Genomic DNA, 71,927 nt, shown 5'->3' on the forward strand with positions numbered 1-71,927 from the left:
TCTCGTGCAGTCTATGGTGAACCAGGACCTTCAATCCGAGGCGAGGAGGAGGCGGATACGGCAGCGCGGCGATGACAGTGATGAGGACGTAGACACAGAATTCTCTCAAACCGCGGGCCCCTGCGCTTTGGAGATCCTGATGGTAATGGGGCAGATTCTATCCATTGAACGCCGATTTTGGGCCCGGGAAACAAGCACTGACTGGTGGGACCGCATTGTGTTGCAGGTGTGGGACGATTCCCAGTGGCTGCGAAACTTTCGCATGCGTAAGGGCACTTTCATGGAACTTTGTGACTTGCTTGCCCCTGCCCTGACACGCCATAATACCAAGATGAGAGCAGCCCTCACAGTAGAGAAGCGAGTGGCGACAGCCCTGTGGAAGCTTGCAACGCCAGACAGCTACCGGTCAGTCGGGAATCAATTTGGAGTAGGAAAATCTACTGTGGGGGCTGCTGTGATGCAAGTAGCCAAAGCAATCACTAAGCTGCTGCTACGAAAGGTTGTGACTCTGGGAAACGTGCAGGCCATAGTGGATGGCTTTGCTGCAATGGGATTCCCTAACTGTGGGGGGGCGATAGATGGAACCCATATCCCTATCTTGGCACCGCAGCGCCAGGGCACCCAGTACGTAAACCGCAAGGGGTACTTTTCAATGGTGCTGCAAGCACTGGTAGATCACAAGGGACGTTTCACAAACATCCACGTGGGATGGCCAGGGAGGGTTCATGACGCTCGCGTCTTCAGAAGCACTACTCTGTTTAAACGGCTGCAGCAAGGGAATTACTTCCCAGACCAGAAAATAACAGTTGGGGATGTTGAAATGCCTGTCGTTATCCTGGGGGACCCAGCCTACCCCTTGATGCCATGGCTCATGAAGCCATACACAGGCAACCTGGACAGTGGTCAGGATCTGTTCAATTACAGGCTGAGCAAGTGCAGAATGGTGGTGGAATGTGCATTTGGCCGTTTAAAGGTGCGCTGGCGGACATTACTGACTCGCTCAGACCTCAGCCAAACCAATGTCCCCTATGTTATTACTGCTTGCTGTATTCTCCACAATCTCTGTGAGAGTAAGGGGGAGACCTTTATGGCGGGGTGGGAGGCTGAGGCAAATCACCTGGCCGCTGATTACGGGCAGCCAGACACCAGGGAGATTAGAAGAGCACACCAGGAAGCGGTGCGCATCAGAGAAGCTTTGAAAACGAGCTTCATCAATGGCCAGGGTACAGTGTGACTGCTGTGTTTGTTGATGAACACCCAACCCCCTTGATTGACTCAGTCCCTGTAAGCAACTCCCCCTCCCCCTTCGAGTACAGCTTACTTATGCAAATAAAGTCACTCTCATTTAAAAAGCATGAATTCTTTATTGATTCATTATAAAAAGAGGGAGAGAAGTAAGGGTGTGGTTTGGGAGGAGGATAGGAGGGATGGAGAAGGCCATTAAAAAAAAAATTCACAGTAACGACATCCTTCTGGTTGGGCTGTCCACGGGGGTGGAGTGGGCAGGTGCACGGAGCCTCCCCCCACACGTTCTTACACGTCTGGGTGAGGAGGATGTGGAACATGGTGAGGGTTGAGGGTGGTTATACAGGGGCTGCAGCGGCACTCTTTGATCCTGCTGCCGTTCCTGAAGCTCCACAAGACGCCGGAGCATGTCAGTTTGATCACGCAGCAGCCCCAGAGTTGCATCCCGCCACCGCTGATCTTCCTGCCGCCACCGCTGATTTTCCTGCCGGTCTTCCTGCCGCCACCTCTCATCTCGGTTGTCCCTCCTGTCCTCACGTTCATCCCTCCTGTCCTCACGTTCACTGGCCTCTTTCCTGTAATTTGAAACCACGTCCTTCCACTCATTCAGATGAGCTCTTTCATTGCGTGTAACTTCCATAATATCCGAGAACATCTCATCTCGCGTCTTCTTTTTCCTCCGCCTTATCTGTGCTAGCCTTTGGGATGGAGGAGGGATGGTTGAAAAATTTGCAGCTGCATGAGGGAGATAAATATTTAGAAAGATACATTTTACAGAACAATGGTTATACTCTTTCACAGTGAACAGCAGTATTCACCTAGCACATGTGATTTCCCTACAAGGTCGCATTTTTCATCTTAATAGTGAGTGCCTGCAGCTCTGGAGTTACAGATCTCACAGACACAGGTCCAGGCATCAGAATTCAGCTTGCATGCGGCCATGGTAAGCCACTGTCTTTCGGCTTCTGTAGTGATTTACCCCTCCCCCCCAACGCATGGCTAATACCACGCTAGCTCCCTGCTAATCAACAACCTTCCCACCCCCCCACCCCCCCCACTGCGTGTCTGGTACCTTGGGGAAGATCGCCGGTGACCAAACACAGAAAAGATCATCGGCATTTCACTCCTCCCCTCCCCCCGCTTCGCTACGTGCAGGAAAGTTTTTTTTTTAAGCTGATGCAGTCCACGAACCCAGTAGAAAAATGGCCACCCCCCTTACTTAAATTCCTGATTTTTAACCAGGTTATCCTGAACGATATCACTTTGCTGAGGATAACAGAACAAGATAAAGAACGGATGCTTCTTGAATGCCAGCAGTCACCAGGACCATACGCTGCTATGCTTTGCCACGCAATGATACCTGATTACTTGCTACATGCATGGCGTGGTAAAGTGTCCTACCACGGTGGGCGGAACAAGGCTGCCTTGCCCAGAAACCTTCTGCAAAGGCTTCTGGAGTACCTACAGGAGCGCTTCATCGAGATGTCCCTGGAGGATTTCCTCTCAATCCCCAGACATGTTAACAAACTTTTCTAAGTAACTATACTGTCTGCGAATGCATCCCAAGTCCTCAGGGCAAATCAATCATTAAAAAAGGCTTGCTTAAAAAACAATGTTTGCTATTTGCAAAGGTACACTCACCAGAGCTCCCTTCCATGGCGTCATTGTCTGGGATAGTGGCTTGTGAGGGCTGGGAGGACGGTAATTCCGTCAGGGTGATAAAAAGCTCCTGGCTGCTGGGGCTCACGGAGTGCTGTGTGCTATCTGCTAGGTCTTCCTCCTCTTCTTCATCTTCATCTTCCCCGTCTGCATAATCCTCAGCCATGGCAGAGATTACAACCCCCACCTCGGAATCCACGATCAGGGGTGGGGTACTTGTGGCGCAGCCCCCTAAAATTGCATGCAGCTCAGCATAGAAGCGGCATGTTTTTCGACCTGCCCCGGACCTTCCGTTTGCTTCTTTGGTTTTCTGGTAGCCTTGTCTGAGCTCCTTAACTTTCACTCTGCACTGCACTGAGTCCCGGCTGTGGCCTTTATCCGTCATAGCCTTAGAAATTCTTTCAAATACTTTTTCATTTCGTCTTTTGGAACGCAGTTCTGTTAGCACTGAATCCTCTCCCCAGATAGCGATCAGATCCAGTACCTCCCGTGCAGTCCATGCTGGGGCTCTTTTACGATTCTCAGGAGACTGCATTGTTAACTGTGCTGATGAGCTGTGCGTGGTCACCTGTGCTGATGAGATCTACACGCTGGGGAAGCAGGAAATGAATTTCAAAAGTTCGCGGGGCTTTTCCTGTCTACCTGGCCAGTGCATCCGAGTTCAGGATGCTGTCCAGAGCGGTCACTGGTGCACTGTGGGATAGCTCCCGGAGGCCAATGCCGTCGATCAGCGTCCACACTAACCCTAATCCGATATTTTAATACCGATACTAGCGTTACTCCTCTCGTTAGGGAGGAGTACAGAAACCGGTTTAAAGAGCCATTAAAATCGATATATGGTGCCTCCTAGTGTGGACGGTTGTGGCGTTAAATCGGTTTTACGCTCCTAAAACCGGTTTAAACGCCTAGTGTAGACCAGGCTATAGATTAATCATGTGTAGTGTAAAAATAAGTCTTTTAAAATCAATTTTATTTTTTTACATTTCTTTGTCACTGAATGTCTCCTTATTCTTATCTTATGATAAAAGGCAGAATAAGAACATCTAATTTACCTTCAGAGTAACAGTCTAGAACAATAACATTTTGTATACCTCTCTCCTGTTCCCTCTTACCTATCCAGCTCTTCTCTAAACTAAACAGTCCCATTCATTTTAATCTCTCGTCATACAACAAACTCTCTAGATTTCTAATAATTTGTATGGCTCCTCTCTGAATCCCTTCGGTTTCTGGTGTATCTTTTCCAGATCGGATGACCAGAACTGAACAGTATTCCATCTGAGGGTGTATCACAGATTTATACAATAGTATTTTAATATTGTCAGTATTATTTTCTATCCTATATCCTATTCTTTATGCAGCTTAACATTTTGCTTGCTTTTCAGACCACCAACTCCCTGTCCAAAATGACATCTTAGCATTTTGCCTGTGTGGTTACTGTAAATTAAGAGCTCAGCAATATGTCTGAGTAGTTTAAATGATTCCTTCCAATGTGCATTATCATTATATCTCCAGAGAACTCCACCAGCCACCAGGCTTCCATTCACCTCATTGCATTAGATCCCTCTGAAATTTCTCACAGCCTTTTCTTGTCTTGAGTAACCTACATAATTTGGTGTCAACTGCAAATAATGCCATCACACTGGACACCTCTTTTCCCAAATCTTTGAGGAATCTATTAAACAACACCCTGTAGTGCTGTTAACCCTTTGCCATGCGGAAAACTGACCATTTATTCCTTCTCCTTGTTTTCAGTCTGTTAGCCACAAGAAATTGGAAAATGCAATCGTTCAGAAGACCCCTAAAGTACTGAAGCAGAATCACCAGTGCAAAGTTCATAGGCCCAGACGCTCAAAGGTATTTTTGTTCCTAACTTCCATTGAAATCAGTAGGCATTAGGGGCCTAAATACCTTTGAGAAGCTCGGCTATATAGACAACTAAAGACTATTGCTGGGGGTTGGGTTGATATATTTTTAATGTTTTATGCATACTAATTAGCCATGTGATATAGCAACCCTTTTTTGTATTCTGTAGACAGATATGCAGAAATGACTATTAATCACAGTGAAATCTTTTCTTGCATTAGGTCTATAGAAACACTCATACATTCATATATGTGCTTATAAGTAAACAATAATATCTTCAGCATATTTATACAAAGCACTTACTGCCTTTCCTGTGCTTTGTGCTGGGATGCACTAAGGCTTTATCTCATTATACCTCCTCATTTCAACACTGAGTGCCATAAAGATAATGTTCCGCATAGACTAGCTTTGCATTAAAATGTAAATAGTAACAAAGGATACCAAGCAATGCAGGACTTGTGTGGACTGTCGTAAAGAATGATGTTTCAAAATATGATCTTCAGATGAAAAACACATACTGTAACTTACAGTCACCCTAGGGCAGGCAGCTTACTAGCTTGTTGTTATCACAGAAATAGCTTCAGACTATGCTGTATTCATGTCATGCAGATCAAAGTGTTGGATAAAATATAACTGCATGCATATATACATATTATATCATTCCAGCTTTGCACTGAAAATAGAAACTAAAAGGAAAATTGCAGCAACTAGTAGAAATCAGGATATGAGGCCATAGCTCTGCTGGCATAAATGAGATATGTTCCACTGAAGTCAATGGAGCTAGGCCAATTTATACGCGCTGAGGATATGGACCATGAGACCTATAGACTCTCAGTTTGAATGCTGTCAGGACTCACAGTGGCTTCACTTCAGCTGTGAGCTATTGTACCATTCCCGCTGCTTTGAACCACCCTTAACAGTAGCCAGCCCTACGTCTGCATGAGAAATGGCAGGATGCTTGCAGGGCAGAGGAACCGCCCAGATTCAGTGGTGGGGCAGTAGTAGCAGAAGTGAATTAGGAATAAAAGTATCTACTTTAGGAACAACCATTGCTGCCGTTAATGCTCACTGTTATTTAGCATCATTGAGTTAGTGGTACTGGGTCACATGACACTTTATCTTCAGTACCTGTATGGCCTCCGTTACTTAGTATTTGAGCACCATATACCCTCTGATGCATTTAGCCTCACAATACACCAGTGAGCTAGGGAAGAGCTTTTACCCCCAGTGTAAAGACCAGGAACTGAGGCAAAGAGAGCCTAAGTGACTTGCCCAAGGGCATGAAGGAAGTCTGTGAAGAAGCAAGGCTTTGCACTCAGGTACACAAGTATGATGTTAGGGCCTTAGCCACTGGCCCAGCCTTCCTCTTTCAGAAACACACTTTGTGGATGAAGAGAAAGAGGAGGTCTCTGCACCCACCTTTGGTAATCATAGAGAGGCCAGGGACAGCTCCATTGTTAAGGTGGAGTTCTATTTTGCACTTAAAGCAAAGATTCAACCTCTTTGTTATATATGAAAAATACAGCCCATCCGCCCCAAGGTACAGCACACACTCTTTGAGGACAGAGTGACCTTTCTGAGAATTTTACAAGAAATCTGTTACTTAGTTTAGCCATGAAAAGTCATTTTAAACCATAGCTTTTAAGTTATTTAGCATCTGTGCCAGTCTTTTCTTTTTCCTGAATGGTCCTTTATTAAGGAGCCCACACAGTTAATATTAATTGAAATCTATATTTGAAGAAATTAGGTTGTAATTAAACTAAATTATGAATAATAATTTCCTGGGTTTGTAATGCTGGTTTTGGAAGAAACGCAGCAACATGGTAATGTGTCAAGTATCAGAGGGGTAGCCGTGTTAGTCTGGTTCTGTAGAAGCAGCAAAGAATCCTGTGGCACCTTATAGACTAACAGACGTTTTGCAGCATGAGCTTTCGTGGGTGAATACCCACTTCTTCAGATGCAAGACTTGCATCTGAAGAAGTGGGTATTCACCCACGAAAGCTCATGCTGCAAAACGTCTGTTAGTCTATAAGGTGCCACAGGATTCTTTGCTGCTTCTATGGTAATGTGTTTTACCCTTAAGTTACTCTCAGCTTTCCTTTTACAAAAGCTGTGTTGAGTCTTCCCCAACATATCCTGTTCATCGATGTGTCTGATAATTCTGTCCTTTACTATAGTTTCAACAACTTTGCCTGATATTGAAGTTAGGCTTACTGGCTTGTAATTGCCAGGATTGCCTTTGAAACCTTTTTAAAAAATTGGTGTTATATTAGCTATCTGTCAGTCATCTGGTACAGAGGCTACAAAACTCAGTGACCTGGCTACGTATCCTTGAGCACTCATCTATTAACTAACCATTTATATAGAGACCCACACAGAACACTCTTGTAACTACAGCTGGTTGGATATTTTCCATTGGAAACTCTTCCCAACAGAAAATGCTGGTTTGTCAAAATCTAAATTGTTTCTGCAAGAATGTAACAAATTTGATAATATTGCAATGGAAACCTGCTGAGTTTCCTACCAGCTTGTCTTCTCTCTGCCCCAGCTTCCTGGCAGCTCATCCAGGTTTCATGGCTCCCAAAAAGCATGTTTCATTTTCGAAACATTGAACAGGAACATTTCATTGTTTCTGAAGCAAATATTTGAGACTTGTAGTTCTGTGACCATTTTTTCCAAAAAACTCAAATATTAATGGAACAGGAAATCCATTTCTCAGCCAGATCTACTTGCAATGTTCACCCTGCACAAGTCAGCAGCTCTGGGAGGCACTGCACAGAATGCTTCTTGAACATGGCTCTGCATCATCCCCAATGCATACTCTGACTAAGCACCACCATTGAGCCCCAAAGAAATAAGAGCATGGTAAAAAGCCCAACTGTGAAAACATACCAATAGAACCAGAATTTGAAAGAACTGGTGGGCAGAGGGTTGAAAATGAAGAGATCCCCACTGGGTAGAGTCAGTCAGTGAAAGCTTCTCTTAACATGCACGTAAATGATTTAGTTGGGGATTGGTCCTGCTTTGAGCAGAGTGTTGGACTAGATGACCTCCTGAGGTCCCTTCCAACCCTGATATTCTATGATTCTATGATAAAGGAAGAGAGTTGACTTCTTAATATCAGAAAGATGATCATGCAGCTGCATAATTGCAGGTGCTGATGGATGTATTTGGGTACCATCTATGTGCATATGGAAATGGAAACCTTGGGCATGAATGATAATGATCTTAAACTTATAAAGTACCTTCCATCCCAGAGGATCCCAAAGTGTTTTACAAAGTTGAGTAAACAATACATAGGGTACCACTACTGAAATGCTTCCATCCCTAGGATGAAATGAAGCGACTGTTTAATAGTCATCCTGAGCAAAGCTGGCAGAATCTGAATCTAGGAGCCTAATCTCTGGTCTGCTGGCATATGACACAAACATCACTAAAGCAGAGGAGCACAGAAACTCACACAGTGAGAAGAACAGAATGGAAACCAGGTGCAAATGTACCAAATACTATTCTAATCTGCCTAGTTTCTTATTCTAAGTTTATAAATACAGAATCTGTAGAAAGGAGTTCATGTGTCGGTCAGAAAAAGGAGTGGACATAAATATGCAATCACACTGTGTCCTCTTTACACCCATGCAGTCCCAGTGGAGTCACTGGAATTGCAAGTATACAACTAAGCAGCTGATTTGGCTCAAAATGTAAATGTACAATACAAAACTCTGAAGAGGTAACTCAGCTGAATGTGACCTTTAAAATGCATTTCAAAATTAGCACCTAAAGTTTAAAAGTGTCCCAGTACTCTAAAAATATACCTGTTGACAGAAGACAAGAAATGTGAAAGAGCTAATTTACACTTTCTTCCTCCGACGTCTATTGCCCGCCACTAGAGGTATCTCAATGGTTAAAATACAGAAATCAATCTCTAAGAAAATGGTTAAATAACTTATATAAGACAGTTATTCCAGAGGCAAATTGTTTTATGGAGTATTGCCATCCCATGGGTTCAAAAACCTTGAGCCAGGCCCCCAAATCAGGAGATTGGATTCAAATCATGAGATTTTAACAATAATATCTTTTGGACATTTTTTATTTGTCTTCTGGGGGTTGAGCTTTTAGAATTCACATTTTCAAGCTTTTCTCCACCATCATGAAGTCTCAAAACTTACTTCTTTTGAAAGTAAAACTGAGATTTTAGTCACCAGACTCCAGGAGTTCTAAGAAAACACTGAATATCTCAAGACATAGTATAAAATTATGAGAGTTGGCCCTAAATATCTTTGAGGATCTTCGCCCAACCCTCTTTAACACTATTTAAAACTTAAGCCAAAGACTGGAGTAAGCTTTCTCTGAGGCACTGTCATGGTGAGTGCTTTTTCCCTCCTATCTAAGGGCCAGATGGAGAACACTGGGTATTATTCCCAAACCTGTTATAAAACCGGAAATGCAGGAGTACTCACGGACTACCAGAGAAGATGTCACCAGAGTGAAGCACAAGGAGCAAAGCACAAGGAGCAGATTCAAGGTGTTCTTATGAATAACATATTTTAGAGTGGAGTTAAGAGAAATAGGCAGATCATCATTAGGCTCATCTCTAAAATACTGAAACCATCTCTGATAAATAAAGGCCCAGATCCTCAGCTGGTGTAAATGGGAATGGCCCTTATGAAGTCAGTGGCACTAGGTCCATTTATACCAGGTGAGGTTCTGACTCAGGCTTCAAATGTTTTACTTGAGTTTTGGAGTTTTGTGCCATGTTTATATCTTGGGCTTTTGTGCACCTGGAAACATCTGGGAAAGGATTATATGAAAGAAAAATCCTGTAAATAACCCGATGAGGGAGTTTCCCATAAGTATCACAGCTTTCAAAGGGGCACAGTGAGGAAATGAAACCAGTAGAAACATATTAGTTGCTTCTTTCATGTGGCTGATGTAAGTGTGAGCTTTCACAAGACGTGACAACCTAGCGCTGCCTCATGCTTCCTTACAGCTGGGTCACTGGCTCTCACAGTGCAATTCAGAATAAACGTGTGGTTGCATAGAATTAAGGGAGTTAAACATTGTTTTGTGACTTAATTTTCTCAAATAAAATATGTTGCATACATAGAGGCAGATTAAGAACATAAGAGCAGCCATACCGGGTCAGACCATGGTCCATCTTGCCCAGTATCTTGTCTCCAACAGTGGCCCATACCAGAGCTTTAGGAAGAGTGTCCAGAGCAGAGTAACCATAGAAATCATGGAAAGGTAGGGCTGGAAGGCAACTTGTGAAGTCCAGGTTTGTCTCATCTTCTTAAAAACTTCTGATGATGGGGATTCCACAACTATCCTTGGAAGCCTAGTCCAGAGCTTAACTATCCTTATAATCAGAAAGTTTTCTCTAATAGTAACTTAAATCTCCCTTGTTGCAGATTAAGGAAATTAATTCTTTTCCTTCCTTCAGTGGAAATGGAGAACAATTGATTCTTCATCCTCTTTATAACAGCTCTTAATGCATTTGAAGACAAATATCAGGTCCCCACTCAGTCTTCTTTTCTCAAAACTATACATGCCCCATATTTTTTTCAAACCTTTCCTCCTAAATTAGGTTTTCTGATTCTTTTATCATTCTAGTTGATCTCCTCTGGACTTTCTCCAATTTCTTCACCCCTTTCCTAAAGTGTGGTGCCCGGAATCAGACACAGTACTCCAGCTGAGGCCTCACCAGTGCCAAGTAGAGTGAGCCAATTAACTCCTATGTCTTACATATGTCACTCCTGTTAATATACCCCAGAATGATATGAGTGTTTTTCACAACTGGATCACATTGTTGACTCATATTCAATTTGTGATCTATTATAACCTGCACTTCCTTTTGTAGTTGTGCATTTGATTTTTCCTTCCTCAGTGTAGAACTTTGCACTTATCATTACTGAATTTCATCTTGTTGATTTCAGACCAATTCTCCAATTTGTCAATGCCATTTTGAATTCTACTCCTGTCCTTTAAATTAGTTGCTCCCCTTCCCAGCTTTTTGAGATGGGGCTACTGGAACAGGACACAGTATTCAAGGTATGAGCATACTATGGATTTATATAGTGGCAATATGATATTTTCTGTCTTATTTTCTATTCCTTTCCTAATAGTTCTTAACATTTGGTTACCTATTTGCCCCCTGCTAGCAGAAGTTTTCTGAGAATATCTATGGTGACTCCAAAATATCTTTCTTGGCTGGTAATAGCTAATTTAGCTCCCATCATTTTTGCATGTATAGTTGGGGTTATTTTTTTCAATGTGCATTACTTTGCACTTATCAGGGGAGGCTCTAGCTTTTTTGCCACCCCAAGCACGACAGTCAGGCTGCCTTTGGCAGCACGCCTCTGGGAGGTCCGCCAGACCCACAGCTTCGGCGTACCCGCCGCTGAATTGCTGCCAAATCCGCGGGACCAGCAGACCTCCCGCAGGCAAGCCACCGAAGGCTGCCTGACTGCCGCCCTCGCAGGGACTGGCAGGGCGCCCCCCGCAGTTTGCCGCCCCAGGCATGCACTTGGAGCGCTGGTGCGTGGAGCTGCCGCTGGCACTTATCAATGTTAGATTGTCATCTGCCATTTTGTTGTCTGATCATCCAGTTTTGTGAAATCTCTCTGTAAATGCCAAGATCGCATCTGGAGCCCTTTTAAAAACTCAGTATTACATTAGCTACCTTCCAATCATCCAGAACAGAGACTGATTTCAGTGATGGGTTTACATGCTACAGTTAATAATTCTGCAATTTCATATTTGAGTTCCTTCATAACTCTTGGGTGAATACCATCTGGTCCTGCTGCCTTATAACGATTTAGATTATTAATTTGTTCTAAAACCTCTTCTATTGACTCATCAGTTTGGGACAGATTTGTTGCCCAGAAAGAATAGCCTTGATGTGGGTATCACCCCCCACATAATCTGCAGTGAAGACTGACACAAAGAATTAATTGGCTTCTCTGCAATGGCCTTGTCTTCCTGTCGTGCTCCTTTAACACCTTTGTGGTCTAGTGGCCTCACTGTCTGTTTGGCATTCTTCTCCGCTTTTGAGGTACTTCCAAAAAGATATTGTTAGTTTAGCAACTTTCATCTCAAATTCTTTCTTTGGTGTTCTCAGTTGGTGTAAACTGTCTTATCCTATCAGCAAAGCCATGATAAATTGCACCGACCTGAGAATCTGATTTTTCCTGTTTGCAACCACCAGCTCATCACTGCTTTCAAGAAGGAGGCATTAGAATGGTGCCCAGGGCTGGATCTAGGTAGCCAAGGAACTACAGCTCCCAGGGCCCCCTGTGGGGCTCTAGGTTTTTTGCTGCCCCAAGCAAAAAAAATGTGGCTGCCCCCCGCTATGGGCTCCCCCCGACCCTCTGCCACCCCAGCCCTGGGTCACTGGTAACTCACTCCCAGGGCAGGTCATCAGCATCCCATGCATGACACTAGCAGGGACAGAGGCTGCATCCACCCGACTCCTTCCCGGCACCCAGGGGGGCCCTGACTCCGCCCACTCCCCCCTCGCCTCTAGCCGGTCTGGCGCTGGCAGGGTCGGGGTAAGTGGCGGGGCTCCCGGGATGAGCCTCGGCCCAGGGTCCCTCCAGCCAGGCTCCCACCTCCAGGACCGGCCGGGAATCGGGAGGGCAGAGCTGGGGGACCGCCCCCGCAGGGGCAGGGCAGCCCCAGAGGGAGCGGAGCCCCGGAGAGCGGGATGCGGCCCCACAAGGCAGCGCCCCGGGCACCAGTCCCCTCTATGGCCCCGCTGCTGCTCCTGGCCACCCTGCCGCAGCAGCCCCCGCAGCATGAGGTCTCAGCTACCTTACGCCCACCCCCTCCCATTGATAGCTGCCAAGGGAATGCTGGGAAATGTAGTTCTTTCCCTGCTCCAGGACTGGCTCTATCCGCAGGGAGCTAGCCAAGGAACTACGGCTCCCAGGGCCCCTGTGGGTCCTCAGCTCCCATGTTGGATCCCTGCTGCTCTGTGGCTTCTGCAGCCTTGCGAGGAGGGAGGAAGTGAATGTCACGGGGCGCTATGACCAGCCCCCAAGCAAAAAAAAAAAAAGAGAGAGAGAGAGAAGGATGGCCCGAATGCCGCTCCTGCAAATGTGCTGCCCCAAGCACCTGCTTGCTTTTCTGGTGCCTAGAGCCGGCCCTGATGGTGCCCGAAAGAGGTCTTTGATATAGATTTATTGCACGCTTCATTCAAGAAGGTCATCAAAATCAGAATGCAACTTCTGCAGCTTCTCACGTAAAATGTGTTTGGGACGGTAACATTCTGTCCTCCGTCTCCAGCATGTTGATCTGTACCTTAGCAGCAAATGACACGCCAACCTAGAAGCCATAGTCATATTAAGGTTTCTGGCGGCTTACCACTGTTTATCAAGCTCTTTTCAGTGGCTAAAATGTTCCTGTCGAGGTAGGGAAAAACTGACAGAAGCAGACAGGTGTTTAACGTGGTGTTTAGCATTGTGGAAAAGTCAACATTTGTGTTAGGGTTTACTGCTAGCCAGCATTGCTGCAAGAAAAATTGGCTCTAATACAATGGTGAAAAGGCATAAATTAAAGTGATGGGGTTAGCGTGGGGAAGTGGGGAGGGGTGAAGTAAGATACCTGAAGTAAATCAGCTTCCACCTTGAATTGTAAGAAGCAAGCTACAGATTTAACTGATAAAAACTGCCAGTTGGAATGTGGTTATTCTTTAAAAGATGTTAGCCAGAGTTCAAGGCTCCAAATGCAATGGCTGGGTGAGGAACTGATGCAGATAGGAATTGTCATCATGTGACAATAAATCCTTCAGCAGCAACAGTGAGGAGTAATAATTTGTATTTATGGAGCTGCATTCAACTGAGCATCCCATAGAGCTTTGCAATCACCTTTATGAGCTTCATATGCTCTGTGTCATTGTACCAATTTCACAGAGAGGTAAGCTGAGGCATGGTGCGCCTCCAAATTCATCTCCACTACCATTGAAAAATGGAAGGGAAGACGTGGCCTCTTGGATACACAGGACCCAAACATGCAGGGCTTTGTAGGTCAGCAACAATTTGAACCCAGAAACAAACGGGAAGCCAGAGCAGACCCACTAGCACCTGTGTAACAGGCCAGCTGTGAGACTGCTATATAGGTGAACAGTCTTGTTCTGCACCATCCGAAGGTTCTGCATACTCTTCTGATGGAGTCTTCAGTGCATGGCAGGAGGTGATGAAGGCATGGATAACTTTGGCGAGGGCCACATCTCAAAGAGAAGGCTGCAACCTCAGTGTTAAACACAGATGAGAAAAAAAACTGTTCTTGGCCACGGCTGCTATCCGGGCATTTGCTCCTGAATAATGGAAGGTGGCAACAGAACCCCGAGAGAGTCCCTGGGGCAAATGACTACCCATTACTAACCAGTGAGCAAAGAGCAGAACTAGTCAAGCACAGTTCTGTCTACCCCAACAGGTCCACCAACTTGTCAGCAATGCCATTGGGTATCAAAGGCAGCTGAGAGATGTAAGGGATATTGGAGCATTAGCCAGAGGCAGAAAGAGATTGAGCACTGCAGATGACATGCCATGAAACCAGATTCCCAGGGTTCAGGGAATCCTAGGGACAAGAGGTGTTGTCAGAATTGACTCAAAACAACCTTCTCCACAATCTTTCCCCCCCAGAAGGAGATTAGAGACAGGGCCATAACTAGCAAGAGTAAGTGATCTTAATTGTAGTTTGCTTCAAGTATTTCTTTAAGAGATATTATTGCCTTTTGCTCCTGAAGAGACTCATGATCTCCTCCAGTAATGGATCTGAAATTTCCCTACATTATGTTATCAGCCAGGAAGGCGAGAGGGCAAATCACAAGTCATGGCCCGGAGTTCAACAGGAAATTAAACATTGGGAGTTTTGCCATTGATTTCAAAGGGGCTACGATATCACCCTATAAAGCACATGCCCATCTACACCCCACAACACACACAATCTACTGACACATCCCTGTGTCAGTTTAACACTTCAATTTAAAGTACCATTGCATCAGCAATCAGGTACCAAAGGGAATATACATTTGATCTGTGTTAGCAGATGACAGAACAAGGAGCAATGGTCTCAAGTTGCAGTGGGGGATGTCTAGGTTGGATATTAGGAAACACTATTTCACTAGGAGGGTGGTGAAGCACTGGAATGGGTTCCCTAGGGAGGTGGTGGAATCTCCTTCCTTAGAGGTTTTTAAGGCCCAGCTTGACAAAGCCCTGGCTGGGATGATTTAGTTGGAAATTGGTCCTGCTTTGAGCAGGGGGTTGGACTAGATACCTCCTGAGGTCCCTTCCAACCCTGATATTCTATAATTCTATGAAAAAGGTACTCTTCTCCGTCTTAACCATATCAAAACTTACTTAACAAGGGTCAGATTTCAAACTATGCCTGAGTCCTGGCTGGCTGAGGTTTCAGGATCAGTGACCTTCATAAAATTACCCCTTAAGAGCTGACATCCTTTCTCTTTCCAAATCCGAGCTACTGGTCTCTCACTTTCAGGACATTATGTTAGTGACTAAATACTCCCACATCCACCCCCTTTTCCCCGCCATCTTTAGTTTTGCGTGTTATTGCCACTGCTGTTGATATTTTCTACAATTTCATTTACCTGCCCCTGCTGAGCTGGAATTAATTTAGAAGAAAATTGGTACTTAAACCTTTTTACATAATAAAGTAGAGCTCTATTACAGTACATAACGCCTACACAGGGTTTGAAAAGCAGAAAGGATATGAAGGCCAAGAATATGCTTTGGTGAACTCGTAGGAACATAGGGATTGGCAGACTGGATCATACCCAAGTATCCTGTCTCTGACAGGATCCAACACCAGATGCCTCAGAGGAAAGTGCAAGAAACTCAGCAGTAGGTAGGTGTGGGCTAATCTTCATCCCCCTGCCTTTCTCTACCCGATGAATATCTCATCATAATCCCTAACAGACAGAGACTGGTTTAAGATCTGAGGCACAAGTATTTAGATCCTTTCCAATACTGTATTTTTGTAAAATCTGAAAGTGAAATCCCTGCAAGCTGCATGGGCACTTTTTAAAGACACCATAATAGAGGCCCAAATTCAATGTATATCCCAAATTAAGAAACACAGTAAAGGAACTAAAAAAGAGCCACTGTGGCTTAACAACCATGTAAAAGAAGCAGTGAGAGATAAAAAGACTTACTTTAAAAAGTGGAAGTCAAATCCTAGTGAGGCAAATAGAAAGGAGCACAAACATTGCCAAATTAAGTGCAAGAGTGTAATAAGAAAAGCCAAAGAGGAGTTTGAAGAACGGCTAGCCAAAAACTCCAAAGGTAATAACAAAATGTTTTTTAAGTTCATCAGAAGCAGGAAGCCTGCTAAACAACCAGTGGGGCCCCTGGATGATTGAGATACAAAAGGAGCGCTTAAAGATGATAAAGTCATTGCGGAGAAACTAAATGGATTCTTTGCTTCAGTCTTCACGGCTGAGGATGTTAGGGAGATTCCCAAACCTGAGCTGGCTTTTGTAGGTGACAAATCTGAGGAACTGTTACAGACTGAAGTGTTACTAGAGGAGGTTTTGGAATTAATTGATAAACTCAACATTAACAAGTCACCGGGACCAGATGGCATTCACCCAAGAGTTCTGAAAGAACTCAAATGTGAAGTTGCAGAACAATTAACTAAGGTTTGTAACCTGTCCTTTAAATTGGCTTCGGTACCCAATGACTGGAAGTTAGCTAATGTAACGCCAATATTTAAAAAGGGCTCTAGAGGTGTTCCCGGCAATTACAGACCGGTAAGTCTAACGTCAGTACTTGGCAAATTAGTTGAAACAATAGTTAAGAATAAAATTGTCAGACACATAGAAAAACATAAACTGTTGAGCAATAGTCTACATGATTTCTGTAAAAGGGAAATTGTGTTTTACTAATCTATTAGAATTCTTTGAAAGGGTCAACAAACATGTGGACAAGGGGGATCCAGTGGACATAGTGTACCTAGATTTCCAGAAAGCCTTTGACAAGGTCCCTCACCAAAGGCTGTTACGTAAATTAAGTTGTCATGGGATAAAAGGGAAGGTCTTTTCATGGATTGAGAACTGGTTAAAAGGGTAGGAATTAATGGTAAATTCTCAGAATGGAGAGGGGTAATTAGTGGTGTTCCCCAAGGGTCAGTCCTAGGACCAATCCTATTCAATTTATTCATAAATGATCTGGAGAAAGGGGTAAACAGTGAGGTGGCAAAGTTTGCAGATGATACTAAACTGCTCAAGATAGTTAAGACCAAAGCAGACTGTGAAGAACTTCAAAAAGATCTCACAAAACTAAGTGATTGGGTGACAAAATGGCAAATGAAATTTAATGTGGATAAATGTAAAGTAATGCACATTGGAAAAAATAACCCCAACTATACATACAATATGATGGGAGCTAATTTAGCTACAACGAGTCAGGAAAAAGATTTTGGCGTCATCGTGGATAGTTCTCTGAAGATGTGCACACAGTGTGCAAGGGCGGTCAAAAAAGCAAACAGAATGTTAGGAATCATTAAAAAAGGGATAGAGAATAAGACTGAGAATATATTATTGCCCTTATATAAATCCATGGTACGCCCACATCTCGAATACTGTGTACAGATGTGGTCTCCTCCCCTCAAAAAAGATATTCTAGCACTAGAAAAGGTTCAGAAAAGAGCAACTAAAATGATTAGGGGTTTAGAGAGGGTCCCATATGAGGAAAGATTAAAGAGGCTAGGACTCTTCAGCTTGGAAAAGAGGAGACTAAGGGGGGATATGATAGAGGTATATAAAATCATGAGTGATGTTGAGAAAGTGGATAAGGAAAAGTTATTTACTTATTCCCATAATACAAGAACTAGGGATCACCAAATGAAATTAATAGGCAGCAGGTTTAAAACAAATAAAAGGAAGTTCTTCTTCACGCAGCGCTCAGTCAACTTGTGGAACTCCTTACCTGAGGAGGTTGTGAAGGCTAGGACTATAACAGGGTTTAAAAGAGAACTGGGTAAATTCATGGTGGTTAAGTCCATAAATGGCTATTAGCCAGGATGGGTAAGGAATGGTGTCCATGGCCTCTGTTTGTCGGAGGATGGAGATGGATGGCAGGATAGAGATCACTTGATCATTGCCTGTTAGGTTCACTCCCTCTGGGGCATCTGGTATTGGCTACTGTTGGTAGACAGATACTGGGCTAGATGGACCTTTGGTCTGACCCGGTATGGCCGTTCTTATGTTCTTATGTTATCCATATTACAGATGAGTGTGTGTGTGTGTGTGTGTGTGTGTTCAGGAGGGGAGGTCCCCATATGCAAATGAGCATCCTTATAGAAGTCCAGACCCATCTATTGGGTAGTGGGGCAAGGTTTCTCCCTCAGCTGAGAAAACTCTGCAAGCCAAATACACTGATGTCATTGGAATTATGCTGATTTACACCAGCTAGGACACTGGCTATATCGTTGCCATGCATGGATTTCAAGGGAGTCTAGCCATGAGGCAAATATGGTGAGAGCACGTTACTACAGCCCAAAGGTACTTTAAGAAGAAATCTCCGAGTCTCTCCTATCTCTCAGAGCCGCCAATAGGCAGACTGGAAGCCATAGCTGAAAGGAGTCCTTTGGAATAATGTAGCTGAATTTTGGCTGCACAAAGCCTTATTTAAGATAGAAAGCTTGGTTGTGAGTGGCTTGTGACATTAATTGATTTCAAATGCCAAATCCTGGGATATGGATTCCCCCAGCTGGTTTTAGTTTAGTGGATCCCCCAACCCCAATGTATTCTGGAGGGGGAGGGTGGAGTGTGGGGGTGACCTACTTCCTCTGCGGCATAAGGGATGGCCATGGCTGGAGATGGGAGATGGCATGGGGGGAAGGGGAGGAGAAGAGGAGTCAGGGCTCTAAGATGGCACTGAACATTCTCTCTTTCTTGGCAGGCTGGTTCTTGCTCGCATGCTCAGGGTCTGACTGATCACAATATACAGGATTGGGAAGGAATTTTCTCTGAGGCGAGATTGGCAGTGACCTTGGGGGGGTTTCACCTTTCTCTGCAGTGTGTGGGTGAGGGTCACTTCCCGAGTTAGCTGGGTGTAGCTCACTCAATCATTACATGGGCCTCAGGCTCTGGTGCACCTTGGTCCCTCCTGTTCTCTGACTGTGGCACATGATAGCCTAGTTTCCTGTGGGTTGTCATACTTTGGCCTCATTTTGGTTGTTGGGTTTGATGTGTGACTGCTGGGTGGTGTTGGTGGCCAGTGAGCTATAGGAGCTCAGACTAGATGATCTGATGGTCCCTTCTGGACTTCAACTCTGTGACTCTATGACCTGTTGCAGAGAAATTAGATTTAGATCTCGATTCTGCAAAGACATACACACGTATCTAGCTTTATGAACTGCTAGTAGTCCATTTACTCCATTTACCGTGTACAGTTAAGCACATGTGTGTGTCTTTGCTGCATCAGGGCCTAAGATATAGTCCTTTCAGACACACACATACACACACACACACATTGTATAAATAGAACATATACACCTCTATCTCGCTATAACGCGACCCTATATAACACGGGTTTGCGTATAGTGCAGTAGCAGCAGGGCTCCGGGGAGCTTTAAAGGATCCGGGGCTCCGGCTGCTGCAGGGAGCCCCGGGCCCTTTAAATCACCACTGGAGCCCTGCCGCCCCTACCCCGATATAATGGGGTTTCAGCTATAACGCGGTGGGGATTTTTGTCTCCCCACGACTGGGTTATAGCGGACTAGAGGTATACTAAGATTCATCTTAGTTCTCAGGCCATTTATATCACTTTGGCAATGTAAAGGGTTCTTAAGGTGAGTAGATATTACATTTTCCCTCCCTTTAAGGCCCTTGTACACAGTGTAAAGAGGCCTCCCTGTAAATGAGAAACAGGCTCACAATGACTAAATCGTTGGATGGATTTCATGATGTGTTCACAAACAGAGCAAATGTAATTGTACGATATTTTTCCATTTTATTTGGTGGATTTTGTTTATTCAGAGGTTTGCTCAGCTGTGACTGGCCACGTGATTGACTCTGTTCCCTGATCATAGCTCTTGTTATCAGGTTTCTGGTGTGACTGGAAACAGAAAGTGACTTGGTGCTAGTGAAACTTGATCACAAAAATGCTCATGGAAAGCAGACAAAAAAAGAAGTTCAAACACAAAATTTCTAAGTTTTCAGAGGAGGAAAATCACTTGTTTTAGTATTCACTGAGCTCTATGTATTACTTAATCAGAAGAGGGAAGCAACAGAAAGTCCTTCAAAACCTTAGAAGGAAAAGGTTATGTTTTATTGTTTTTAATATATATAGTGGTTCTATTTTGGCACCGTTTATAAATTAACCTGTTAAAGAAACAATGCTCCTGGTTTATCAACGCTCTAAGGAGCTGACCCCGATTGCACTTTTCCATCATAACTTTCCCACTTACGAGAACACTTTGAAAATTGCAGATGTCCATTCTGAGGCTATTTTTGCAGTTTCAATCACCATGGTCATCATTTGTTTCCATAAAAGCCAGATTAAGTTCTGTCACTGTCTCTGAAATGATGCCAACAATGAACCTTTCATAATGTTCCTGTCCCTGAAAACTTGTCTGTGGACAGCCAGTAAAGAAGAAATAAAGTCTTCATTCCTCCTTCCAGTAGGGAAGAATACTAGACAACTGGGTAGCTGGTTCAGCCCCACTGATAATTTTCCTTTCTTGGGGAAATGTAAATCAGATTATACAACATATCCAGTCAGCTTTCTGGAACTGGAAATTCAGATCTAAATTCACCCAAACGAAAAAGGAATCAACATTTTCCATCTGGTTTCTCTCTCTTTCTCTCTCTCTCTCTCTCTCTCTGAAGGGCCAAACCAAGGGGTGGGGGGGCAGAAGCTCACTGAACTGCTAGATAGAAAAGAAAGGAAGAAACAAGAATATCCTGATCAAAGCAAATGGAGATTGCACCTATTAATCGAGCATCTGGTCCATTTTACTTACCATAAGTAAAAGCACTCCTACAAACAGAGCTAATAAACCCTCACAGCAATGTAGGGAGGTATTATTATTTGCATTTTACAAATGTGATATCTGAGACAGAGGGTTTGATTCACCTTGTCCAAGAGGCAGCAGCAGAGGCAGCAGTGGATCCAATATCTACCATCTTCTAATGTCCTGGTTAATCCACTAGCCTGATGCAATTCACAGGGTTGAGGAACGAGACAAAAAAGACTGAGGACCAGATTTTCTAAAATGATCGGCTGTCATTTAGGTGCCTAAAAGGGGTGGCCAGAGATTCAGAAGGCTATTAGCTTCCTTTGAGAACAATAATTTCCACACCTATCAAGAACAATGGGAGCTACTGGATGCTGAGCTCTTTTGAAAATCTGGCTCTTTTGAAAAGAAATCCCACATTTATTTACGATTCTGAAGCTGCTAGCAAGTGATAATCAAAGTTACAAACTAGGAAAGTGGAATTGGGCTTGAACGAATAGCAAGCAGCAAATTTTTTGTAAGAACCAACACTTAAATACACACAAAATACCAACTTCCAGATGTCACGATCAAAATCTGGGAGAGATGACAAGGCAAATGAGATGTCATCATCTCAGTGAAGAGAGAGGTAAAGGGAGAAGGGAATGCTCAGCTAACTTACTTTTGATAACAGACTCCTACTAGACAGGTGAGGAGAGAGGAGGAAGCCGGTAACCAGTAATCACCTTTCATGTCAAAATTCCACCTCTGATATCACAATCCCACTGCTCTTCCCACCCCACAATCAGTGGTGCCTGGTCTGATAGCCAAGTGAGAAAGGAGAGGAGAAAAGGTTAGTGGATGAGCTGCCATCAATTTGACAATCCCTCTATCCCGCCATATAATTGAGTGGTTGAGAGACAGTGGAGCACAGTGCCTTTCATTACTGACCTGGACTAAGGCTCCAGTAGTTTATGTGATGATTTCCCAAGCCTGTCTAACTTAGGTCTGCTCTACACCTAAAACATGGGGGAACCTAGCTACATCGCTCAGTGCCGTGAAACATTTTTTGGCCTGGGCACCTTAGTTAGGTCAATCTATCCACCAGTGTAGACAGTGCTAGGTCAACGGAAGAATGCTTATATTGACATAGGTACTGACTCTAGGAGAGGTGACTTTAGGGCTTTGATGAAAAAAACCCTTATCTTGATGTCAGAAACATCCGTGCTACAGTGGCGTAGCTGCGGCAATAGCGTAGACACACCTGTAGTAAATTTCCAGTGAAAGTTGCTGCTGTTTCTTCACTGCACTGGGTGTGGATGTCGCCATTGCAAAGCCAGTGAGCTGTCTATGTGAAGGAGGGCCTTACTTTGTTTTAATTGGATGAACCAGTGAGTCACTGACCTCAGGAACGATCACAAACTACTATGGGTGATTCTTACCTATCTCATCATAGTCCAACATCCAGCCATTGGGAAAAGACCTGTGAAGGGGTATTCTGACTCCCAGTTCATGAGAAATTGATAAAGGGAAGGCACAGACACAAGGAGGAGGAGCAGAAAGGGGGAGCTTCCCCTGACACCAGAATTCCAGCAGCCAGCAAAGATCATCTGTCTGGCCATGAGAAAGGTGGGGAGAAAACAGAAGAGGAAGTAGGGAGTCTGCAGGAGTGGAGAATGGTGGTGATTGGCCAACTCTCCCCTGATGTCACAATCCCACCCCTCAACTGTGCTGCAGTCCTAGGGAAGCAGCAGAAGAAGGCGGAAATGGACAAGAGGATAGAGGGGACGAGGAAATTGAGGGCCAGTTAGAGGCAAGAAGGGGTGAGGTGCAGAGGACTGTGATCGTTTAGGGGGCTTTAGGGAACTGAGATAATTTAGCTATGCACCACCTCACAATAAGATGCTGGCGGTGTGGGGGGGATTACAAAGAGCTGGGAAAGCCTCTTATTTCACAAAACACCTCTTCCATTAGTCGAATGACACCTCTCTCCAATCAAACAGCGTACACATGAACCAAAAAGGACGAGATGGTTCCTTTTGTCCCTGCCCCAGGCCAGGAGGGGGGTGAGCACCCCCCCCACCCCGTCCCAGAGCAGTGAAAGAAGGCATCACGTTTCAGAGACACCCTTTGGATGCACGACTCCTTCCCAGCTCCTCTCTTGCAGCATTAAATTGCTGCTGGCCTACACCAGCAGGACACTATGATACACCCACGCCACTGTGCTGGCCAGTGGTAATGTCTGTGGGAAGGGGTGTGGCACCCTTTCCCTGCACACTGGCTCCTGACCAGGGGTGGGAAATGGTTACATAGCTAGGCCTGGAGCCGATGTCTGTGTAAGGTCTCTGGCCCCTCTGTGCAGGCCTGGAGGCTAAGGCACAGCTTAGCCCTAAATAAGCAATTCACAGGGCTGCCAACTCCCACAATCCCATGACCTGTGGTGGGATTTCAGCCCCCTCCTGGAGCCAGAGTGGCCACAAGGTGGGAAGTGCCATCCCTCATGATAACCACCCCCACCCAGGGACACCACCTCTGATTGGCTGCCTTCCCCACTGTTCCACCTCCTGGGGACGAGCAGCCAATCAGGGTTGCTAAAGGAGGCCAGCAGAGCTCTCTCCCTTCCCCTCAAGAGGCAGGAGAGTTTTGGGGTAGGGAAGCGGGGAGGAAGCAGAAATAGTCCAGCAGCTCAGAGCTGTTCTGCTCCCATCCTGTGAGCCCCTGGACAGCTTCTCAACTCCCGTGCCCACCTCTCCTGTACCCAGCCTGGGAAGGCGGGGAAGACGAGCCTGCTGCAGCTGCCCCCACGCCTGGGAGAGGGGAGTGAAGCAGCATTTAGGTGCACGGGGTGGGGGGTAAGGGGGTGCTGTAGAGCTGTTGCAGGAGAGGTGATGTGGGGCAGGGGGAGTTCAAGAATCAAACAGCAGATCAGAAACCACAAGATGATTATTTTTAAAATAATCTAATGATTTGGGGGACAAATTCATGGTTTGGGGGAGGTTGATTCTTGAACTTTTAGGGCTGGCAATACAGAATTTCTAAAAAAAAAAAAAAACACAAAAAAACCCCACCAACAATTTGAAACTTTGTAGATATTTCTATGGGGGCGGGCAGGGTGCAACCAAAAGCAGAGTGGTTCTATGCCTTCCTGTCATCCTGCACGTCTAGAGAGACTAGTGTGGGTGCCATATTAATAGAGGGAGAGAAGGAGGTACCTGCAGCAGTGAAAGGGAGCAAAGGGAAAGCACTGATCATTTCCAGCCTGAGATGAACGACCAGGCAGTAGACTAGAAAGCCGCCACCAAACTTTAATACTCTGTATTTAAAATTTATATTGAGCTTTTCAAAGACTGTGCTCAAGGTCCCCCCGCCCAGAAAGCTGATCTGGTCCCAGTCACTGAGAAATTTCACCTGAAAACTGAATGACATTTTCAGTGGGAAAAAATCATTTTCTGACCTGCTCTAGTTTTCAATCTCCCACTCCTGTGACACAGACTTTGAGGGCTGGCTACATCAATGGATCTCACCTTGTGGTCCAGGGACATTGCCCTGAAGTATCAGGGGGCTTGGCAAGATGTTAAGTGTGAATGTTGTCTTAACTTATTATTTTCTTGCTTTTTAGTATTTTCTGTTTTTGGAGGAAATACACTTGAGCAACCTTAACTTTAAGTGAAGGAAGAATTTTCTGTGAAGATAGCCAGCCAGATATGGTGTCAATTGTCAATTCTATATGGATGGCCCTAGGTGATGTGGTATCATTGGGTAGCTAGGGAGACAGATGCTCTAGAGGAGAATGCAGCAGTATTCATGTCATAGTTGATGTTCGCTATCCAGTTTGGAGTCCAAGATTTCCGTATTTATAAGAAAAAACATACCTCGTTGTGAGCGGTGCAATAAATAAGGAAGCATTGCAAATGATGACAGAGCAACATGGCAAGATAAACAAAAATGATACGAGCAAGTCCTTTCTCATACTGCTTCCTTCAAGTAGACTGCAAATTTAGATTATTCTCAGGCATCTAAACATCTCATATATCACTGTGAATATCTTAATTGCTTTCCCCACGGGTCTTACAAAGTTCTCCTTTTACTTTATCTACTTATTCTAGACAAAGCTTCATTGAGCCTTTGCTAACCCATTTATTTTCTATCAAGGTGGAATTTTTCTCCCTTTAAAGAAATTTCATTTTCTATAATCCTTTTTCCTTTTGTCCCATAAGATTTTTGTTCTTGGTTCAGTTGTCAGTAGAGTGGGCTCTATTAATAGCTATGTGGTTTGTTTACCGCTCCATGTAAACAAGAAAGAATTCTCCTCCGATGATGTGCTTTGAATTGCTCCCTTTTCCCCTGCATGCTGTCATCAACAAACCTCATATATTGATCATATAACTTTATTTTTATTATTAAATAAAAGGCTGAGCATAGATTTATTAGTTGAAACTACCTGCCATAAAAAGAAATAATATTCTAGTGGAGAAGATAAGTGCCTGTCATATAAATTAATTGTGTGTGTGTGTAATTGTGTGTATAAAGGGCCAGATTTCAAAAGTGCTCAGTTCCTGTTTAGGTACCTAAATGAAATTACCACATTTTTCCAAGAGCTCAACCTGATTTAAGCACTTGCTGAACTTAAGTGCCTTTGACACCAAGTCAATGCGTTTACATGCATTCTAGATTTAGGGCCTCAGCAGCTCCCTCTGGGAACAGTGGGAATTTCTGTGTGCTGAGCCCTTTTGAAAATCTGGCCATTTCACCGAGGTCACTAAATGGGGGTGAAAATGTGGCTAAGAGTTTCTAAGGTTTTCAAATGCAGGTGCCTAAAATTTGGCTTCTGAATCCAAGTTCATTCATCAAAGAAAGTAGCCTGATTTTCAAAAATGCTGAGCACCCATTGAGTTCAATGGCATTTGCTAGGCACTTCATTTATTTACTTTGGCACTTAAAAGGATAATTAAGCACTTGGAAGCACTAAGAGAGAGGTGGTGGAATCCCATCATGGGAGATTTTTAAGACAAATTAGACAAACACCTGTCCAGGATGATCTAGCTATACATAGACCAGGGGCTGCACTGGATGATCTCTCAAGATCCTTTCTAGACCTACCTTTCTATGATTGTATGAATTATGGCCATAGAAGCCAATTGTGTGTGTGTGTGTGTTAGATGGGGTAGGTTTCACAGAAATACGTGCTAACATATAAAAGTCATAAACAGTGCCCAAGAAGGAAAGAATGCACTGCTTCTCTTTATTATTATTATTATTATTATTATTATTATTATTATATTTTATTATTTTATTATTTATTATTAAGGGTGAAATTCACACTTGTGGAGCAAGCCAGCACAAGTTTATGCATCACTCTCCTCTTAGCCCTACAAATAGGGTAAATTTCACATGTTAGGAAAATGTGGATGACACCAATGGGGAGCTGTAAATAGTCTTTCAACTATCAAAAAAAAGTGGAGGATGGAATCAGTTGGAGGAGGGAAATTGGAGGAGAGAATTGCTATCAATATTTATTTAGTGCGCTAAGTATTTGTTAAAATCAAAGCATTATGAAATAACCTTTTGGTGGCTGCATAAAGAAAAGTGCAATTAATTGCTGATGGCGTCTGCTGTGCTCCACCATGTGCATCACTTGGCAGAGATGACTCAAGTAGCTTTAAAAGGGTTGGAGTTGTGTAAATGAAAAACCATGTAATTACCATTCTTACGCAACAGAAGCTCCATAAAAGGCAAACCTTGGAGCTGACTGAAAAGTAGCATTTCTGTCTTGAAGGAAATGTCAATATTTCAACATTTGTTTTTGTCCCAAACTGGGATGAAAAGTTCAGATGTTCAAACTACTTAATGGAAGGAAAAGTTCAGAAAAATTTTGATTTGGAAATGTCAAAAGATTTAGTTCCATGACAGTTCGGCATTAAGCTGTATCCAGCTGAACTGCTGCAGTGCCTCAGGGGAGTCATAGTTCAGTTACCTCATGCCTCATTTTCCTCTATGGGCCAGGTTCCCAAGCTAGACTACATGTCCCGTGGTACACCATAGTCTCCCCTCTAGCAGAACCACAGTAGTGCATTGTGGAAGTCCCGTGGTCATAGAGTATCACGAGAGATGGAGTCCACTCCGTAGAGGAGAACGGAGGCAGAAAACATCCAATCTACAACATCCATGAGGCACCACGACAGTTCAGGCATATAGCGATTCATGTTGACCCAAACCAAACTTTTCGTTTTGATTTTCCTGATGGGATATTGTTGTGACAGGTTCAGCCACAGAAACCCCCTCGGGACTGCCATCTGATGTGCTGAGACTACCTCTGAGCCCATTTTCCCTGCCAGCTTGGGGCTTCAGTACTCTGTCTTGTTCAGCCAGAGATGCTAGCCTGCTGCAACACAGACCCAGGTCTGAACCACGTCCCCCAAACGCTGCAGGCTTAACTGAAAACATCTTAAGACGTGCTCCTGTCTCTAGCACCCAGACACCCAGCTCCCAATGGGATCCAAACCCGAAATAAATTTGTTTTACTCTGTATAAAGCTTATACAGAGTAAACTCATAAATTGTCTCCCCTCTATAACACTGATAGAGAAATATGCACAGCTCTTTGCTCCCCCAGGAATTAATTACTTACTCTGGGTTAATTTATAAGCAAAAGTGATTTTATTAAATTTAAAAAGTAGGATTTAAGTGGTTGCAAGTAATAACAGACAGAACAAAGTAAGTTACTAAGCAAAATAAAACAACAGCACGCAAGTCAAGCTTAATACATTAAGAAACTGATTATAGATGGAATCTCACCCCCAGAGATGTTCCAATAAACTTATTTCACAGACTTGACTCCTTCCTAGTCTGGATCCAGCAATCACTCACACCCCCAGAGTTACTGTCCTTTGTTCCAGTTTCTTTCAGGCAGCTCTTTTGGGTGGAGAGGCCATCTCTTAAGCCATCTGAAGACAAAGTGCAGAGGCTTCCAGGGCCTTTTATATTCTCTCTCTTGTTCTTCTGTGCAAAGTCACAGCAACAAGATGCAATTTGTAGCCACCAGGCAAGTCACATATCCATGAATGATTAAGGTTTTTGCAGGCCAATGCCATTGTTTACATGTTAGTTTGAACATTCCCAGGAAAGCTCAGATGTGGATTGGCATCTCCCAAAGTCCATTGTCAGTTAAGTGTTTCTTGATTGGGCACTTACGGAGACTAGTCCCTTCTCAAGAAGCTGACCAAATGCTTCACTGAGGATACTTAGAATCAAACACATTGAGATACATGTACATAGCCAATAACTTCAAATGCAAAAATGATACACACACAGACAGCATAATCATAATAGCAAACTACTACCTTTCCACAGACACCCCACTTCACCTCCTCTGTACAAGACCTGGTGCAACCATAGGGCCCTGGTTGCAACAATGATCTGTACCAGGGGTCGACAACCTTTGGCACGCGGTTTGTCAGGGAAATCCGCTGGCAGGCTGGGACGGTTTGTTTACCAGCAGCGTCCACAGATTCAGCTGATCTCAGCTCCCACTGGCCACGGTTCACCGTTCGAGGCCAATGGGCTCTGCGGGAAGTGGCGTGGACTGAGGGATGTGCTGGCCATCACTTTTTTTCCAAACACAGAAATGTTCACCAAAATATATATAATTTTTTAATTTGTGAGCTTTCTGATTTTTATTTCATCTTCCCTGCCATGTTTTTTTCTCTTTTACCCCATCCGTATCTGTGAAAAAAACTGAAAAAGGAAGGAAATGGGAAAAAAGGTTGAGAAAGAAAAAAATGAAAAGCAGATGCAAAATTTCAAATAAAGAAACCTTTTCAAACCCTGAGGAATGATTTTTTTTTTTTTTAGAAATGTTCAAATGTTTTTGCCATAGCCCTTCACCATTTTCTGAACCAGCTCTACAAATAACCTTCCCTGGCAACATCAAACAAACAAAAACACCTATAAAATACAGCAAAATCTTATGAAAATATGTTTTAGATGCCAGCATCATTCAGCTCTCTGGGGAAATAGTACCATTTACTTGATGTGGAAGAACATAATAAAGAAATAATGTTTACATTGAAAGGCACATGGTAATAAAGTCCCTAGCTGTGGCAGCTTCCATATAAATGACTGAGTGTTAATAATAAACAGTAGTAGGAATTTTTCACATCTATAACACATTTCATGCCAAAGTGCTTTACAGACTGAAAGGTTCATGTCACCACTCAAACTTTTCTATAAAGTGAAACAGTGCTGCTCTTTAAAAGCAGAGCATAAAGTTAGACAGGTGGGGTATGAGGTGAAGAATACTGTTGTACTCGCTTAGATATCAAAGGATATATTGGGACTCTGCTAGTAACAATTCCTGTGCACACAAGCAGGATTTATCATTCGTCTAGCCTTCATCCCCCACAAGCCAGGACAACGATCATTACAATGCCTCTGTAACTGAAACTCAGGAGGGGATTTCAATACATGGAGTGTAATTTCCTGAGTTAGAATGCGGCTGCCAGAGTTCTTGTAAAAACTGATGTGGGAACTTCCCTGACCACAAGCAGTAAGAGCATCAGTTTTATGACTCATCTGTCAGCGAGACTCTTTTCTCTCCATGCTGAGTCAATCATGATTCAGAGGGAAGGATCTCACCATTACTAACGCCACCTCTTGTGGTACTGTGTGCAGACTACCCATCCGAGTACTGAAAGGGCACAACCCTGCTTAGCTTCTGAAATCTGATGGAAGCACAGTAAGTTCTAAGTAACTACTTCAAATATTTAATGTAATGCAATTTAGCATCTGGACAGAAGGAGGAGTTAATATTGCATGACTCTCCAGTTCTCAGGGGCCTCAGAAGCTGTTCTGTGGACTGCCATGGACAATAGCTAGAGAGCTGCTCTCCTAGAGGTCAGAGGGACTGGAGTGATCAGAATAAAGGTTAGGAGTCAGGAATTTATTTGTGCTAATCCTAGCTGACGCTGACACTGTCTCCCTCTGTGGCCTTTGACAAATCATTTAACTGACATGTGCTGCATTTCTCCAGCAGCAGAGTGGGCAGTATGTGCTCCTAGGGTATTCATAGAATATTAGGGTTAGAAGGGACCTCAGGAGATCATCTAGTCCAAGGGTCAGCAACCGGTGGCTCGCGGCTCGCCAGGGTAAGCACCCTGGCGGGCCGGCCCGGTTTGTTTATCTGCCGCGTCGGCAAGTTCGGCTGATCGCGGCTCCCACTGGCCGCGGTTCGCGGTCCCAGGCCAATGCGGGAGGCAGGAAGCTGCGGCCAGAACATCCCTCGGCTCGTGCCGCTTCCTGCCTCCCGCATTGGCCTGGGACCGCGAACCGCGGCCAGTGGGAGCCGCGATCAGCCGAACTTGCCGACGCGGCAGATAAACGAACCGGGCCGGCCCGCCAGGGTGCTTACCCTGGCGAGCCGCGAGCCACCGGTTGCCGACCCCTGATCTAGTCCAACCCCCTGCTCAAAGGACGACTAATCCCCTGACAGATTTTTACCACAGTTCCCTAAATAGCCCCCTCAAGGATTGAGCTCACAATCCTCGGTTTAGCAGGCCAATGCTCAAACCACTGAGCTATCCCTCCGTAAGTAAGTCTTGCAAAGTACTCTAAAGATGAAGTGTGCTATATGTGTGTGGATTATTACACAAAAGCAAAAATATTAAAAAATATGTTTCCCAAAACAGTACAGTCTGAAGAATTAAAGCTTCTGTGGTTTAAAAACAATATTTAGGGTTATAGGAACACAGGGAGTGCCAGATTGAATACGGCTAGTGGGTTAGCATTCCAGATGGCATGAATATAAATGGCAGTGCAACTGCAGTAGCATGTGCAAGTACCCACCGATTTCAAGAGTGTTTGTACTTGGCAAGGCTAATGGGTGCTGCTGCTGCTGCTGGTACTCTGGCTACGCTGCTATTTATACTCATGCTCGCGCGCATCGAGCTATTACAAGGACGGGCATCAGACCCCTAGTTCATAGCGCAGACACCACCGAAAGTTGACTGAAAATGGTGTTTTCCATTAATTTTTTTATTAAAAATAAAATAAAATATTTTTATTAAAAAAATTCCTCAGACATGTTTCAGTTTTTCATAAAAAAACTGAAAATTTAAAAAAAATTGATTTCTCGGTCTCCCCCTTTCTTTTCCTTTGCCCTTCTTTTACCTTTCCATTTTGCCTTTGGAAAAGGAGGAGGGAATGGGAAAAAAAGCAGAAAAAGAGGGGGAAAGAAGAGAAAGGGAGAAAAATGAAAACAATTGATGGAAAATAAAGTTTCCCACGAAAATGTTTATTGGATGAAAAGGCCATTTTTTTTACAGTATTGTTAACCTGTTCTAGCTGGCATGCACCATTAGGAATAGGTTTCTTTGTTAGTTTTGAAGAGCTATGCTATCCCAAATCCTGTTAATACATGACTTTTCACCTGATTCTGACATGACCTAAGCATGTTAAACAACTAACTGTTCAGACATGAACTTGTTTACGAAAACTCTTTGCCATTCTTCAACCAGCTCTACAAAAAACTTCACGAGGCGAAATCCTGGGGAGTTAAAAAAAATCTCCTTACAAAATACAGCAAGATTGTGTGAAAATGTTCTTTTCACACCAACAGCATTCAAATGTTTGGCGAGATATAAGCACCGTTTACTTGACTAGGAAAAAGCACCATAAGAAATAATGTTTGCATAGAAAGATGCACTGTAATGAAGTGCCGAGCAGGGTTAGGATGATTGAGTGTAAATAATAAACAATAATAGGAATCTTTCACATTTATAACACATTTAATTCTGAAGTACTTTACAAGCTGATATATGGAAGATTCCCTTCACCAGTAAAACTTCTCTTTAAACTTTAATACTACCGCACACAGTAATGTTGAACGGTTGCCGGAACATTTCACGCCATTAAACACTGTAAGCTTAAATCTTTCCAATTGTTTCAATGGCTGGGTCTGGAGTTCCTGGCCTGTGACTGAGGCCAATTTTCATATCTAGGAAAATATTTGTAAATGTGAAAAAAGAAAACAATCTAGCAGCAATTCCCAGCTCTGAATTTCAGTGGCCTTTACGCAATTTTACCTTGATGAAAGGTCTGCAGTTTCTGACCACACTCTAGCTCATTTGTGCCATTCTGACATTGCATAGCAGCCGAATATTCAGTAGAGCCAGGCCATGCAGAATCTCCCCCCTCACCACTTTCAGCATAGCTTGTAGGAAGGGTCACTGGGGTTCCTGGTTTCCCACCCAGCTACTGTAACATAGGCCACTGGTAGCTAACATCTCAAATCAGGACAAAAAAGTTAAAATCTAAAAAAAAAAGAATTGCAAACCAAAAATCTGAAGAAAACCTGAAATGGTTCATTTCTCTTTTGACCTTTCTTTTCTTCAACTTTTCTTAGTCCAAAAAAACATAACACCCACCTCTCCTGAAACTTTCTGTTTCTAAAATGTCAAACCAAGACATTTTGAAAATTCTGAAACTATTTTCCCCCAAATTGTTTCAAGTTGGCAGATTCATTGAAATCAACCATATTTTGTGAAGTTTCAATTTTGATGACTCAGCATTTTTGAGCCAAAAAAAATATATTGTCAAAAAATTTTCTACGAGCACCAATCTGGTACTGTTCTATTCCAGAATGCTCCCTTTTACAGACTAATCTCCTTTTAGCCTGGGTCCAGCAATCACTCACACCCCTTTGTTCCAGTTTCTTCCAAGTATCTTGGGGGGGGGGGGGAGAGACTCCCTCTTTAGCCAGTTGAAGACCAAATGGAAAGGTCTTCCAGGGGTTTAAATAGACTTTCTCTTGTGGGTGGAGACCCCCTCCTCACTCCTATGCAAAGTCCAGCTCCAAGATGGAGTTCTGGAGTCACCTGGGCAAGTCACATGTCTATGCATGACTCACAGTCTTTACACGCAGAAGATGTTGTCCACATTGTATCTTGTATGTTTCCAAAAAGACTTCTTATGTGGATTGGAGCATTCCAAAATGCATTGTTCCCCAAGTGCTTCCTGATCGGGTACTTAACCTTGTGAATTCCTTCCTAAAGAGGCTGATCAAATGCCTCACAAAGCTTACTTAGAAATCAAGCAAATACAGCCAATATTCTTAACCTCAAGTACAAAATGATATATGTGTACAAATAGGATGAATAGATATATTAGACCATAACTTTTACAGAGATATGTTATATGGCACAAGCAGCACAAAACATATTCCAGTTATGTCATATTCCCATAAAGCATTATGGGGTCCACATGGCATCACAGTATCATTACATTCATTCATCTAAATCTGGATTATTGCAGATTAGGTACTATATGTATTTTATGTGGCTTTAAACAAACTTTGTATCTGAGGATAATCTACGCACTATACTCAGATATACAGGCACTCTTTTCTCAACCCGTGTATTATATAATTTTAACATTAGCTTTAATAAAACCTTTAAATCTGTAAAATGAGGTAAAGAGTAGGTCATGTATTGACAAAGCATGCTGTACAGGAACTGATTCCTACAAATTAACCAAGCCAATCCTGAAGTGTGTAATACACTATATAGTAATGAAACATATGCGTAAATATATATAAAGGAAGAGGTTTGCTGTATAACTAGGGATCTGTGATGTACCCTGCGTCCACCTTGTCTGTGTTAGAGTCTAATCAACTTAACATAGCTTTTCTATCTGCCAAATAAATATAGCTGAGTGACAAAATCTGGCGTCAACCCGAGTTCTTGTGAAGTCAAGTGGACGAGGTCTCGGAGGGGCTCCCAACACATGCCAGAGTGCGTAGACCGAACAGCTGTGGTGGAACATTCCTAGCAATTGTGTATGTATAAAGGGCATCTGGCATCTTTGAGCCAGCCAGCTTCAACTGTACTGAGCACTTCTTCACTGTATCTGCAGATCTGTCCCAACACGTTTATGTCCTATAAGGGCAAATTAAGTGCTGTCAGAAATGAGACAACCATGCAACAAAGTTACACTTCTTTTAAATGAATATAATTTAAGAAATTATTGAGCTGCTTTCTGTGAAAGAAAGCCCCAATAGTTCAGACCGGGTGGAAAATGATTCCCCCAGATCCACTGTGTTTATTCTTTCTTTAAAATAGTTCCAAAGTGATTTCACTCAGACATGAAACTGTTCATGTTCTGGGTTTTGTTTGGTTTTTGAGCTGCTCTATTTCATTTCACTTTCATAACATTGTGACACCCCAGCACCCCAAAATTCACCACAGTCATGCAATTAGGATATGTTTTGTACAAAGTATGCCTTGTGAGGTATCATTCTAAAAATCTTGATCTGCTAGACATTAATATCTCATTGGATTATATGTGTTACCTTCTTATGTGAAGTTATGAAGATTGGCTAGGTATGTGTCACTGAAACATGTTGTGAGGTTGAAAACACCCACAAGCAGCCTTTCAGGTACAACAGTAAAAAAGCCAAACAGTGTTAATAACTTATTGAGGAAATGCACACAAGCACATGGATTACCCCAGGAACTGTGTACAATAGAAACCTCTCAGAGATAGCACTGCACAATGGGAACTGTTTGACCCAGGTCACAGCAAAAGAGCTTTCCAGTGAGTGGGAAGAAGATATAAAAGGGGGAAAATGACATTGTGATGGTACCTCACTCTCCCTACAACTACACACCTGGAAACACCTGAGGGGCAAGGACTGAGCTGTGGGAAGTGATGGCCGCAGGCTAAAGGGATTTTTAGCCTGTGTATGAAAACCTGGGAAAACCAAGGCAGCTTGTGCCTTAAGAATCTTCCAGCCTGTTTATCACTCAGGGTGAGAATTTGCTAGTTCATATCCTACCTTTCTAGGGTGTTAAGCTCAGTTTGTGGTTTTGTATATTTACTATGGTAATCTGCTTTGATCCGTTTGCTATCACTTAAAATCTATCTTTTGTAGTTAATAAACCTGTTTTTGTTTTGTCTACAACCAGTGTGTGGAAATTATAAATTGGGTCAGAAAGCTCTTGCATATCTCTCACCACATTGAGAGAGGGGGTGAATTTTATGAGCTTACACTGTACAGTTCCCTGTGCAGCGCTAGATGGTATAACTTTGGGTTTACACTCCAGAGGGGGGTGCATGTCTTAGCGACTGGGAGGTGCCTTAGCTGAGCCTTCCCATGCAAAGCTGATCTCAGCATCTGTGTGGAAAGCTGCTGGTGGGTATGTCCTTATCTGCGTGTATGCTGGTGAAAGAGCAAGCTTGGAGAGCTTGGCAACTTATCACAACAGCAGTGTGAGAGGGAGCCCAGGCTGGTGGGTCAGGTGGGCTCAGTGGTACCCCAGTCCCAAGTCGCATCCCGGGGGAAATCCAATCTGTCACAAATATCACCAAAGCATATGGTCTTGAGCCCATTGCCTGTGAGTTATTGGAAGAGCCATTGAGTAAGAAAGGTGAGCTCTTATACACATGGCCAGTTCTCAACAGTGGCAAGGTAAATAATTGTTGCTGAGGTTGTTTTTTCTCTAGCTATGTGGTCAAGTAAAGAAATGCAGTCCTAATGACCATGTTAGAGTTGCTATTTCTTTGTTGCACCATAAGCATTCAACAAATAAGTAAATCTTGTGACTGTGGATAGTCTGTCTTGCAACATTATACCATCATATATGAGAATCTCTGTTCTACCTCTTACGCTATTGCTGCTCACTTGGAGTTGACACAATGTAAATTAGAGCCCTCTGTGTGTTATCATATTCCTTTAAACTTCCTATAAACAATATGTATAAGAGGTTATACTTCTGCAATCTTCTTTGAGTCCTAGCTCAACTTTCTTTGCCCTGGGCTGAAACGGTATATTTTTTAAAGTATAATTTAAGAAAACAGAGGTGCTATGCAGACTGTGGTCTTTTTATTATCATGTCCCCTTTATTGCTAATGAATGTTGACAAGGCCTTAAGGCTCCCAGACTTCAGCCATTTCTATACACTAACTTGCTCCCGTGTATTTGTTAAACACTGTTGGTGTTGAATCACATACTGTTTCCTGACAAGAGATGATTTTTTTAAGCCAAGCATAAACCACAAAGATTTTATTTCTCCTGTTTTTGTTTATTATTGCTGCATTTTACTTTGTAGTTGATTGTTTTTTTTTAAAAAAAAATAAGGTTACTGAAAGTGGTGCAATTAAGGACAGGAATAATGTGCAGAGTATTTTAAAAAATGAATGGGGATATTAAAAGGAATGGGTGTATTTTTTGTCATTCTTTCTATTATCACATAGATCTTATACCCTGTGAGGTTCATCTTTCATTCTAGGCTTCCATGCACAGTGTTTACTGATGAGACATACTCACACCTACACATTGGGCCAGACCCTCAGCGACACCAGTTAACACCACCTGAGGACCTGGTCCACCATATGCACACATAAGAGCAGCACAGGACACATACATTCTCATGGGTGACTTTAATCACCCCGATATCTGCTGGGAGAGCAATACAACAGTGCACAGACAATCTAGGAAGTTTCTGGAAAGTGTAGGGGACAATTTCCTGGTGCAAGTGCTGGAGGAACCAACTAGGGGAAAAGCTCTTCTTGACCTGCTGTTCACAAACAGGGAAGAAATAGTAGAGGAAGCAATAGTGGATGGGAACCTGGGAGGCAGTGACCATGAGATGGTCGAGTTCAGGATCCTGACACAAGGAAAAAGGGAAAGCAGTAGAACAGAGACCCTGAACTTCAGAAAAGCAGACTTTGACTCCCTCAGGGAACTGATGGGTAAGGTCCCCTGGGAGAATAACATGATGGGGAAAGGAGTCGAGGAAAGCTGGCTGTATTTCAAAGAAACCTTATTGAGGTTGCAGGAACAAACCATCCCGATGTGTAGGAAGAAAAGTAAATATGGCAGGCGACCAGCTTGGCTTAACAGTGAAATCCTTGCTCGTCTTAAACACAAAAGAACAGCTTACAAGAAGTGGAAGATTGGACAAATAACCAGGGAGAAGTATAAAAGTATTGTTCAGGCATGCAGGTGTGAAATCAGGAAGGCCAAATCACACTTGGAGTTGCAGCTAGCCGGAGATGTTAGGAGTAACAAGAAGGGTTTCTTTAGGTATGTTAGCAACAGGAAGAAAGTCAAGGAAAGTGTGGGCCCCTTGCTGAATGAGGGAGGGAACCGAGTGACAGAGGATGTGGAGAAAGCTAGTGTACTCAATGCTTTTTTTGCCTCTCTCTTCACAGACAAGGTCACCTCCCAGACAGCTGCACTCTGCAGCACGGTATGGGGAGGAGGTGACCAGCTCTCTGTGGAGAAAGAAGTAGTTCGGGGCTATTTAGGAAAGCTGGACGAGCACAAGTCCATGGGGCCGGATGCGCTGCATCGGAGGGTGCTCAAGGAGTTGGCCGATGAGATTGCAGAGCCATTGGCCATTATCTTTGAAAAATCATGGCGATCGGGGGAGGTCCTGGATGACTGGAAAAAAGCTAATGTAGTGCCCATCTTTAAAAAAGGAAAGAAGGAAGATCCAGGGAACTACAGGCCAGTCAGTCTCACCTCAGTCCCTGGAAAAATCATGGAACAGGTCCTCAAGGAATCAATCCTGAACCACTTAAAGGAGGGGAAAGTGATCAGGAACAGTCAGCATGGATTCACCAAGGGCAAGTCATGCCTGACTAACCTAATTGCCTTCTATGACGAGATAACCAGCTCTGTGGATGAGGGGAAAGCAGTGGATGTACTATTTCTGGACTTTAGCAAAGCTTTTGATACAGTCTCCCACAGTATTCTTGCCAGCAAGTTAAAGAAGTCTGGGCTGGATGAATGGACGGTAAGGTGGATAGAAAACTGGCTAGATGGTCGGGCTCAACGGGTAGTGATCAATGGATCCATGTCTAGTTGGCAGCCGGTATCAAGTGGAGTGCCCCAAGGGTCGGTGCTGGGGCCGGTTTTATTCAATATCTTCATTAACGATCTGGAGGATGGTGTGGACTGCACCCTTAGCAAGTTTGCAGATGACACTAAACTGGGAGGAGTGGTTGATACGCTGGAGGGTAGGGCTAGGATACAGAGGGACCTAGACAAATTAGAGGATTGGGCCAAAAGAAATATGATGAGGTTCAACAAGGACAAGTGCAGAGTCCTGCACTTAGGACGGAAGAATCCCATGCACTGCTACAGACTAGGGACCGAATGGCTGGGCAGCAGTTCTGCAGAAAAGGACCTAGGGGTTACGGTGGACGAAAAGCTGAATATGAGTCAACAGTGTGCCCTTGTTGCCAAGAAGGCTAATGGCATTTTGGGTTGTATAAGTAGGGGCATTTCCAGCAGATCGAGGGATGTGATCATTCCCCTCTACTCAGCACTGGTGAGGCCTCATTTGGAGTACTGTGTCCAGTTTTGGGCCCCACACTACAAGAAGGATGTGGATAAATTGGAGAGAGTCCAACGGAGGGCAACAAAAATGATTAGGGGGCTGGAGCACATGACTTATGAGGAGAGGCTGAGGGAACTGGGATTGTTTAGTCTGCAGAAGAGAAGAATGAGGGGGGATTTGATAGCTGCTTTCAACTACCTGAAAGGGGGTTCCAAAGAGGATGGATCTAGACTGTTCTCAGTGGTAGAAGATGACAGAACAAGGAGTAAGGGTCTCAAGTTGCAGAGGGGGAGGTTTAGGCTGGATATTAGGAAAAACTTTTTCACTAGTAGGGTGGTGAAGAACAGGAATGGGTTACCTAGGGAGGTAGTGGAATCTCCTTCCTTAGAGGTTTTTAAGGTCAGGCTTGACAAAGCCCTGGCTGGGATGATTTAGTTGGGTTTGGTCCTGCTTTGAGCAGGGGGTTGGACTAGATGACCTCCTGAGGTCCCTTCCAACCCTGAGATTCTATATTTTGCAATGGATTTTGATATTTCGAAATGTGACTTTGTTCCAAGTCAGAATGAAACCTCACTATTTCAAAATTATCTGCAAAAGAAGATTTGGGGGAAAAAATCATTGTGGATAGTTTGAAATTTTTTGTTTCCATTTTGATTTTATTGTATATTATTTTATGGTTAGAATTGGTTGGGAATTCGTAGACTACATGATTTTCAAATTAAGTTCCTTTTTGCAAAACTAAAGTTTTCCACGGGTTTCCCCAAATGAATTTTTTTCTAGAAATCCCTTCCTGCAAAACATGTTGTGGTTTTAACATTTCCTCCTAGTCTGGAATGATTTTTTTTTCAAAAATGCAAACATTTTTCATGGGAAGGGATTTTCATTTTCCAGCCAGTGTAATGATAATATATACAGCTGTACAAACAATGTTTAATGAACAGTCATTTCAAAATGAAAAATCAAAACAGTTCATTTGTTCCTAGGGTTATAATGGAAAAATACTCAAGCAACCTTAACTGTTTGTGATTCCTGCTAGACCTTGTGTGTTATACCCTTTTCCACTCCACTGTGTCTGGCTTGACTATTTAGCTTGCTGTTGGGGGCCGGGACCATTTCTTACTCTGCTTGTACAGTGCTAGTTCAATGGGGTCCCAATCTTGGCTGGTTCTTAGGCTCTACTGTAAGAAATATGATATCAAGACTATACAGAGTTATAATTAAGGATAAAAAATCTGGAAGGGCTATTAAACCTTGTGCTTCAGGGCTTAAGCCAATCTCTAATTGTTAGAAACAGGAGGGGCAGATTATTCAACATCTGCTACTGTGGGGTTCTCATACCTTTCTCTGAGGCATCTGCCACTGGCCACTGTCAAAGACAGGGTACAGAACTAGGCGGCCCATTGGTCGATCCAGTATGGCAATTCCTATGATTATTAATAAGAATTGAACAAAGCACACGTAAGTTTTATTCACTTTCATGGCTTCTTTTTTATCATTTTGAATGCATTTTTCATAGAGAAAAATCTTTTAAGTATCGGAGAGACAGACAGGCATGATTTACAAAGAAGCTTTTTGTTAGATGTTCCTCTGCATCAGTCAGCCTATAAAACAATGAAGAAACAATACATTTTAATTTATGCCATGGGGTGCCCATGCCAGGATGCCTCTGGCTTTTTAATAAAAAAAATTGCTAAAACCAAACTTTCAATAATGGAGGCAAGAGGCCTGCACAAATCCCTTATAATGGCAAACAGAAGCAAACAGGAGTTGCCCAGTGACATTTGAAAGGAAGAAGTAGTGTTTTGCAGTTTGCATCTGGGTGCTTTTCACAGTGTTGGTTGTGATCCTCTAAAGCTCTATGAGTGAAATTCATTCCTGTGCATTGGCCTTGAGCAAGGGCTATGCACTACTTAGATTGCACTGAAGTGGGACGTAATGGTATCTATGCTTTGTGCTGCAGAGGGGTGAACTCCACCCTATATGGTTTGGGTTCTAGCTACCTTAGAAAATGTAGATTTGCTTCTCCATTGTCCTGTACCTTATGTGGTTATTTACACCTCTTATGTGCAAAATCAGGCAATAACCAGATTTTTGTATACCCACTTTGCATCCTCTGGCCCTGGTGCTGATCTCACATCTTGGCTTCAGCAGAGCCACTCCTGATTTCCACCTAGTGTAAGTGAGAGCAGAATCAAGCCTCCTATACACTGATGCAAACAACAGCACAAAGGGGCAGAGCCTTAAAGAATTACACCTTGATTAGGATTCCAAGACTGCTGCTGCGGTACCAAAATCATTACAGCAACAAGCTAAAAGGTTCTTCAGAAGAGAGGAAGTATCTGCAAATTGACAATTAGATATTTGGTTTGCATTGATTGATTTTGATGGGACAAGGCTCCCACTGCTTCCAGGTAGGACTTTGCTAGAGAGTACGTGCCAACTTCTACATGCATATCAGGGACTATCAGGATCTTGGCCATCTCTGTGACTTACATAGGGATTTAACATCACACTACAACATTCCCTAAGGCATGGTCCCAGCATTCTGTCACCACTCCACTCACAACAACAGAATTCTCTCACATGAGGGAGGGAGGGAGGGATGTGCTGCTGACCATGAGGAGATGCAATCCCTTTGACTCCAGAGTGCAGCAGTAGGTGAGCTGCTTTCAGTTGAACTAGCACTGTACTTGTGTTAGCACTGATGGCTCCTAGGAGCTTCAAAAGAAGAGAGCAGCTGTGTGGAAAACCAGCAGTAATACCTCTGACAGGCATGGCCGTCTCCTCAAAATGCTCACACACACCCATGCAATGATATACGTCTTTATGCTCCCCAGCCGCTTTCTCACCTGGACTCTCATCATCTCAGTCTCTAGTTCTTCATATGCCACTGGCAAGGAAACAGACTCCAGAGCAAGTTCCATTTTATCAAGTACACATCACATCCTACATGTTCAAAAGGGATTGGCGTGTGCCTCCATGCCTAGGTGCTCAAGCTGAGACACTTTAAAGATGGCTGATTTTCAGGGAGGTGAGGGGGGATGCTCAGCATTTTCTGTCAATCAGGCTCTTTTAAAGCATTTCAGGTTCGTCAGCCCAACTCTGAAGCCCCCACATTCACGAGTCACTTTTGAAAAGTCAGGCCCAGGAGCTTAGCCAGGCAGCGACACAGTTTTAAGTTTCAAAGGGGAAAGGTCCTTGTCCTTCTCTTTCTCTCTGGATGGGCTGCCCTTTGACAAACCCCATTTTCTAGTTGTGTCAGCCCAGAGAATGACATAGTCTGCTGTGTAGCTTGACTACAAAGCTGAAGTGAATATCTCAAGAGAGCTATGCAAAATCTCCACAGAAGACCTAAATCTGTGCAAAATTGGCTTGGTCTCAGATTCCATGTGCACAATGGAAATTCAGCCCAGCATCACCGAACTTCAAGGTCATTTTAAGAAAACCCAGACCACTCTGTGGTTGGCATGAAAATCAGGGAAGAGTCACATCTCTGCAGGTTTCAGCACAAAGCCAAGGCCATGTGCAGTGGGTTGGAAGGGATAGCTCAGTGGTTTGAGCACTAACCTGTTAAACCCAAAGTTGTGAGTTCAGCCCTTGAGGGGGCCACCCAGGGATATTGGGCAAAACAAGTACTTGGTCCTGCTAATGAAGGCAGGGGGCTGGACTCAAGGTCCCTTCCAGTTCTAGGAGATTGGTGTATCTCCAATTACTTTTTTTTTTATTATTGACTTTGGGGTTCAAACTCTAAGAGTGATCATACCCTGGGAAGCAAACCTGTACAGAACATAATGTAAGAATGACTATACTGGGTCAGACCAATGGTCCATGTAGCCCAATATCCTGTGTTTGACAGTGGCCAATGCCAGGTTCTTCACAGGGACTGAACAGAACAAGGCAATTTTTTGAGTGATCCATCCCCCGTCATCCAGTCCCAGCTTCTGACAGTCAGAGGTTTAGGGACACCCAAAGCCTGGGGTTGCATCTCTGACCCTCTGGGCTACTAGCCATTGATGGACCTATCCTCCATAAACTTACCTAATTCTTTTCTGACTCACTTGTACTTTTGGTCTTCACAATATCCCATAGCAATGACTTCCGCAGGTTGACTCTGCGTTGTGTGCAAAGAAGTTCTTTTTTATGGTTGTTTTAAACCTGCTGCCTGAGTTGCGGACAAGACATGGAAAATCACAGAAAGGTAACAATGGTTCTTTATTAATTGCAGTAATTTGGAAAAGCCAGAGAAGACCTATTTAAGAACAAAATTGCTGGAACAATATAAACACTCAAGTATTATGATATGCCTGATAATTTTTTGGATAACCAGACATTTTGCTGCAGCTATATTACAGTCATTAATTGCAGGACTGACAGTGGGAGCTCCAGCTGCTATCAGCTCAGATAAATGGGATTCTACTGTACTAAAAGGGAAAAAACTATGTGTTGCAAACCTCAAAATGTATGCAAAATTCTGAACCATGCAAATTAAGCTAATTAAAATCAAAATAGTGGTGGAAGCCTAATATTGCAGGATCCACAATATCACAAATTAAGTAGAGCCTTAAGTATGTTATAAAAACAGTTATGAAAAATGTCGATAGCTATTTCAATAAAAGTTTAATAAAAGCTTCACAGTGTTTCGCATGGAAAAATGAAAACTTTTAGCAATGTCAACAGTTTTTCTGCAAAAACAAGAGGTTGTTTTTTTACTAAAAAATGTTACTCAACACTTTCAACCAGCTCTAGTTAGTCTGTCACTGTGTTCCTCTCCATAGGGTTAGGACAGGGTCTTTGTACTCACCCAGCCTCTGGTCTGCAACATCTGGGCAGTCTACTGCACAGGTCTGGTCATGGGAGACTCAGCCCTCCAACTGGATCTAGTATCGTCCACCCCTTCCAGAGGTGTCAGTGAGCAAAAGGAAAGACACTGATGAATGGTCAGATAGACATGGTAGAACGGTCTTGCCTCAGACAGTTTCTAATAAGCCATTGCCACAATGAAGCTCACAGGCTAGCCTACAATAATAATCCCATAATAGCATTTCGTTGTCAGGCCCTCACTGTCAGGAAGTGGTCATACGAGAAGCTCCTGCTTTTAGCCAGCATCTCTCCAGGAACTAAGGACTGGAGATCTGCTGTCCTCTGTCTGCTCCCAACCATTCTGTGCTCTGCCCTTGTGAACTCCTCCCAGGGGCGGCTCTAGGAATTGCGCCGCCCCAAGCAGGGCGGCATGCCGCGGAGGTGGGGGGGCGATCTGGCGGTCGCCGGGCCCACGGCTCCGGTGGACCTCCTGCAGACATGCCTGCGGAGGGTCCGCGGGTCCCGCGGCTCCGGTGGACCTCCCACAGGCACGCCTGCGGATGCTCCACCGAAGCCACAGGACCAACAGACCCTCAGCAGGCATGCCTGCGGGAGGTCCACTGGAGCCGCCTGCCGCCCTCCCGTGGCACGCCGCCCCAAGCGCACGCTTGGCGCGCTGGGGTCTGGAGCCAGCCCTGACTCCTCCCTCCAAGTCTGACATCTCACAGATGTAGCAGGGGTGCAGCTCATGGAGCCTACTATAGTTCTTTCACTCCACTTTGCTAGTGTGGGGTCTGTGTACCCCACCACAGATGGGTAGCCTGTTAGAGGGACAGGAGCGGTGTGTATGGGAGTGAGGAGAGGGGTGTCAGGACAGGAGCACCCAGTGGTGCTCTGGGAGGAACAAGAGTAAGTGGTGTTGTTGGGGGAGAGGCAGAGGAGGAGCAGTAGGATGGGCAGGATGAACTGTGGTAGGACAAAGAGGCCCCCTGAGCAGGAAATGGTTTTCCCACCACAGGAATATTTTTGAAAATTCCAAATTTTTACGTGTCTCAAATCCTGTCTTCCAAATCCCCCCCAAAATATTCAAACCAATAACAAATCCCCCCCATTTTCCAGTCAGAGAAAACATTTCACTTTGATCGTTTCAAAATGTTGTGTTTAAATTTTGACCTTTTTTCCCCTCTCCCAATCTAATTATTTCTGAATTAAGGCATTTTGAATCACAAAATTTCATTTCAATTAAATTCAGAATTTTTTTCTCAACATTTTTTGTTTGTTTTTGAGTTGCGAAATTTGTCCAAGCCGACCCTCTTGCGCAAACAGTTTTGGTTTTGACAAATCAGCATTTTCCTATGAAAAACGATTTGTTAAAACATTCCTGACCAACTCTAGGCAGGAGTGAATGGTGTACAGGCAGAATTTAGCGAGGCTGTGGGGGTGGGATGAGGGGCAGGAAGGTGTGGATTTGTGTTGCGGAAACAGAACAAGAAGGAATGGTGGCATGTGGGGAGGGGTACAAAGGAGCAGTATTATGTGACAGGTATTAGACAGGTGGTGGGGAAGAGAGGTTATGGTGAGGACGGTGGTGTGTTGGTAAGGGTAGAATTTATGCCTGGCAAAAGCTTGTACGACCAGCTCCAATCTACCAGCTGTCACTCTACATGTCTGCCTGATTCTCTTCCTTGATGGTTTGCAGTGGTGGTGTAGCTGTGGCGGACCCAGGGTATTAGAGATACAAGGTGGGTGGGGTAACATCTTTAATTGGATCCATTTCTGTTAGTGAAAGAGACAAGTTTTCAAAAAACTCTTGTTCCCAGACTGAAGAGCAGCTTTGTGTAAGTGTGAAAGTTTGTCTCTTTCACCAACAGAAGTGGGTCCATTAAAAGATATTATCTCCCTCACCTTGTCTCTCTTCCTTGAGATAGAATTAATCAGTCTTTGGCCTGCACTTCACTTTCCAGGCAGCAGAATGTTCAAGCAGGAGCTTTCAGACCGACGTCCTGCTAAAGGCAAGCAACACACCACAGCCGGAATATTGTCACCAGATTCAGCATTCAGCTCTCTTCCAACAGCAGTCCTTCCAGTGCCCCTAATTCCAAACCAAAAGGCAGCAACAATCCCTCAGATACCATCCATCCACACCGGGGCACGGTTAATTGTGAACATCTCTAACCCTGAATGTTACCACAACAGAATGGTGTGTTTGTCCTAACCAATCTCTTGCTGTAATCCAGTGCAGTGCATACTCAGACAGCACTCCTTCCAATAATTATACAAAATAGGGATAATACTTCTCTACTTCATAGGGATGATGTGAGGCTAAATGCATTAGAATATGAGGCCCTCAGATATTATGGTGATGAGGTCCATATCTGAGGTAGATATACATAGACTGGTCAGTAATAACTTCAGCTTTGTTATGCTTCACAATTGATTATCTAGTTGTCTGTGCACTTATTAACATTATGCTGTATCTGGTTTCTGCCGTGATTTGCTCCAACGATTGTTTCCAATTGTTCTGTCCTGCCCACAGATGACCTGTGTGTCATGAGGTGTGAGGCATTTGCACAGTTTGGATTTAGATACAGATTTTGAACACCCCAATGTATGAGGGATTTTAGAGCCAAGTTTTTAGTTTTGTCCATGATATAGTAGCCATTTGCAAAATCCCAGTGCACATGAAGGTTTGGAAATACGCACTATTGGATATGTTTGGGGCTTGGATTTTGTTTCAGGTGACTCACTAATGCTGGGTAATTAATTTCTCATCTGTTCTGAGTTCGACTCTACAGTACCAGCGTTAATTCCTCTGGAAGCTCTTGCCACAGTTTGCCATCTGTTTTAGACTAAAACCAGTTAGTTTCTCTTGATGTGAGATAAAACCATCTGATATGCAAATATGAACAGCAGGTGGCCAACTTATCTTTGTTGAATGTAAATGAAAACTCAAACAGTATGCAGGGGTTACAGTAATGTTCTCAGTAGTGGGCTCCATCCTTAGACTCTACCAGACAGTCTCATTTAAAAGCAGGAACACCAGATATTAAGAAACTTCTAAATGTATATTACCAATTTTTCTCTTCAGCTGATGATATTGTTTGTTCATCACCGCTCATTTAATGTATATACAGAGCAGCAAAAAAGAGCCTTTTGTTCTGTGTCTTATAACAGCAGTTTTAAGTGTTGTCAATAAAAGATTGTAAAAGTTCTTTCCAGAGCTACGATAGAGAACGGATGGTTGGGAGGAACCTGTCTAGTACTTGGGAGATTGAGGTTAATGTCTCTGCTCTATACCAGACTTGCTGTGTAACCGGGAGGAAGTCATAGTCTCCCTGTGGATCAGTTTCTCTTTTGTAAAATGGGGATATTAGCACTGCCCTCTACCTCAGAGGAGTGTTGCGGGAATACACACTAAACCAGCTTGCTGGGTGCTCAGATACTATAACGGTGGGGGGCAGTACAAGTGCCATAGATGGATACTATAGGCTTTGAGCTTGTTCCCACTGAAGTTGGTGAGTGTTTTGCCATTGACTTCAATGAATGTCCTTCCAGTGGGTAGCATATGCTTTGGATCAGGTGCATCGGGCCCATCATTTCACTGTGTATGAGGCTCTCTTTCTAGTCAACTAATGGCATTTCACACAACACTGCAACAAACAAGAAATCTGCTGGGATTCTCCTTCTGTTAAAATTGCAATGGCCCCAATTTTCAAAAGTGGCCTCCAGTTTTTGTTCCCGTCGTGTCAAAGCAAGCACCCAGAAACCAAATGGAATTACTGGAGACATTGGAAAATCTGGCACAGAGTGTATTAGTTATAAAATGAATATGTTTGAGATAGTTATACTACAGTATGCATTGCTTCATCTCGAAATGCTTTACTGGATAAGAAGGTACTCAAGATGTGTTGGTGAACTTTTCAAGGAGGTCTAAGGGAATTAGACACATAACTCCTACAGAATCAGTGTCAGGTACCTAAATACCCTAGGATTTTTGAAAGTCCCACGGTACACCTATCTCAACTAAGCATAGACTGAATTTACCCAATTACAAATATGATTCCAAATCTTCCCTACTGGATTAGTGCCAGTGGAGTGAACAGAGAAAGGATATACAAATAAAGTCGATATACATACTGCTTCCTGCAGCCAGCCAGTCAGAAGTTTCTCCATCTGCAGCAGTGATTACAAATGATTGAAATTGTCCTGAAGAAACAGATGCACTGGGGCTGAGGGGGGAATAGGACTGTAGCTAGATGCTGGGGGATGAAAGACAAGCCACACAATCTTTACCACTCTGTACAGATGTTAATCCCACCAGACGTAATGCTGTGCTAGGTGCTGCCCAAGCATGGAGGGTGGTATTTAAAAACAAAACTAGAAAACCATAAATGACTTAGAGGAAGATTTCAGATGGCATAAGTGAGAGATTTAGGAGCACAAGTTGCAGTGATTTGTAACAGAGCTTGTGCTCCTAAATCACATATGCTCTTTTGAAAATCCCTCCAGCAAACACTGTGCATTGGTCATATCTAGTCTTTTCCCCTTCTCATTTATTAAATGTTTGTGATCTTATAGTCACGCATAAGATACAAGCCAATGATGCAAACTATACTTCTTCCCAAACTGTACTTTTAGCATCAGCTCCCAGACTGCCTTTTTCCACAACTCTTTTTTGTACAATGTGATTTATTTTGAATAATGATAGAGAGTATTAAACTTGCAGTTCAAAGGAGCGTTTGATCAGCATTAAGCCATGTCAATCCCTAAATGACTGTTTCCCACCAGTGTCCCGAAAAAGAATATGCAGAACAGAAGAGGGGAATAATTCACGCCCAAATTCAAAACCTTAATTTAATGGGGAAAAAAAAAATCAGATCAGCAAGTCCTAAGGGAGAAAGCACATCCCAAAGACAAGCTAATGGTGCCGAATGTGTTGGCTGATCATATGAATTCACGCCTTGACCACAGCACTTCAGAAGAGATACTTACAGGCTACTGCATTATAGTTACATTTTGATAGTTGTAGCACACACACCAACACATACTTGGGGGAGGGTTAGCTCAGTGGTTTGAGCATTGGTCTGCTAAACCCTAGGTTATGAGTTCAATCCTTGAGGGGGGCCAGGTAGGAATCTGCAGTAAAACTCAGTACTTGGTCCTGCTAGTGAAGGCAGGGGGCTGGACTCAATAACCTTTCAATGTCCCTTCCAGCTCTATGAGATAGGTATATCTCTCCTCAAGCAACATTTTCCTCTCTGATCTGCACCCCATGTGTTGATTCTTGTGTGCACATTTTGCTTTTGCCCTTCACGCAGAAGTTGCATTGACATTAACAAGAGCTCTGCAAGCAGAGGCGTCAGCTGCACCATCCTCACCCTGTGGAGCACTTATGTGAGTAGTCCCGCTGAAGTCAGTGAGAGCACCTATGTGAATAAGAGCTCACCATCATTAACAAGCGTGGCACAGTCCAAATCAGGTCATACAACAGAGCTCCCCAGGGCAAATAAGAGTTTCCCTCTGCAGGGCATAGGCCTTGGCCCACCGTTAGAGGTGTGGCTGTTGCTCATGAAGCTGACAGACAGCACTGGTTAAAACAGACTGTAGACCTTAAGAGCAAAGGGTGGGATTTTTCAAAGGAACTAAGTAATTTAGGAGCACAAGTCCCATTGACTTTCAGTGAGACTTGTGCTCCTAAGTCCCTTAGATACTTTTTAAAAATTTCACCCAAGGTTTTCAAAATGGGGGCCTGAATTGAGTCTCTTGTGTCCATATTTAGGCTCCTAAGTGCCCTGATTTTCACAAGTCCTGAGGACCCAGCAACTCCCAGTAGCTTTAATGCAAGTCTGAAAATCTTCAGAAGTGCTCCTCCCCTGCTAACTTTGACAGGGGCTGCTGAACGTTCACCAGTTTTGAAAATCAAGCCCCTTACTCAGGTGCCTAAAGATGGGCTTAACTTTAGCTTTAATGATCAAACGTTTCAGATAAAGACAGGCAGGGGCGGCTCCAGGCCCCAGCACACCAAGCGCGTGCTTGGGGCGGCATGCCGCGGGGGGCGCTCTGCCGGCGCTGCGAGGGCAGCAGGCAGGCTGCCCTCGGCGGCTTGCCTGCGGAGGGTCCGCTGGTCCCGCGGCTGGTCCCGCGGCAGCCTGCCTGCCGTGCTTGGGGCGGCAAAATCCCTAGAGCCGCCCCTGAAGACAGGAAAGCCAACAATTCCTACAGAGGGCATTGCTTGTCAGAGGCTGCCAAAAATAGAACTCACTTCTCCAGATTCCCAGGTCTTATCTATTAGGTCATGCGGCCTCTCCCTTTGATTCATTCATCACTCCATCTGGCGATCTCCACTGAGCCTTGAAACAGCCCTCCTCTCTTTGCTGATGTTCCATTGACAGGAGTAAGACTTCTATGGGTAGCGTGGCTGCTGTATTTTAAATTTCCAGAAGTTATTAGCAAAGATAAGGGGGCTGTTTGGTAAACAATAGGTACAGTTGGTGTCAATGAGTTTAGGTCCATTGCCTTTGATGCAGCTAACCCATTGTACCCCAGTAGAGGGTCTAGCCCAAAATGTGGTTTATTTATGAGAAACAACAGAAGCTGAGGCTGGCTCTTATTTTTCCTGAACCAGTTCACATACCCCTGGCATCTAACAGCAACCAAGTGAGTCAGCTATTTTAATACTTACCCATCTCTGGGTACCATGCTGTGCAGGACTGTAGATCAAATCTAAGTACTGCACAGTGCACGGACCAGAACAAAAGCCAAAATGCAGTGAGAATGTGTTGGTAGCTCACAGCAGTATCACTTTTTGATATCCACAGAGATGCGTGAGGGGAAATTTAATTGTTTTCCCCTCTACATTTTGTGCTGTGATAGTCTGATTTCCCTTTCCTGTAAGCCTGATTTGAGAGCTACCACAATTAAAATTTCATATTCTATTTTTTTTTAATTCTCCTAGACAGATGAGTCACCAACTAGCTGAATCATTTTTCCTAAAGAGATTTATGATTTTATTTAGGAAGAGGCAATCAGAACTAACAGCCAACGTATTACATCCCGGGCTGATAATGCAAGCTGTAAATTGCAAACACCAAAACACAAAATATGTAGAAAGAGAGAAAATACTCTCACAAGCCCACCTTTTCCAATGCAGGGAGCTGCATGTAATCTTTTAATGCTTCCCACAACTGACAGTGTGGTGTGTGGAACTCTCTCTTTTATCAAGATAGATTTGCTAAAAACTTTGATTAGAGAGCCCAGGCGGCTGAGGTAATACCTTTTATTGGACCAACTTCTGTTGGTGAGAGAGACAAGCTTTTGAACTTACACAGACCTGAAGAAGAGCTCTGTATGGGTTTGAAAGCTGGTCTCTCGCTCATCAACAGAAGTTGCTTCAATAAAAGGTATTGTGTCCTCCACCTCATCTCTCTAATATCCTGGGACCAACACGACTACAACTATGCTGCGTACGTTAAATTCAGCTGATGCTTTTGTTTTACCGGCAGGATTACTATTAATGTAAAGAGTTTGCATTTCAGTGGCATATAGTCCAACACTTAAAAGTGTAACAAGATTTGGTGTAGTTCATGTGTTGAAAAGGCATATATGGAAGCAATTTAAAGCACATGAAGGAAGGGTGAAAGTAGGATCAGCAAAACCTGCGTACACTTGTGCACTTGGGTGCAAAAATTGGAAAGCAAAGAGCATTTGGTAGGTAAAGCGGGATTTTGAAATGAAACGCGGAAGATAGGAAATTTTGTACAAAACTAGTGCACCAAAAAAACCTAAGCCTGAGCATGAACATAGCAGCTATCCTCTGAGCTAAAGGAAATTTGCAATCTTTGGCTGTATACAGCATTTTGAAAGGTCATGTGGTGTGAAATAGTCACAACTATGCACTGAAATTTGATAAACTGAAGCCTTATTGGAAAATGCAAGTCTCAGTTCTGAGGCCTGTACTACCAATGAGAGTCTCGTTCGAGCAAGGATTTCAAGACTAGGCCACAAGCTTTCAGCTAGGCTCCTCCAGCAAGCTTTTCACAGAGAAAGCTAAGCTCTGAGGATGATGTTTAGACACATAAAATCAAGTTAATTATTTAGGAACCCAAAGGGGAATTTAGGATTCTAAACTTTAGGTTTTTTTTGTTTTTTTTAAAATCTTAGCTACCGTTTTACAGACAGACACAGAAATGCTGCGTTAGCCCTTACTTGGGCAGCCAGTCTGAGATTGAGGCATAGCCCTCTGATCCCAGCCACGTGAGTGCTAGTTGGGGCTTGTCTACACAGTGAGGTAATGTACTCTAGAGGGATGTGATTTCTAAAGCACATTAACGTGTTGCGTATCAATTGGTCTGTGTAGATCCTGCAGGTGCACTCTAAAGGTTCCCTATCTAGTGCACTTTAACATAGTACTGTTCCAAACAGCACTATAGTAAGAGCACCTGAAGGGTCCACATGGATCAATTAATGCATAACACAATGTGCTTTAAAAATCACACCCCCATAGAGCGCATTACCCTACTGGGTAGACAAGTCCTTTCCCCCTTCCCCCACCGTACTACATTCAGTGATGTGCAACCGCATTGCAAACGCAGAGAAAACTATTTTGTATTTCCTTTTCAAATCCCACCCCCCCAAAAGCACACATCACCCATTCACTCAAACATGTCAAAACAGTGTGATTGAACAGGACCCATATCCAAACTCTCAAATGCAATTTCTGTTCTGAAAATTGACTTCTTCAGAGAGAGACCCTCCTTCCCACCATGTGCTACTATTTTCTAAAGCTCTTTCAGCATGCTGGGTTCACAGGAGAGAGCAGCTGATAGATTCAGCATCTTCAGCTGGAATCGAGCTCTCAGCTGGGAAGCTGGTGACAGAGTGGGGGCTGTCAGTTACACCAGTGTAAATCAGGAGGAATTCCACTGCAATCAACAGAGTTACACTGGGCTAAAGTGGTATATGGAGATCACATTAGGTCATAAAATCATAGATTAGGGTTGGAAGAGACTTCAGGAGTTCATCTAGTCCAATCCCCTGCTCAAATCAGGACCAACCCCAATTAAATCATCCCAGTCAGGGCTTTGTCAAGTGGGGCCTTAAAACTCTCTAAGGTAACCCATTCCAGTGCTTCACCACCCTCCTAGCGGAATAGTTTTTTTCCCCCTAATATCCAACCTAGACCTCCCACACTGCAATTTGACACCATTGCTTCTTGTTCTGTCATCTGCCATGACTGAGAACAGCCGAGCTCCATCCTCTTTGGAACCCTCCGTCAGGCAGTTGAAAGCTGCTATCAAATCCCCCGTCACCCTTCTCTTCTGCAGACTAAATAAGGCCAGTTCCCTCAGCTTCTCTTCATAAATCATGTGCCTCAGCCCCCTAATCATTTTCATTGCCCTCTGCTGGACTCTCTCTCTAATTTGTCCACATCCTTTCTGTTGTGGGAGGCCCAAATCTGGACACAATACTCCAGATGTGGCCTCACCAGTGCTGAATAGAGGGGAATAATCACTGCCATCGATCTGCTGGCAGTGCTCCTACTAATGCAGCCCAATATGCCATTAGCCTTCTTGGCAACAAGGACACACTGCTGACTCATATCCAGCTTCTCGTCCACTGTAATCCCCAGGTCCTTTTCTGCAGAACTGCTGCTTAGCCAGTCAGTCCCCAGACTGCAGCATTGCATGGGATTCTTCTGTCCTAAGTGCAGGCCTCTGCACTTGTCCTTGTTGAACCTCATCAGATTTCTTTTGGCCCAATCCTCTAATTTGTCTAGGTCCCTCTGGACCCTATCTCTACTCTCCAGCATCTATACCTCTCCCCTCAGCTTAGTATCACCTGTGAACTTGCTGAGGGTGCAATCCATCCCATCATCCACATCATTAATGAAGATGTAGAACAAAACCAGTCCCAGGACCGACTCCTGGGGCACTCCGCTTGATACCAGCTGCCAACAAGACATCAAGCCATTGATCATTACCTGTTGAGTCCGATGATCTAGCCAGCTTTCTATCCACCTTATAGTCCACTCATCCAACCCACACTTTTTTAACTTGCTGGCAAGAATACTGTGCGAGACATATTAAAAGCTTTGCTAAAGTCAAGCTATATCATGCCCACCACTTTCTCCATATCCACCGACCCAGTTACCTCATCATAGAAGGCAATCAGGTTGGTTAGGCATTACTTGCCCTTGGTGAATCCATGTTGACTGTTCCTAATCTCTTTCCTCTTCTCCAAGTGCTTCAGAATGGATTCCTTGAAGACCTGCCCCATGATTTTTCCAGGGAGTAAGGTGAGGCTGGCCAGTCTGTAGTTCCCTGGATTCTCCTTCTTCCTTTTTTTTTTTTAAAGATGGACACTATATTTGCCTCTTTTCAGTTATCTGGGACCTTCCCTGATCACCACGACTTTTCAAAGATAATGGCCAATAGCTCTGCCATCACATCAGCCAACTCCCTCAGCATCCTCAGATGCATTAGATCCAGCCCCATGGGCTTGTGCATGTCCAGCTTTTCTAAATAGTCATAGAATCATAGAATCATAGAATCTCAGGGTTGGAAGGGACCTCAGGAGGTCATCTAGTCCAACCCCCTGCTCAAAGCAGGACCAAACCCAACTAAATCATCCCAGCCAGGGCTTTCTCAAGCCTGACCTTGAAAACCTCTAAGGAAGGAGATTCCACCACCTCCCTAGGTAACCCATTCCAGTGCTTCACCACCCTACTAGTGAAAAAGTTTTTCCTAATATCCAGCCTAAACCTCCCGCTCTGCAACTTGAGACCATTACTCCTTGTTCTGTCATCTTCTACCACTGAGAACAGTCTAGATCCATCCTCTTTGGAACCCCCTTTCAGGTAGTTGAAAGCAGCTATCAAATCCCCCCTCATTCTTCTCTTCTGCAGGCTAAACAATCCCAGTTCCCTCAGCCTCTCCTCATAAGTCATGTGCTCCAGCCCCCTAATCATTTTTGTTGCCCTCCGCTGGACTCTCTCCAATTTATCCACATCCTTCTTGTAGTGTGGGGCCCAACACTGGACACAGTACTCCAAATGAGGCCTCACCAGTGCTGAATAGAGGGGAATGATCACGTCCCTCGATCTGCTGGAAATGCCCCTACTTATACAACCCAAAATGCCATTAGCCTTCTTGGCAACAAGGGCACACTGTTGACTCATATTCAGCTTTTCGTCCACAGTAACCCCTAGGTCCTTTTCTGCAGAACTGCTGCCCAGTCATTCGGTCCCTAGTCTGTAGCAGTGCATGGGATTCTTCCGTCCTAAATGCAGGACTCTGGACTTGTCCTTGTTGAACCTCATCATATTTCTTTTGGCCCAATCCTCTAATTTGTCTAGGTCCCTCTGTATCCTATTCCTACCCTCCAGCGTATCAACCACTCCTCCCAGTTTAGGGTCATCTGCAAACTTGCTAAGGGTGCAGTCCACACCATCCTCCAGATCGTTAATGAAGATATTGAACAAAACCAGCCCCAGTCCTGAACCACTTCTTTCTCCACAGAGGGCTGGTCACCTCCTCCCCATACTGTGCTGCCCAGTGCAGTAGTCTGGGAGCTGACCTTGTCTGTGAAGACGAAGGGGGGGGGAAAATATTGAATATTTCAGCTTTTTCCACATCATCTGTCACTAGGTTGCCTCTCCCATTCAGAAAGGATCCCACACTTTCCCTGACCTTCTTCTTGTTGCTAACATACCTGTAGAAAACCTTATTGTTACCCTGCACATCCCTTGCTAGCTGCAACTCCAATTGTGTTTTGGCCTTTCTGATTACACCCCTGCATGCTCAAGCAATATCTTTATACTCCTCCCTAGTCATCTGTCCAAGTTTCCACTTCTTGTAAGCTTCCTTTTTGTGTTTAAGTTCACCAAAGATTTCACTGTTAAGCCAAACTGGTCACCTACCATATTTGTTATTCTTTGTGCACATCAGGATGGTTTGTTCCTGTGCCCTCAATAAGGCTTCTTTAAAATACAGCCAGCTCTCCTGAGACTCCTTTCCCCGCTCAGATTAGCCTCCCAGGGGATCCTGCCCATCAGTTCCCTGAGGGAGTCAATGTCTGATTTTCTGATGTCCAGAACAACCCAGTTCATGGACAACCCAATATAAATGTGATTTGACAAGGTCTATTTAAAAAAACAAACAAACAAATAAAAACATGTGATTGGCCATTAGGTGATAGATTATTATGGTTTTCACCATATGGTCTCTTAAGGATGTTTTCTCTTGGTGTGAATCCAGTGAACCATTTTTGCAGTAACTAGTTGTCAAGGCTAATTCCCCACTCTGGCACTTCGAGTGCAGAAAGTGGGGCCCACAAGGATTCTAAAAATTAATACTGGCCCCTCCAGGCTGCTATTAAACTCCCAAGGTTACAGCTTCTCTCTGACTTTGTATGGGTAGATGCTGCCACCACCCAAGTGCAGAACCCCGTTAAATGCCCAGGAAGGCACCCTTGGGAATTCCTTCCTGTGGGGACCCTCAAGCCCTTTCATCCCCACCCCCGGGGAAGAACTGAGAAAGAAAACAAAGGAAATTAGCTGTGGCTACCAGTTAATCAAACAACATGTACAAACCTCTTAGGACACAAAAATCCAATTCTATTCTTAAAAAAAGGTAGATTTTATTACTAAAAAAATAGAAAGAAAATACATCTGGGAACTCAGGTTATTGCTAGGTTTAAAAAAAAACAAAACCTACAAGGATTAAGCACCAAGATTAGTTTTCTTGAGGTCCAGTTTAAAGGTTACAAGCCAAACAAAAGCACCTGGGGTTAGCACAGAGGAATCCACAAGCCATAAAGAAATAACAGGGATAAACCTAATTGTGTCTCCCTAGACATTTCCTGATCTACTTACATATCTGGGGTTTTAAATGAGTAGATTCTAGGTATGATACTGATGATTTTTTCATACCCGGCCCAAGCTTCTTATAGCATAGCTCTGCCCTGTCCACCTCTCCCTGGGAAAACAACAACAGACAGGAAAAAAGGAGTCTTTTCTCCATTTTAAAAAGTTCTAGCCTTGCCATTGGCTCTTTTGGCCAGGTGTCCACTCACTTCCTTTTACCTCTGCAGAGCAGTGAGACTTTTTAATCCTTTACAGGTAGAGCAATTAGAGAACAGCTACTAAGAGGAATTTTATAGCTACTGGCTGACCGGGTGTCCAAAAAAGGGAGCTACTCCCCGCCCCCTGCTTTATTGATCACACAAGTCACTTTTGGAGGGAGGGTGACCTCTTAGAGGTCACAAAACTGGTTTCTCACATACCTTGAAAAAACATCAGGCTTTCTATTAAAAAGCACAGCTGGGCAAAACATTTTCTATGGATAGTTTATTCGGCAAAAAAAAATGCAGTTTTGGACAGCCTGCAACTATTCACAAATTTGACATAAATTGTTTTGGTCATGCATAAAATGGCCACAGGACAAGGAGGTGCTACAACCTTTAGCTAAGTGCTCAGTGAACACACCTGGGATGGATGAGCGACAGGTTCAAATCCTCTCCTCTGGAACAGACTCTAAATGGATTTTTTTGATTCACAAAAGAACTTCAGATTTCGTTCAAGCTAAACCAATTTTTTTCTTTTTGGACTGCCACCAAACCAATCTTTTATTCTCCTAGCGCTCGTGGATAGCCCTGACAATCTGTCACTTCTCCATAGTTTGCAATGAAATGCAGGGGTACCTTTCTGGGGGCGGGGTCACACTCTAGGCTTCTGGCATTTAGGGAGGCAGGGATTATCCATGCTCAGGGTGCCCCCAAAGTCATGCAGCCCCCCCTCCGATTTATGGCACCTACTCTACACAAGTGCAGTGCATGCTAACCACCCCACCCCCACCATTAATGTGTCTCCCCCAATTACTGCTGGCTGCCTCTCAGAATTAAAGCAATTCCCTCCCTTGGGGCTTCTGGTGTTGCTTCCATGGCCACGTTGTTCTCCTGGGAGCCAGGGACCCCTAGCTGCTCCTCTTGCTGCAATGGAGGGCCCCTTGCTCCTCCTCTGCCTCCCATCCAGGGAGCAGTCAGGGGCTGGTATGGAAAGCAGAGCACTGCCCTGGAGCGAAGGTGAGATTTCAGATAGGGGAGGACAGAGGGAACAGCTCTTAGAATCATAGAATCATGGAATCTCAGGGTTGGAAGGGACCTCAGGAGCTCATCTAGCCCAACCCCCTGCTCAAAGCAGGATCAACCCGGGTGAAGACATTCACAGATTGGCAAAGGAGTAGAAAGAGCCCAGGGGCTGAGGGCCACGTCTGCTCCCTCCTCCTATCCTGCAAAAATCATTGTCCCAGCTGCTTCCCTTCTCCTCCCTCTACCTAAAATCTGTCCTCTCCCAGTTCTGCTCCAGGAAGGCGAGGGAGGGAGAGACGGGGGAAGAGGACCTATAAGAACAGCACCACCAGGAGAATCTTTCCAGCCCACCAGCAGCTCCCCATCCTCAGGGCACAGACCCTGGGTAGTGGGACAGGGTGGCTGGGACAGAACATGCTACTTAGTGCAGCACTCGGTCTAGCAGCAAACCAAAAAGTAACTTCCCCGGGCCAGTGGGAGATTGGCAGGGAGAATCAGGGTGGCCTGGGAGAAATGATGAGCATGAGAAGTGGAAACAGGCAGCAAATCCACAGCCTCAGGGTGACTAGGTCCCAAAATATATAGTCATGTTCCTACGTGGTTTTTGGATGTAAACTTTTTTATTAAAAATCCATAAAAACATGTTAAGAGAACATTGAGGATGCACAATTTTAAGCACTAAAATTAGAAAAAGGCAGAGTTACAGTTGTAGATGCAAATGAACTCCGCCCTTTTGTGCATATTCATTAATGGGATAGGCCAAGATTTTCAAACATGTTAGCCTCATAAATCCAAACTTAATGGGAGTTGCTGGGTGCTCAACACTTTTCAAAATCAGATCATTTATTTAAGTGCCTAACTATGGACTTGGGATTCAAATTTTAGGTACCTGCTTTTTTAAAAAGTCCTGGTGATAGTCTTTAATTACACAGCCACTTGTTCCTTACCAGCTCTTATGATATATCAGTGTCCCTGGCTGCTACAACCTTAGATCTTGTATGTGCACTGCACTGATCTGTGTAAACCAACCAGAACCTACACAGTAAACAGAAGTTACACATATACTGCTTACTAGGTCCAAGTTCATGATAGCACATAATCACATGCTTAATTTTAATAAGCATGTGTTTACATTCCATTAACATCGAAGCAACTTCATTACAGGGTTAAAGTTAAGCATGTACTTAAGTATTTTCCTGAGCTGGGTCACAAGAATACTTTAAACTCAGTTCTGGTTCCAAATGTATTAATCATGTGTAAGACAAAAGGAACAAATACTCTCCATTTTTTTTTGTGGAATAAGGATATTTGAAAATAGTTAGTTTGTTATATAATTGCATAGGGTTGGAGGGTGGATTAACAGAATTGAATACTGAGATACCGTTAAGAAATAAGAACTCTTTAGATAAGTATTGTAACTTGTACTCAGATTTATACTAAAAGACAAAGTCTATAGGTCCTTTTGTGGCTCTAGCAGGAAAAGTTTATTATTTCCTAAAGGAATTAGCCACTCATAACTGTTAAAAATAATGTGCTATTTGATCTCTTCTCATGAGTTCTTTTTCAAACCTGACCACGGATAATACACAGCATGGAATAAGAGTGTGTGTGTTAATAAGGCAGAATTAGCTGTCCTGGTCAGATGACTAGTGATCACTGAGATTATTACACCAGACTTTTACTAATTAGCTCCCAGTAACTTTGGTGACAATGGTAAGTAAGTATCCAGTGCAATTACCTAGTGCTCAGGATGGTGCTTATTCCCCTTTAAATCAGAACATCCTACAAGCAGTTACTAGGGACACTGTACGCACAGCCAGTGTCTATGGAAACTGAACTTGTACGTGATTTGTCATCGGAACTATTCCAGGAGACACACCATAGATATGAGGGAAGTACAGCTAAGAGCAAGCAAGGAAAAAGGAAGAACACAGAATCTGGGTATCAGCTAAAGTAGCAAGAGACACGACATGAACAAGGTGTGCTCCTGTTATGATGATCAGCCAACTACACTGGTTCTGTTTGCATAGAAAGTAATTTAGCTACATCTGGAACCTTTGGGGCCACATTAAGCAAAGAGCTCAACCCCTATTTAGGCAGACACCTAAATGAAGTGGCTAGATGTTCAAAAATCCCCCAAGAGCTCCCATTGCTCACAAAAGTGATTGTTATATTGTGAACATCTGGCCTGTATTTTAGTGCCTACATGGGAGCTGAGTAAGGCTGGTTGAAAATTTTCTGTTGAAATTGTTTTTCAGAAGAGAATGGGGTTTTCAGCTAAATAATCAATTTTGTGAAAAAAAGAACAGAGACTCCCATGATGCACCACAGCAGCTCAGCAAGAGGAGAGACCAAGGTGCATAATGGGAGATGTAGTCTGGCCAGGGAATCCAGGCCAGAAAGGAGAATGGGAAGATGAGGCACCTTAAATATAACTTCTGTGAGGCACCACAGCAGCCGTTCCAAATAAAAATTTTCCATTTTCAGGCAAAAGTTTCCAGTTTTGATTTTTCATCAACCTCCCCCCTCCCTGAAGAAATGTTCCATGGATTTTTTTTCTCCCCAGCTCTAGAGCTGAGCTCTTTGGAAAATCTTACCCCTTTGGGCCCTACTTCTGGAAGGGAGCACCAGGCAGCCCTGTTGACCTCTCGGGGACTCTGCACATGCAGGGCTCCTCACACAAAGTTTACTTTGCAGGATCAGGTGTTTCTCAAAGTACCTACGAGGCCGCTGTCCTTGCTGATTAAGGGCACTACCAACATACATTTAGATCACATGCATGTAAGGTGAGGTTCCCAAAGGTTCTTAGTGCTGGTATCACTCTACTGCCATTGCAGTAGGTGAGAGTGTTACCACTGACTTCAACGGGAGCAGAGTTAGGCCTAATCAGGGCCAACGAGGAGGGCGGGGAGGGAGCTGGTACAAATTACCGGGGACCGGCGGTCCGGAAGTGGGGCCCGAAAAAAAATTTTCACCGGGCCCAAACCCACTCTCGGCGGCCCTGCACTATGCTGAGTGCTTTTGAAAACCCCATCAGTCTCTGAGGGAGGCCATGCCCCCTCACTAAAGTCACTCACTCAGGAAACAGAATCCATGTTACTGAGGCAAACAGTTGCAGCTGACATATGGAATGATGAATGTCAAATTTGTAAAAATCACTATCTTCTTGCAGAAAATGTGTGACCAGTAAAAAATACTGTACTTACTAAAGAAACTTTCTGTCCTGAATTACTTACCCAACTGTAGCCCAAACCAATCCATCTCCAGTAGGTGCATTTTTACACAGCATAGAAATATGATAGAAGAAAAGCCCATATTACTCCTTTAAAGTGCACTCCACATCTTGTAGGCCTGCATACAAATAACTGGATGTGGAATGCAAAGGAATAGCATTCCAAAAACTTCAATACAATTCAGAATCATGCCTTATGCCAACCTGTCTGTCAGTATGAACTGATTTATCCCCAAGGATGGGTTTGATGTACTCTGGCACTCAAAATAGTATATTTTGGAGATAAAAATGGAAAGACAGATGCACAGCCCCTAATAGAATTCTCCAGCTCTAGAATACTCTTGCTAAGGGTTGTTTGACAACAAAGATCAGGCAATATGCGCTCTTGGAAAGAACAGTAGCTTTATCCATAGAAGATGGGAGAACTTGTCCCCACCTACTATATATGTGCTCTCATTTCTCCCTAGTCTCTCACCTCCACTTTACTCTACTCCTTTTACTTTACTGCTCACTGGGTTCCTTCTCGTACATCTAAGAGCCTGGCCTGAACCGAGTCCCAGTGAAGCCAAGATGAATCTTTCTATTGACTTCACTGGGCATGGGACTATTATTATTACAACAGCAACTACAGGTGCTAATTAAGATCAAGATTCCATTGTGCTAGGCCCGGCACAGAGTAATGTACAATCCCTGCCCTGAAGATATTACAATCTAAGTAGACAGGACAGACAAGGGTGGAAACAGAGATTAAATGACTTGCCTAAGGTCACCCAGCAGATCAGTGGCAGAGCTAGTAATACACTTCCGTGCCTTATCCCTGGACCAATTGTTGGGGTGTAGGGATCATGTGCTATCTGTGCATCAGTAACGGTTTTGAAGTTCAACCCTCTAGAATGTGCCCTTTTCACGATGGGAAACATATGACTCTGGGCCAGGTCCTTTGCATACTGTAGTATATGACAAACTCCCATTGGCTTCCGTGGTGCAGAATCATAGGTGTGGACAAACGTGTGAGCCAAGCCATGCACAGCTGGCACCCTGGTATCTGATAACATTTATATGCATCTACAAATGTTGACAACATCTCCTCCTCCAAAGCAAGGTGCCCCCCAACATTGTAAATATAAAACACCAATCATAATACTCATCATCATCCTCATGCAGTAATGTCCCCAGGCCCCAGTCAGGATCAGGGCCCCCTCAGTATTTCCTGTCTCCCATCCTTTGTCTGTTCTCTCTATTTTAGGAACAGATTTGGGGAGATGTGCCTACCCGGGAAGGCATGTGCACTTAAGTCACATCTTACGTGCTTTCCGGAATCAAGGCTATAGATTGGGAGTTGTTCATGGCAGGGGCTGTTTCTTACTCTACAATGTGTTTGTCCAATAAGTAGTACAATGGGGCCCTGGGCTTAGCTGGAGCTTCTAGGCACTATGCTAATACAAATAATTAATGATTGTACTAGGCAATGTACAAGCTCATAGTAAGAGAGAGGTACTCAAAGTACGCCTTGAAACTCCATCGCAGGCTGCATCAATAGGGTGCAATCTAGAATAGTCCCTCAGGCCGGCGGTACGTCTTTTCGAAGGCCTGTCTGTCAAGATTAGCACTTTATGGCAATGTGGTCTAGCGGGTATGACATTGGAGTGGCAGTCAGGCAACCTGAGTCCTGTTCCTGGCGTGCCACTGACCTTGTGTGTGACCTTTGACAAGTTACTTCCGTTATGCACGCACAGAGAAAAATTAGACACAAACCATAAATACCTTTGCTGGAAGGTTGCAATATCACACTGTTTTATTTCTTGAATCAGAACATTTACATACAAGAACCCAAAACCAGAGAGAAAGCAGGTTGCTTCCTAAGACAGCAAGGCACAGCTCATTCCACTTTGCTTGAACCTGGCTCTCTCCAGATTAGATGTCTGCTGCCTGACTGAGGTAGCCCAGATCACAAAGCTTCCCTCAGAGCTCCCTAGCCTGCAAGCAGGATCAAGAACACCCTTACATTTAAAGTGATAGCATGTCATTTTAACTAGTTTTCAATCCACTACAACTTCATCTCTCATGCCTCTGTTTCCCTTCCCACCTCTTGTCTGTTTAGATTGTAAACTGCTCAGGGCAGGGACTTTCTCTCCCTTTGTGTTTGTGCAGCACCTAAGTCAGGAACACTTCCTTGTGGTCAGGCATCGCACCCCCTGTCAACGGTCACTCAGTCACTGAGATGGTCTCACTTCCCACAGGTGCTCTAGCTTGATGCTTTTTCAGGGCTAAGAACCCAGGACTTATTCTCTCTGCAAGAAAACCACATCTGTTTCCAGAGAGTGATTTCAGCCACTCTCCCTGCAGCCTCTTTCTGCATCAAACGTCCTGGCTTTATCATCTCCACCCAACTCCTCCCCAGCTGGGCTTCATCATCAATTAAGCCTGGCTTTCTCTTTGTTTCACTGCCAGGAATGTTAATTGGCATCTCAGGCCCACATTAACCCCTTCATAACCTGTGTGGGGTACACACCCCATCACAAAGTGTAAAACACTAATTCTACCATAAATAGACGTCATTGGAAGCAGTTACTTATTTTCCTTTCTATAAGTGGCCTGATTTTCCAAGTTGCTGAGAAACTGAGGCTCTTATCAACTTCTGTGAGGTGCTCAGTATCTCTGACAATCAGGCCACTTTGATTTTGGTACCTAAATATGGATTTAGGTGCCTAACTTCAAGTACTGAAACTTGCAAGTGTTTTGTTTTCCGCCTTACATTTGACTCAGATATAATATAATGTTCTTCTAGGAAGGAAGACTGCTGGGAAGAGATGGGGTCCATCTAACCAAGAATGGGAAGAGCATATTTGCACACCGACTCGCCTCCCTAGTGAGAAGGGATTTAATCTGGGTTCAAAGAGGGCAGGTGAGAAAAGCCCACCGGTACGTATAAAAAGGTGACCTTAACACAGGCATAAATGTGGGGGGGGGGGGGGGAGTACAAGGAAAATTGTAATAGAGTCATAGGAGCAATAAGAGGGAAATGAAGTGGGGAATTTGCTCAAAGTCTTCCATGTCTGTACACAAATGCAAGGAGTGTGGGAAATAAACAAGAACTAGAAGTATTAGTGAATAGCTACATTATGACCTAACTGGCATCACAGAGACTTAGGGGGCTGAATATCTTGACTAGAATATTGGTATAGACGGAATAGCTTGTTCAGGAAGAACAGGCAGGGGGAAATGGAGAAGGCGTTGCATTATACATCAGTAGCGTATACTCTTGTTCTGACGTCCAGCAGGAGGTGAGAGGCAAACCAGTTGAAAATGTCTCTGGGTGACGATAAAAGGGGAAAAAATAAAAGTTGACATCATGGTAGGGGTCTATTATAGACCACCACTCGGGAAGAGAAGGTGGATGAGGCATTTCCAGGATAAATAACAAAAATATCCAAAATTATAAGACCTAGTAGTATGAGTAATAACATAAGAACGGTCATAGTGGGATCAGACCAATGGTCCATCTAGCCCAGTATCCTGTCTTCTGAAAGTGGCCAATCCCAGGTGCCCCAGAGGGCATGAACAGAACAGGGAATCATCAAGTGATCCATTCCCTGTCACCCATTCCCAGCTTCTGGCAAATGAGGGACTTTAACTACCCAGACATCTCTAGGAAACACAAACTGTCCAATAAGTTCTCGGGATGCAGGAGGACAAGTTTTTGTTTCTGAAAATGAAGGAGGTAACCAAGAGGACAGCCATTTTACACTTGATTCTGGCCAAGAGGGAGGAATTGGTAGTTAACATGAAGGTGGAAGGCAGGTTGGGTGAAAGTGATTGTGAAATGATAGATTCCAGGATTCTAATGAAAAGGATAGGGCAGCAGAATAAGGACAATGAAGTTTTTAAAAAAGCAGACTTTAACAAACTCAGAGAACTTGTAGGGAAGGTCCCCTGGGAGAAAAACTAAGGGAAAAGGGTATTCAGGAGAGCTGGCAATATCTCAAAAAGACAGTATTAAAGGTGCAATAGCAAACTATCCCAATGTGATAGAAAAATAGGAAGAATAGAAACAGGTCCATGTTGCTCCATCTGGAGGTCATCAATGACCTTAAAATAAAAAATGAATCCTATAAAAAATGGAAACATGGACAAGTACCAAAGAATAACACAATCATGAATGGACAAACTTGGAAAGTCTAACTCACAAAATGAGTTACACCTAGCAAGGGACATGAAAGGCAATAAGAAAGGATTCTATAAATACTTTGTGATCAAGAGAAAGACAAAGGAGAAGTGTAGGTCCTCTACTTAGTGGGGAAGAAGTGCTAGTAATGGATGACATCAAGAAGACTGAGGTATTTAATGCCTATTTTGCTTCACTAAAAAGGTAAATTGTGACCAGATACTTAACACAGTTAATAATAACAAGGGGAAGGAATGTAAGCCAACATAGGAAATGAACAGGTTACAGTTCATCACATCCAGTGGGCAGGGTGTGATGAATGCACCCTAGCCTATTTAAGGAACTACCTGAAGCAATCTCAGAATTGTTAAGTGCATGCATCCGACGAACTGGGTATTCACCCACAAAAAGCTCATGCTCCAATACGTCTGTTAGTCTATAAGGTGCCACAGGACTCTTTGCTGCTTTTTCAGAATTGTTAGTGATTAACTTTGAGAACTCATGGAAGACAGGTGAGGTTCCAGAGGACTGGAGAAGGGCAGACATAGTACCTATCTTTAAAAGGGAACAAATTGGACTTGGAGAATTATAGACCAGTCAGCCTAACTTTGATACTTGGAAAGATACTGGAATAAAGCAATCAGTTTGTAAGCACCTAGTGGATAATGGCGTTATAAGGAATAGCCAACATGGATTTGTCAACAACAAATTATACAAAACAGCCTAATATCCTTCTTTAACAGGATTATGGCTCAAGTGGATGGAGGAAAGCAGTAGAAGTGATATGTCATTGTTTGAGTAAAGCTTTAGAAAAAGTTACACATGATATTCTCATAAGCAAACTAGGGAAATATGGTCTAGAGGAAATTACTGTAAGGTGGGTGCACAACTGACCATACTCAGAGAGTGGCTATCAATAGTTTTCTGTCAAACTGTGCATGTACCCAGTGTGGTCTCTAGGCATCTGAGTTCAGTACACTAATTAATAATTTTGATAATTGATCGGAGAGTATGCTTATAAACTTTTTTTGGAGTGACACCAAGCTGGAGGGGTTGCTAGCACTTGGAGGACAATAGGATAAGAATTCAAAATGACCTTGACAAATTAGAGAATTGGTCTGAAATCAACAAGATGAAATTCAGTAAAGACAAATACAAATTACTTCACTTAGGAAGGAAAAATCAAACGCCCAACTACAAAATAAAAAATAAGTGACTAGATGTCAGTACTGCTGAAAAGGATGTGGGGGTTATAGTGGATCACAAATTGAACACAAGGAATGCAACTGACAGATTTGAAGCTAGATTCATCTGGCTAAGGCGGTGTTTTAGAGCAGACCAGGGATCCTGACAACCAGGATAAGTCTGGCTTCCAATTCTGCTGCAACATCAACCCACTTTGTGACCTTGAGCAAGTAACTTAATCTCCTTGGCCTTGATCCAGAAAAGCACTTAAACATGTGCTCCACTTGAAGCATGTTAGTTGTCTCCCAGACCTTAGTGGGACCACTCACATGCTTAAAATTAAGCATGTGCTTAAGTGCTTCCTGGATTGGGCCCAGAGTGCTCAGCACCTTGCAAGATCAAGCCCCTTGTGCCTAAGTCAATCTACTCTCTAGGAAAGTATAAAAAGCAAGAATTGTGTGGCCAGATGAATCAACGTCCACCCTTGCATGCAAGAGACATCACATCCATTCCTCGCTCTGGTTGCTGGGGGTGGCAAGGGCTGAAAGCACCATAAAGACTGATTTGCATCTTCTCAGAGCAAAGACATCCCTATGGATGATCTAGAGGTGGAACCAAGGCTCTCAGGAGGAAATCTCACTCAGCTGTATTTGGCCATGAAAGGTAGCTGAGAGGCAGACCCCTGTTTGAGTGATGAGGGAAAGAAAGGAGTGAGAGCAAGTCATTCACTGAGGACGAGGAAGGAAATACCCTCCATTCAGTGTGGGGGGAGTAATCCCAATGCTGTATTGGAATGCAGATATTTATTGCATTTCTTTTGGTTGAAATACCAAAACATCTCAGTAACCAGCAGAAGATTGATTTTTCTTTTTTGGTGGTTTGGGTTCTGTGGTTTCCGCATCTGAGTGTTGCTCTTTTAAGACTTCTGAAAGCATGCTCCATACCTCATCCCTCTCAGATTTTGGACGTAAATCTTGGGTCAAGTGCTGTAGCTAATTTTAGAAATCTCACATTGGTACCTTCTTTGTGTTTTGTCAAATCTGCTGTGAAAGTGTTCTTAAAACGAACATGTGCTGGGTAATCATCCGAGACTGCTGTAACATGAAATATATGGCAGAATGCAGGTAAAACAGAATAAGAGAGATACAATTCTCCCCCAAGGAGTTCAGTCACAAATTTAATTAATGCATTAGTTTTTTAACAAGCATCATCCGCATGGAAGCATGTCCCCAGGAATGGTGGCTGAAGCATGAAGGGGCATACAAATGTTTAGCATATCTGGCATATAAATACCGTGCAATGCCGGCTACAAAAGTGCTGTGCAAATACTTCTTCTCACTTTCAGGTGACATTGTAAATAAGAAGCAGGCAGCAGTATCTTCCATCGATGTAAACAAGCTTGTTTGTCTTAGCAATTGGCTGAACAAGACGTAGGACTGAGTGGACGTGTAGGTTCTAAAGTTTTACATTGTTTTGTTTTTGAGTGCAGTTATGTAACAAAAAAAATCTACATTTGTAAGTTATACATTCACGATAAAGAGATTGCACCACAGTACTTGTACAAGGTGAATTGAAAAATACTACAGTAAAAGCTGTTTTATCTGCACTTCACCAACCGGAAAGCCCCTGCGCTGCCCTGAACACTAGCTCCACAGCTCCCATTGGCTGGGAACTGCAGCCAGTGGGAGCTATGGGGGTGGCACCTGCGGGCAGAGGCAACACTCAGAGCTGCCTGCCGCGCCTCCACTTAGGAGCAGCTGGGACAGGTCGCTGCTTGCGGGGAGACACCCGAGGTGAGCGGCCTCTGGATCTTGCACCCCGCACTCCCTGCCACTGCCACGAGCCCCCTCCTGCACCCAAACTCCCTCCCAGAGCCAACGCCCCACACCCCCTCCTGCATCCAAACTCCCTCCTCTTAGTTAACTGGCATTTTTCACTTACTGGTATGCACACACACACCCCGCATTTCCCCAACATGATGGACAAAACAGATTTTACTATATTTCTTTTATAATTTTTACAGTGCTAATATTTGTAATAAAAAGTAATAATATAAAGTGAGCACTTTGTATTCTGTGTTGTAATAGAAATCAATGTATTTGAAAATGTAGAGAAAGATCCACAAATATTTATTAAATTTCAGTTGGTATTCTATTGTTTAACGATGCAATTAATCGCGGTTAATTTTTTTAATCACAATTAATTTTTTGAGTTAATCACATGAGTTAACTCTGATTAATCGACAGCCCTAGAAATAACCACCCATCGGCACAGCAAAGCCCACTCAAACAGACAAAATTAAATTAACCAGCCAGTAATTCAAACCGACATGTAACAAAATACACTGAGCATTCGGAAATTCAATACATATTTTACTTTCAATTTAAATTGCATTTCTTCTCATAATCTCATTTTCCCCCAATTATGCTACAAAAATGTATTTTGCTAGTTGAGGCAAATATGTCGATTGCGCATCTCCTCTTCTTGTGAATTAACAGCACTCTCAGCTTTGAGTTGCCTGGAATGTAAACAACTTGTCCACACTTCTGCATGTTGATTAATTTCCCTGATACACTGATGATGTGTTATCTTCCCAGCCAGCATGGCGAGGCATGTGATTTTGTATTGTGTGTCTATAATACCAGCCGGTTCCCACAAGAATCAATGACAGCCAGAAATGGAGAATGTGTTTGCATTAAATCAGGAGAGTGCTGAAGTTAAAATCTGTCGCTGTGTGCGGAGCTGGCTCTCCAGGCTCTCTGCTTCATTGAGTGTCTTTTAACAAGCTATTGCTGTTGGCATGCAGGAAAACTGCAGATATTGCTCCATGATATTTCAAAGTGCGGACTCGAATCTCCTGTTAACTGATCTATCCCAGTCTGCTTGGGTCATAGAAAAGCCATTGAGCGAGCTCCCACCCTTCCAAGCTGGTGTCAATAGAAACATGTTTTGTGTAGCACTGTCACTCCTTGAAGAACATTTGTTCTCTGTGACCATCATTTAAGGAAGCTTTTGACCCTCTTTTCTTTAGAGAGTTAATGTCTGAGGATTTGTATGCAACTGACTTAAAGCTGCCAAGAGGAGAGCCAAGAAGAAGGAAATAAAGTAATGGGACTAAAGTAATTGGCTCTGAGGTATAGAGACAGGCTGGAATCTGAAATGCCAGTTGAAATACTGATATCGGAGTGTCTATTGCACTAAAAACCTATAGTACATGGAAATGTCTGAGCAGAGCTGTTCAGGGTGTGAAGAGAGTCACTTCTTCTTAAGGGGAAAGAAAAATGGTTGACCATGAAACTTACATAGGAATTCCTAGAGTAGCTCAAACCCATGGTCTGTCTAGACTCATATCCACTCTCCAATAATGTCAGTTCTAGATATGTCAGAGAAAAGTACAAGGAACCTTGCAATAGGCAGCTATGACATAAATCGTTCCTAGGGAAATTTCCTCCTGACCTCCAATAATTAGAGGTTGACTGATGCCCTGAAGCAAAAAGGTTCCAAAACTTTTTTTTGTCTTTGCTGTTATAACTCTGGACAGTCTCATTTCCCATATAAATTTCTAATTCCTTTTTTAACCCAGCAAAATTTTAGGCCCTGGTGGTAGTGTGTAGCAATGAGTTCCACACGCTAAGTGTATTGGGTGAAAAACAATTTCCTTTTATCAAGTCTGAATGTGTCACCTTTCCATTTCACTGCATGCCCCTTCCTTTAACCTGATCTGAGGAAGAGACCTTTTTTGTGAAAAATGATATGGGTCTGGAGTAATAGACGACTCTGCTTCTGACCTCACTTACACTAATGCAAATCAGGAATAATTAGAAGTCAGTGGCACTACACTGATGTAAGGCAAGTGCCAAGACAGAATCAGGCCCATATTGTATATCATCTTTCTTCTGGTTAAAGGGCAATGCTGACGTCACTTGGAGCGGAAACTCCTATAGAATCGACAACTGAGGATTATTATACCGGTCAGTGCCAGAGACCACTATCATCAAGGCTGCAAAAACATCTTTGTTATTACCCTCTGGTTCCATCAGTTCATAATGTGGTGAAACAGCCGCCCTTTTGAAATGTTCCATTCGCTATCCACTTTCAGCCAGATCAGTTTGTGAAGGCATGAATAAAATGAATTTTTCCCTCCTCAACACAAATATCCTGGTCACCTGTACTTTTCCATGTACGATGGTTCTAAGATAGTTAAACTTTGAACGCGGCTCCAGAGTCTTCAGTGGAGGTACACGTGCTTTTGGTTGGTCAATTGTGCAATGTGTGAAGGGAAAAAAATCATGCCTGAGCATGCTCAGTGATTTTTAAGTTTAACAAAGTCCTGTCCCTTGTGATATCAAAATGCTCTCGCTCTCTCTCTCGCTCTCTCTCTAATACAGGGTGTGGCCCACAGAAAGTGCTCTCCTCACATGCTACTATGGATGTGAGGCTTTCTCAGGGTGTCCAGAACTATGGGTGACCGGGTTAACACATCCTCTGCCTTAACCAAAGAGTGATTTGTTGATGCTAAACTGTGTGATGGCTCCCTGCCACCCCCATCTGTTAGTTAGCCAAACAAACTCCATAGGACTCTGCCAGCCCTTACTTTGTCTTTCAGGTACCACTAGATGCCCCAATTCCCACCCCCACCCGGAAGAGTGTTCCTTTGAAGTATCCAGCCCCTGTCACTGGACAATCACAGAAAGTACCAAGCCCACTTCTGACATAAGTCACAAGACTTGCAATAGTCCTTCACCTCATTCTGAATTCCTAGCCAATAAAAATTTCTTTTTAACCTCTCCTACGTCCTCTCTAATTCCAAGTGACCAGCAAAAAGACAGTCATGGGCTAACAACATTAACTTTCCACAATGCTTAGCAGATTCAATCAATTGCTTGTAAGGTTTTCCAGGACTTCTGTATTTCCCCATAATCATAGAATCATAGAATTCAAGATCAGAAGGGACCATTATGATCATCTAGTCTGACCTCCTGCAAGATGCAGGCCACATAAGCCGATCCACCCACTCCTTAAGCAAGCGACCCCTGCCCCATGCTTCGGAGGAAGGCGAAAAACCTCCAGGGCCACTGCCAATCTACCCTGGAGGAAAATTCCTTCCCGACCCCAAATATGGCGGTCAGCTGAACCCCAAGCATGCGGGCAAGACTCTCCAGCCATACCCTCTGGAAAAAGGCTAACAATATCCTATCATTGAACCATTGTACTAATTACCAGAGTGGCACTTAATTGACCTATTGACTAAGCCCGTTATCCTATCATACCATCTCCTCCATAAACTTATCTAGCTTAATCTTAAAGTCATGGAGGTCCTTCGCCCCCACTGTTTCCTTTGGTAGGCTGTTCCAGAATTGCACTCCTCTGATGGTTAGAAACCTTCGTCTAATTTCAAGCCTAAATTTCCTGACTGACAATTTATATCCGTTTGTCCTCGTGTCCACATTAGCACTGAGCTGAAATAATTCCTCTCCTTCCCTGGTATTTATCCCTCTGATATATTTAAAGAGTACAATCATATCTCCTCTTATCCTTCTTTTGGTTAAGGAAAACAAACCGAGCTCCTCAAGTCTCCTTTCATACGACAGGCTTTCCATTCCTCGGATCATTCTAGTGGCCCTTCTTTGTACCCGTTCCAGTTTGAATTCGTCCTTCTTAAACATGGGAGACCAAAACTGCACACAGTACTCCAAATGAGGTCTTACCAACGCCTTATATAACGGGACTAGCACCTCCTTATCCCTACTAGAAATACCTCGCCTAATGCATCCCAAGACCGCATTAGCTTTTTTAACGGCCACATCACATTGCCTACTCATAGTCATCCTACGATCAACCAGGACTCCTAGGTCCTTCTCCTCCTCCGTTACTTCCAACTGGTGCGTCCCCAGCTTATAACTAAAATTCTTGTTAGTCATCCCTAAATGCATAACCTTACACTTCTCACTATTGAATTTCATCCTGTTACTAATACTCCAGTTTACAAGGTCATCCAAATCTCCCTGGAGGATATCCCAATCCTTTTCCGAATTTGCAATACCTCCCAACTTGGTGTCGTCCGCAAACTTTATCAGCCCACTCCTACTCTTGGTTCCCAGGTCAGCGATAAATAGATTGAATAAAATCGGACCCAAAACCGAACCTTGAGGAACTCCACTGGTAACCCCCCTCCAACCCGACAGTTCCCCCTTCATTACAACCCTCTGCAGTCTCCCCTTTAACCAGCTCCTTATCCACCTCTGGATTTTCATTTCTATCCCCATCTTTTCCAATTTAACCAGTAATTCCTCATGCGGTACCGTATCAAACGCCTTACTGAAATCAAGATATATTAGATCCACTGCATTTCCCTTGTCTAAAAAATCTGTTACTTTCTCAAAGAAGGAGATCAGGTT

At 43.7% G+C, this 71,927-nt stretch overlaps 1 long non-coding RNA gene across 1 annotated transcript; it reads left to right on the plus strand.

Moving 5' to 3' along the window:
• Positions 1 to 33,423: 33,423 nt before the first annotated feature.
• LOC123370758 lies at positions 33,424 to 59,400 on the plus strand. Its single transcript, XR_006579530.1, has 4 exons — positions 33,424 to 33,552; positions 48,181 to 48,256; positions 58,818 to 58,926; positions 59,206 to 59,400. It is a non-coding gene; the product is annotated as an uncharacterized LOC123370758 (long non-coding RNA).
• The last annotated feature ends 12,527 nt before the right edge of the window (positions 59,401 to 71,927 follow it).

Source organism: Mauremys mutica, chromosome 5 (genome assembly GCF_020497125.1).
Source record: "Mauremys mutica isolate MM-2020 ecotype Southern chromosome 5, ASM2049712v1, whole genome shotgun sequence".
Taxonomy (NCBI): domain Eukaryota; kingdom Metazoa; phylum Chordata; order Testudines; family Geoemydidae; genus Mauremys; species Mauremys mutica.